Source organism: Haliotis asinina, chromosome 4 (assembly GCF_037392515.1).
Source record: "Haliotis asinina isolate JCU_RB_2024 chromosome 4, JCU_Hal_asi_v2, whole genome shotgun sequence".
NCBI lineage: Eukaryota > Metazoa > Mollusca > Gastropoda > Lepetellida > Haliotidae > Haliotis > Haliotis asinina.
In genome coordinates this window covers 64515095-64587183 of record NC_090283.1, presented here as the reverse complement: position 1 = coordinate 64587183, position 72089 = coordinate 64515095, and the positions used below count along the sequence as shown (strand labels likewise).

Genomic DNA, 72089 nt, shown 5'->3' with positions numbered 1-72089 from the left:
GAATGTACCTACTATACAGTTATTAACAGTAAACTCAGCACGTTATGTGACCCACTCGTTTTACCCACAGAGCTGCAGATAAGTGATTGGCCAGTGGGTTATATACTCGTCTGAATTCATCTCAGTTGGTTGTCCTAATTTTCCTTAGAGTAACCAAATTAATTAAATACTCGAACTCAACTGCTTTTTGTTTTGTTGTTGCTGTTGTTTTTTTTCTGTCTGTTTATGTTTTTGGCGGTTGTTTTCTATTTTCCATCAATTGCAGAAAACTTTCAAATGTTGGGTTACGTGTTTGTTGTCTATATTTGATCTGTAACATGAAAAATGATAAGAAAAACTGCAAGTTTGCTGATATAGAACCTCCCAATATACCTCAGTTATTTTTTTTTCTATTTTTATGTGTATGCACGTAAGATCAAATGTATTGAATTTTAACGAGAATTCAAGCATACTTAATAGGAAAGGACTTAAGAGGAAATGAGTTTTCACTGAAACAGCTGCGTAATTTGCGCGGTTACCTTCACGTTGTAACTCTGCTCCCAAGTTACACATGCATGAATACGTATTGTTCAAATAACTGAGCGTCCGAGCCTGCAACGACTACTGAGTGAATAAGTATAGTTCTACGCCGCTTTCAGCAATACTCCTGCAATATCACGGCGGGGAGAACCAGATATAGGCTTCACACATTGTACTGATGTGGAGAATCTAACGCGGATCAGCGTCAAACGCTTCCCACAACACTAACCCATGGTCACCTTGGAAAAGCAATACAAAATAAAAACATTGTGAACGATAAGCCGAGTTGAAGGAACTTATATCATGTGCCAGCGTAACGTTGATTCGGGTCTTTGGCGCGACGAGCGAACGTTTTAACGTTAGGTTATCCGATTACCCTACTACCGACATAACGTCGTGCGGTGGTGTTTATGGAGGTCATCCAGTCTCATGTAAATAGTTGAGTTTTGACTGGTTCACGTGACTCTGACAAACTACCATGTACATCAGGGATTACAAAAGTCGCCTCTGTGGTTAATTATTGTTTGAGTGCACAGGAATATTTTAATCGGATTTCTCATTTATATATTACACGGACATATGGTTTTAAATTAGTTAAATCAGAGAATTGTTTGCGATATGTGAGTGTAAAGGATGTTACTAAATTAAACTACTCCGTATGACGACGGACATTCTCCCAGAACGTTGCATTAGCGATTCTGACGTCATCAGAGACTGTGATCAATCAAGCGTGAAATGTGTGAGACATGACGTGACGTCTGTACCCGTGACATAAGAATGAAGATTTTATGGATATCAACTTCTTTATGTGTTCTCTCATAAAGAAGTTGATATCCATAAAATCTTCATTCTTATGTATTTACACTTCTAAATGACATTCAAAGACTTGTACCCGTGACGTTTTCAAAAAATCAAAATGACTTTTTCTTGGCTGAAATATTGCCGATGTGACGTTAAATTATAACTCACTCACTCGGGGAACGAACAATAGAAAGAAGCTGCGAAAAAAACCTTGGTGGACTGATCCACTATCTTTGTTATGTCGGATATAACCCCCATATACCATTGTATCCAATGTGATAAGTTCTCATGTGGTGCTACATGCAATATTGTATGTGGGTGTTGTGCTATATACAGCATGACATGTCGAATGTGGCACAATACACAATATGGCCTGTCGGATGTCAAGCAGTATACAGCAGGACAGGTAAGATGTGTGTCTGTATAAACTATATGTCAGATATAATGCTATATACAACATAACAGGTCTGATAATATGTCGTATGCAATTAGATATGTCAGATATGTCACAATTTATTTCAGATGTTGCGCTACATATAACATGTGTCGGATATGACCCCATATACAATATGCTATGTCTTTTACAATGCTATATACATCATGTTATGTTAGATTTCTGATTAAGTTCATGTATTTGTATATGTCATCTTGTAATGACCGCTAATACTGAAGACCTTTTTCTATGAAAATAAAAGAAAAATATTCAAGAAAGCTAAACAACCCATCTTTGTTATGGAGTGACGTGTAACGCGGAACGTGAATGGTCTAGATAAAGCAACGGACGCAAAAGAAGGCTATGAGTATGTTACGTCAGGAAAAGGACTTTTTATATAAAGAAACGAGACGTAACTGACTCTACAACCGAGAAAATCTATCTGTATTGGAAACTCTCTGTGAGGAAAATAAAGTTGAGTTCTGGAAAAAGACAGGAAACGTTGGAGTTGGTTTCAGCCGGCTTAATACCATCCCGACTAAAGTGAGGCTTTCTGATGGTACGTTGCCTTGTGAAAAAGGAACAGTGTTTAAATACATGAAAGGAAAGGAACGTTACAGTAATTTGTTAAATAAAGTGAACGCTGACGTGGGTAATAATTCCACACAGGAAACAAGGGAGGTAACCCAAACAGGAGCCGGGCCGGGAGAAAAGGAAAACCACTAGGGTACGACAATATGCCTGTTGAAGTTTTGAAGAATAATACAAGTAGACAGTTTTTACACAGACGTTTTAATATGTGCTTCTCTAGTGGGAAAGTACCGAGCCAGTGAACTAAGAGTATTATCAATCCCATCCCGAAGCTTGACCTGGTCAAGTGAATACTAATGCATTGCGTGACCGTGTCACAGCTGGTAGGGTCTATTATTGTGAAGGGGTGCGCCTTTGTCAGGTGATTGTCAACATGTCCCAACAGTCGAGACAAGGTTGCCGTTTAATATCTGTGTCGAGAAATAACGCATTTAGGCAGCGAGCTCTCCTATTCAATGAAGTTAACTCGACCAACCGTTTGTCCTGCCGGGTCATGCATATGTACAGTAGTTCAGGTCAACCTGAACAACCCGTATTATCCATTACAATATAGAGGAATTTCTGTCGCGAACTCGAGCTATAGACGCTAATGCTCTCTGTTGAACACAAAACTGTACAAGTATGCAGAAACCAGAGATCGTTTAGCTGACGAGCAAAACGATTTCAGGAGGGGCAGATCTACAGAAGAGTACATTTCATCACATCACACTGATGAAACTCAGAAATCACCCAAGAAATCAACGTTTTCACTATTCATAGACTTTGTTAAAGGTTGGTGATAATATTGATAAATCTATGTTGTGGAAAAGACTATCTGAAATGGGAATGTGTGGCATTATGTTTCTAGCTTGTCCACAGTTGTGTCAGAATCAATGGAAATATGCCGGAATGGTTTACCGTCAGATGTGGTCTAAAACAAGGGTGCCTTCTATCCTAACCGTCTAGATCAATGATCTGATCACTACCCTGAACAGTATGGATATGGATATCGGTAGCAAGATTAATGATGAAATTCTTGCTGTATAGGGTGACGCATACGACCTTGTCTTGTTACCTGAAGATGAAGCGGACCTAAAAGTGCTTTTTAGACATTTTACATAACTGGTCGAAGGATAACAGCACGGTTGTAAATCCGGATAAATCTAAAGAAGTACATGGTAGACCGGTGCATTTACCCAAAACGACCTGTACCTTTCACCACGGCAAAACGTTCCTGTAGCTTGGGAGTACTTACTGTCGCTTAGGTCTAGTGACAACAGAACACTTGGACCAGACATGAATGGCCAAGGTCCAGTAGGTCGAGCACTGGGTTTGCTGATATCCACATTCAAGTCCATAGGAGGTGGACACTACAACACATACAACAAACTCTTTGACAACATGGTCTGATCTACTGCTGACAACTGAGCAGCGATTTTGGGGAGCTCAAACTCGATATACGTCGCGACTCTCCAGAACAGAACAGAACAGAAATTCTATTTGGGTGTGCGGAAATCTACCCCCAACACAGCGGTGAAAGGAGACATGGGGTGAACCCCAGTGAAACTCTCCTGGGCAGTGATGAGAACCCACACCAGACTCAGCAGCCTAAACCCAGAAGGACGCACTTTTAAGATTTGTAATTGGACCAAACAGACGGCAACACGAAAGAAAACTAACAGAACAAAACGTTCATACGTGAAGCTAACATCACTAAATTTGACTGATTTTGAAGAAGTTAATAATGAATTACGTATGGAGGAAGTTGCTCAGAAAGTGCAGAGTGAAGTACAAGAGAGATATTATGAGAACTGCAGCAAGAGGAAAGATTGCCCGATACGTCGAGATGGCAATGGAGGTAATAAACTCTGTCACTACAGAGCCTTTAAGATGAACTACGGAGCGGAACGATACAGCATCCCATAAAGCCACAGAAAAACAATAGCCATGTTCAAATAGAAAAGCTATCGATTGATTGTTTAGTCCTGTTTATGTAAATTAATAGCCAAGACCTGCTTTGTTATTTTAAAGGTACGGCGCGTTCACCGTTACCATTACTTTAATATCTGAATTTATATTTCGTATACTTTTGTATTTTGTAAACAGTCTCTCATATTCCCATAAGGGATGGCTCATTTTATATACTATTTTGGTCTTTTTTACGATGTGTTAAATGTACAATGTATGAGGTGAGACTTCGAAATGAACAACCTGTCCGTCTGTCTCATGTTATTTCGTCACGCCTCAGTGACCACGCAAAGTGAGAAAAGCGTGCATCGCTAAGCCTATATAGCACCATGTGGTGTACTGAGGTCAGTCGATCTGCTGGTGTCAACGTGGAGCAAGGAAACGTGAACCGTGACATCTCAAATAAATAAAAACAAGCCGATTCGATGCGTATTGTTTGCTATTGATTTAGTTTAAAAAAACATTCGACTAGATAAATGCGTTATCACGCCGTGTCGAGGGAATTATGGTGTTTCATCAGTCAGTTTCATCAGTCGGTTGACTGATAATAATATTACAGTTATATTATGTACCAGCTAAACATGATGTAGTGAGTGAGTGAGATGCATTTTAAAGTCACGTCGGCTGTATTTCAGCCATGTGGTGATTGTGGTTGTTTGATTTCGAAAATAAACTCAAGCAATATAGACATGTGTCATCGAAGTACAGTAAAATACTAGTATTTAGATTTCCACAGATGTAAACATAAAACTAGCATATAATTACAAAATGTCTACTGGGCAATGCGACATACACATGGGCTTTAGATCGCCAACAACGGAAGGCAGTCATACTAGGATAACTAGGGACCATGGGGACTTGCAGTACATGTACAAGTCTGGCTACCTGCAGTGGACCCTAGATAGATTTACACCATCCCATGATGTAAATCCGATGAGATAGTTTTTTGAAGTTTAGCACCTGGGTCAAACCCAAGGGTGTGGGTCAAACCCATAATGAGTTCACTAGTGTGAAAATGGGCGCACTTACGAAAAGCTCGATAGCTCTCTTTGAAACACCAATGTAAGTCCCCATGGTCCCTAGTATGGTGATCTTTCTTCTGTTGGCGAACTATATAGCCTGTTTCTATATTGTATTGTCCAAATAGTGATATTAGTTTTAACCTTCCTTCCATTAGTTTTAATTCAAACTGTGATATATTAGTTGTTTTACTGTCCTCCGTCGACAGATTTTTTTTTATAACATATATTTATTCCATTTCAGTGTTAACTGCTCTCGTCAAGATATGGCTGAAATATTGCCAATGTGACGTTAAATATTAACTCACTCACTCAACTGAAACAACGAGTGACGCTTATAGTGACTGCATACTTAGTAGTAGACAGCAGCACTATAAGAACAAGTTTGTTTTCTTCACATTTATATAAAAACTATACAATTTATGTAATTAATATGCCCAAGTGTGAAGTTCGGCCTAGCTGCAGTCTCAATGGTACTGAGAAAGGAAACGTAAACTAAGCACTTTACTGAGGAAAGGCGAATGCACAAATGAGCAATGTGCTAGTTTGCGACTTATTTGGAAGAGATCATGGCTTTATATCCATTAGTGTCTGATGATATTGCATTTCACAGGACAAGTTTTATTGTCCATTTTGAAATCAGACTTCACTTTATTATAAATAGCTCACGTAAAAACGTATAAAATTAATGCTCAAACCTTTAAGGGTTAACTCGACCAGCCGTTTGTCCTCCCGGGTCATGTATTTGTAGAGTAGCTGAGGTCAAGGTGGACAACCTGTATTATCCAGTATCATTTAGAGCGACATGTCTGCAGCCACATCGTGACAAGAAAGATTTACATACAAATATTACTAACATCAAAATATCAATAATGTTTAAAACTACTATGTAATCATAAAGAACATCTCCATAAATGAACATGCAAAATGCATATAAAAACAGACTTAGATGTACATTGTAGGAGGATGTGAGGACGTACAATAGTAAGGTAGTGATAGTCAGCTTGTATGGCGTTCATATCTAAGCACATTGCCTGGTCACGGCGCTATGTGCATTAGTATGTCCCGTTAAAGGACTCTATCATGTCATATGTGACACAATACTGCTGCCATCTGCACGGTTCCCCAACAGCATTTACACTACCCCACCTGTTGCTGCCGATCGTTTGCAATTTGAGACAACAATGAATATTCACAACAATACCACGAGAAGGTATAACACGCAGGCGAGCGAGCGAGCGAGCGAGTGAGTGAGTGAGTGCTGGGAACATTCCAAAACAAATTAGTGCTGGGCTGCATGTCTAGTGAGTGAGTGATTTATGGTCACATCGGAAATATTTCAGCCCTATTCTGAATTGAAAAGGTTATACAATAGCAATAGAAACTATTTGAATATAGAGTCTGTCAACAAAGGAAAGTACAACAACTAGCATAGCACGACTTGAGATATTAAAACTATTATTTAACGTAAACATTCTATGGCTATGTATTTATACCATACTAGGAATCATAGAGTATCTCTAATGAGATTTCTGTTTTTTGATAGGGCAATAGAAGCGTATACTTGCGTTTCCAGTGGCCACGATAAAATCCTCTACGCAATATAATTCAATCCGTATCCACATAAGACGGAATTGCATCCCCTGGTGGCGTTACCATTCGAAGACCCTGCCTTTATCTCAACCCTTTACTTTATGAGTGGGTGAGTGAGTGAATGAGTGAGTGAGTTGGCTTTTACGCCGCTTGTAGCAATTTCCCTGCGGGGGATACCAGAAATGGGCTTCGGATATTGTATAAATATGGGGAATCGAACCCGGAAATTCAGTGTGACGAGTAAACGCGTTAACCATATGTCTTTCCCGTCACCCCTCCATTGCTTCTCTCTTCTCTTAAAGTCATTATGATGCGGCCACTAGTGGGTGAATGAATTAGATTCTACCCCGCATTTAGCGATATTTCATTAATAATGCGGCTGTGGAGACAGGAAATGAACTTGGCACGCTGTTCTCATGATGGGAATGAAACGCGGGTACCCTCCGTGCAAAAGGACATCTTACCTCAAAACTACTCCACGACCCCCACGCAGACTCTATGTGACGGAGTTCACATACTTTTAAAGCCTCCATACTCATACTAAACTTTACCATTATATACTGATATTCAGTACGAGTTTTTAACTCATTTAATTCTTTTGGCATACACTCTCTACCGACCCACACAGTATGAAGAGACCCATGAATATCATGGTTTGAATTGGTCTTCAGCAACCCATGCTTATCATAGGGGCAGCTGACTGAATACAATGGTCAGACTCACTGGCTTGGTGGACACATGTCAACCTACCCCAATTGCGTAGACCCACAAAGCAACCAATAATGATGCAAATCCGGATGTAGAATTGATGATGTTCGTAAACTGTCGTTGAGAGGGAAAACAGGGTCTGGTTGGCAGCCTCGCTCAGTTGATTCATACCTTATGTAGCAGCCTTATTCAGACTCATAACACTACACTGGATTGTTCAACCCGGATCCCACAGTAACCAACTCACCGTCACGTAGCCTTAAAGCCAGTTTGTGTTTCGACATTATCATCTCTCTCTCTCTCTCTCTCTCTCTCTCTCCCTCTCTCTCTCTCTCTCTCTCCAACATAACAGAACCATACCTATGCACAAGCATCTTCACAATTAAGATAATAGACACCAAAACCAAAAAGGCCAATATAGTCTCTATACAAGCGAGGTAGATGTACCATTTGTAGGACACTATCTGAAGAAGGTAACCTACCAACAGAGGGTTCACTATTCCCTGTAAGTTCCCAGCCATCCGGATGACCGACGTCACCGTTCCGGAAACCTTCAGTTGGGAAAATGGCTCACAATCCTATTGACGCAGATCCATATCCCCGCCTCAGACAGCCTCATGCATTATGCTGAGCCAGAGACTGCCTAAAGACAACACACTTAGATCATCAGAAATACACAAAAGCTGACGAGGTGTTAGGACGCGGTCTAGTAGCACACAGAGCAAGCGTGAGACAGCATGCCCTGCCCAGAAGAATGATGTTAATGTGGCAGTTTTTTCCTTTACAAAGTATGCCATCATGTAGTCGCCATTGCTGCCGATGGGAGAACAGTTGAAGATATAGAAGATTCCAACATTACAAAGGATAAGAGAAAACAACCATTTTGGAAGCATCCGATTGCTCTTTCACGCTACCACAGTTTCTGCTTCGGCTCAGGTCTCTCAATCCAAAAATGTTTCATGTACTTCCGTAGGTTGTCAAACTGACTATACGTGGGCTAGAACATCGGCTCCTACATTGCTATCTGCAGAAGTTCAAGCGACACCTACTAAGGTTACTTCCAGGGCACAAACACTGTCTTCACAAACAATAATTTAGGCGCGTCATCTGCATCTCAAAAGCAACCATCTAAACCATCAGACATTAATGTGAAACTAACTGTTAAAAATAGATCCAAACCAAACTGTGACAACAAAAAGAATCAGAGCAACAGAGCCCCAAAGGGGTCGGATAACCAGATCCACCTTTTCAATAAGTTTGGATCTCTTGAGGACATGGATGTGTCCGACCATACTCATTGCAGAACACATAGGTAGTCGCCCTCAAGGAAGGTGAGGGGTAGATCACCTGTTCATCCTCCAAAGAAATAATGTCTTCACCAATTATCCAGTGGAATTGTAGATGGATTAGGAAAAATTCAAATGATTTACAGTTATTAGTCCAAGATTTTAAGCCATCATTTTGCATTCAAGAAACTTATCTGAAGCAGACAGATACTTTTGACCTACGTCAATTCATTGCTTTTCTCCTCCTGGTGATAGAGCTTCAGGTGGACCATCTATCCTGGCGAGAAAGTTATGTTATCCACTGCCCAATTCCAGTTTAAACAAATGCGACTTACATTACAGGTCGCTTTTACTTTATGCTCCTTATACATCCCCCCGTCATCAAGGGTGCAACTAACTGATCTACAGGCTCTCTATGATCAGCTACCTAAACCATGTTTAATCATGGGCGATTTGAATGGCCACAACCCACTCTGTGGTAGCACAAATACAAACACCAAAGATAAAGTGCTGGAGGATTTTATTTCAGACAATGATTTATGCATTTATAATGACGGCTCAAACACGTATTTACATCCTGGCTCAGGAACATATTCAGCTCTTGATTTGTCACTAACTGACTCCAACCTAATGAATGAATTTAAATGGTCAGTCCATGACGACCTCTGTGGAAGTGACCATTTCCCAACAATACTAAAACCTGTGAATCCATCTGACGTTCCTCCATCATCAAGATGGAATTTTAAAAAGGCTAACTGGTCTTTGTATGAAATTCTCTGCGCTGAACAACTTAAACCTGAGCTTTTCAATGATATTCCTGATGCCATTAAATGTTTCTCAGATAAGCTAAATACCATAGCTGACGAATGTATTCCAAAGTCCTCTCCAGTTCCTCACATACGAAAACCATGGTATACAGATAACAGCAAACAGGCTAGGAAGGCACGGAAGAAAGCTGAACATTACTTTCGTCACCATCCTATGGTCCACAATTTAGATCAATTTGAAATTTTGAACGTCAAAGCTCGGCGTACTTTCAAGCAAAGTAAATGCCACTCTTGGCAAAACTATGTCTCAAAAATTAATTCGCGCACGCCGATATCAAAAGGTGTGGAATATGATCCAGAAAATCAAGGGTAAGGGATCTAAATCTAGCATCCATCATCTGAAAGTTGGGAACCATTTATTGACTAGTAAATCAGATATTACGAATAAACTTGATGCAACGTTGGCCAAACACTTTTCCTCATCTAATTATGTACCTGAATTACAAAAATATAAAAAAAGCAGGAACAGACACCCATTAATTCAGATAATGGAGAAGACTACAATGAAACATTTTCGGTACATGAACTTCACACTGCTCTTGATCGTGCTCACGATACTGCTTCTGGAGCTAATGGTATACATTATCAGCTTCTGAAAAACTTGCCAGACTCGTGTCTGGAGACACTGTTATATATTTTTGATAACATTTGGACAAGTGGAAAATTCCCTTCCTCGTGGCGTGATGCTATTATTGTTCCCATCCCTAAACCTGGACGTGATCATCCTAATAGTTCTAATTAATGGCCCAGTTCAATAACTACATGTGTTTGCAAGACCAGGAAACGTATGATAAATAATCGACTTGTTTGGTACTTGGGAACACAATCGCCGATCATGCTGCCAAGGCAGCACTCAACAGATCTTGACTCCACTTCTTATTCCATATTCAGATTATAAAACTGCTATTAGATTTTATATCCGCGATCTGATACAAAACAAATGGTACACACAAGTGGGTATCAATAAATTACATGAGATAAAACCTTACATTGGTTACACCCACTTGGGTTGTCAGTCCAGATTTGAAGAGGTCATTCTACGACGATGTCGTATTGGTCATACAAGGTATACACATGCATACCTGTTGAAAGGTGAGGATCCTCCGTTTAGTATCCCTTGTGATGAGAGAGTCACGGTCAAGCATATTCTGCTTGACTGTGTGGAATTCTCCATCACAAGGGATAAGTATTTTACAGTTAAAAGAATGACGGATCGTTTTACCAGCATTAGTTCTCATTTAATTATTGGCTTTTTAAAAGAAATTAATTTTTTGGTTGATTTTTTAATAGTATGGTCTGTAAATAGATGTATTTTAATGATTGGTGGTTTGGATTAGTAACCTGAATTGTTGTTGGCTGTACCCTCAAAGGGGTTAAAGTATTGTAAAATTATTGTCCTTCTGAGAAGGTATGTAAGTCCCAAAACATTTGATATAAATTTAAGTCTACCAGGATTTTAATCGTAGTATTCTTGTTGTTTTAATTTTGGCTAGCAGTGTGTATACTCGCCAGCAGCTGAAGGTATGGCGTAAATCCAACTGGGGTCCATGCAGGTAGCAAAGGTACTGTAAGTCCCCCTGGTTCCTAGTATCTACCTTCTGTTGTTGGCGATCTATAGCCTGTTTTTCTATTGTATTGTCTAAATAGTGATGGTTAGTTTTAACTCTTCATGCTAGTTTTAATTGAAATTATGTGATATTCTAGTTGTTTTACTGTCCTTTGTTGACAGACATTTTATAATATGCATATATTCCATTTAAGTGTGTTAAATGTTATCGTCATTGCCGATGTGACGTTAAATATTAACTCACTCACCCATTCACTAAAGAGACGAGATGTGATGTAAGCCAGTTGGAGTTGCCTCCCTTAGACCATTTTGATGTACGCACGACTCGTATGGATGAAGGAGTCTTGGACCCTGTTATTAGTCACATGCACGTGAACATTACAATGGGGGCTTCATAACGTCAGCTGGCTAGAGCCTTCAACTGCTGCCAGATAAACATCAGCAGATAAATCACTATCAACAAGCAGCCAAGACCAAACATCGCTCCACATACGGAGACTACCACTCTTCCCTAGAATGTCTTGACCCCCTTACCCCGCCAACGCAGACTGCAATGGACACGAACTGTACGTTCTGCAGCAACTGGGAGAGAGGACTTTTAGTGAAATTGGTTGACATATTGAAGGATCGGTATGGTGTTTTTGCTATAGGGACAATTATAGTATCACGCCACTAAAAGGACAATGAGGCTGTGAATTAAAACCAAGTTCTAGGGATAGTCAACTTCTTTATTGCAATGATCGCATTCATTGCAGTGAAGAAGTTGACTGTCCATGTAACGTAGTTTTCCTTCACTTATGCAACATCTAAAATGTCCCCCAAAGAAGATTGTGAATGCAAGATCAGACCCCATATTATCAACTTTGATGATCCTGGATAAAAGTCCATATCTTTTGTATCCGCGCACGCGAACTGGTGGTCGAGGCATAACTTCGTCTAGACTGACGTTTACTTGTTTAATAGTGCACCGTGCTTTATCATATAGGATCTTGAAATAGTCATATTGTTGATGTCATATTGTTGAACGCCAAAGCACGTGCAGCAGGTATGGAAAGAAACAGATGAGTTGACGGATAAGGACTCTGTTTAGACCAGAATTGATGGTGTAGAATACCCTAGTGTTATTGGCTGAATGCCTCGCAAAACTGCATCTGGGCTTGCATGTGTAACAGAATTGAACAACTGAACCATTCTTTCTTCGATACAAGTGTTGAAAGACATTATATCGTAGAAACAATTAGGCTGTTATGCCAGATTGTGGACTTTTGCACTGTCGTGTAGTGACAGTGTGTCAAAATTATGGATGCATTTCCGTTGCGGTTCTGGGCTTTGTCTGAGTGCCTATGGAAACGAAAAGCTCAAACACACATTGACATACAACATGTATCCACTTGATAGAAAGTATTCACTTTGGACAGGAAACTGTTTCATGTAGGTTTTCGGAAATCTAGAAACCTTTTTATTTTTGCTCTGACCAGTTTTGGCAATCCAACTTGAAACGCTGGGAAGGAACGATGGGCAAATTACTTTCAGTAGGAATGTATAGCTTCAGCTGGTTCCACGGTTTGTATGTCACTCTCATCCTTCTGGTTTGACATAAATGTGGTAAGCCACTTGCATCATAGCATCAGTGATGTTTTCTGGCAATGGCCATTCTTCCTCTATGACTGAACGAAATCATAGTTCATTAAGATGGTCGAAACGTGTCAAAATACCAATGCTGGTGTTACTGACAGACAGGTGTGTGATGGTTTAAATTAGACAGGCTCTGTTTGATTGTGACAATGAAGTATTTTGTTGTTGTTGTGGAAAAAGCTTGCATACATTTGTTATTATTACAGAAACTACACTATATATGATAAGCTAACAAATGGTATTTCATTGTATTATTTCTAACAACGAAGATTGTAATGTCAGTACCTGAGAGAAATCTCTAAGGCAAAGTCGATTACTGTTCCTGTTACTCTATCACAATAGCTTTATTAGTAACTGTCAAATGGAAACGGGCTTTTGTAAATATATCAAGGCGATTTCTGGCAATTTGGGAACACATTTCAGCTCATCTCTCAACACTCTCCCTCAAGTAGTCTTCCTTTCCTTAACCTCTTCCTCAAACTTTCCTAAACCTGTGTTCAAGACTACAATTAAATACATCGTTCAAGCTTACCATGGGACCTGAATCTGTCAGACCAACGTCAGGAACAGTTCACCTCCAGCAGCGATTGCAGGATCCTCAGCACCGCCGGAAGTTCATCCACACCTTCATAATTTACTTTGAGTGCACACAATCTGCATACATGAAAGCTTAGTCTGAATTCGCGAATTCACCCAATCTTCAAATACGCTATATACCCACTCCTAACTGCGAAATTCATCCTGCATTCCCCATTATTGTTTCCAGGGCATTAGCCGTGCCCAGCATGGCCCAGCATTCTTGGACCTGGCTCAGATCACTGGGAGCAATGTAGAGGAGGCATCGGTCTTCTATACGTCCCGTGCGGTAGGAGGACTCGTAGGATCGGTCTTCATGGGGGGGTCCTCATTCATAAACTGGCCAAACACAGACAAACACTTGTGTATATTTTGACCATTTGCTTATTTGGTGTACATGGATTATTAACAGCAGCCTTTGAATCAGGTAAGTACTAAGTACTACTTTTAGGGAAAATGAAAGCAATAAACATTGAAACCTCCTGCAAAAAGAGTAAAATTGTGCTTTGAATGCAAGGATGTGAATGGCATGATCTTGAAACTGGCAACAAGACACTTGGTCGTATTAATCTTAATACGTTGAATTGCAGAAATGCATAACAGTGATTGGTATTGTTTAACAAATATCGAAATAGGATCCGATTTTCTATTGCCAAACAGTTTTCGGCAATACTGATTGATGGTTTGATGTTTTTCAGGTGGAAATGTTGACATGTTGAGCACTTGGGGAGTCGGAGGCATAATTCTACACAGATTCTACACTTTGTGTTTGCCATCGGCACTGTCATAGGACCTCTTATCGTAGGACCCTTTCTGGCTGAAAAGAAGGCGTTCAACGTTATGCTGTGTGACACCCATGATAAATCAAAGTTATTCAACAACAGTGACGGACCCATGCCCGGCAACTTCACTGAAAACAATGTACTTCTTCCTGGGAGTTGTGTCCCTTCTGAAAGTCGCATCCAGTATGCATACATGATAGCAGCTTCGCTCAATGTTCTGTCAGGAGTAATGATAACTGCAGAATGTTTTTATGGTCAGCCAGACACGAAAGGAGAAACAAGAAATGAAAATCATCGGAACCCGGGTACTTCCTAAATGGTTGCAAGTCCTTGTCCTTGGTAATGTAGCATTCTTCTTTTTCTTTATCTGTTCTTCTACAAGTGTCATCTACGCCTACACGATGGCGTACTTTGTAAAGGATCTTGGATGGAGGAAGGAAAAGACTGTCAATTCAGCATCAGTCTGCTGGGCGGGATTTGCAACTTCTCGCCTGTTCTGTGTGCTCCTGGATCGCGTCCTGACACCTAGTCAGCTTTTGTACGTTTCTAATGGTCTAAGTATTTTCCATGTAGGTGGTCTCAGGCTAGGCATTATTTATGAGTCTGACTCAGTTATCTGGATTTGCATGGTTCTTGCTTCAGTAGGAATGGCAGATATCTTCCTAACTATACTTGTATATGTTGAACATGATGTGATGAAGGTGCCCCGAATGGTGACGTCAATCATTTCTGTAGCAGGGAACTTGCAAGGACTTCTGAATCCTTTGTTGATATCCTACAAATGGTACATTTACCTCGCTTTTATCGAGGCTACTTTGGCGTTTGTGTTTCTCTTGTCCACTGTTCTGAATGTAAGGACGCTTGTGAGTGAGTGAGTGAGTTAATATTTAACGTCACATCGGCAATATTGCAACCATATCGTGACGAGAACATACATGACAAGAAAGAATATATATGGATATTATGAAGAACCTGTCTACGAAGGACAGTAAAACCACTAGATTATCACAGTTAGTATTACAACTAGCGTGGAAACTTTAAAAAATGAGAGTATCACTATTTGGACAGTACAATATAAAAACAGGCCATAGATCGCCAACAACAGAGGATAGATCACCATACCAGGGACCATGGGGACTTACAGTACCTCTGCTACCTGCATGGTCCCTGGCTGGATTTACACCATCCCCTCAGCTGTTGGCGACTGTATACAAGATTAGCCACAAATGAAAATGACACATATTCTACGATTAAAAAAAGTGGAAGATTCAATCTGACTTAAACCGTTTTGGGACTTACGTACCCTCTCAGGAGGACAATAATTTTACGGTACTTCCACCCCCTTCGAGGATACAGCCACTAACAATCTTAGCTGCTAATTCAACTTCCAATCATAAAATACTTATTTATTTACATGCCAGTCACTAAATTCAATTCTTTTAAAAATGCAATAATTAAATGAGAACGTACGTTACTAAAAAGGTCCTTCATAGTTCTTGATTTAAAATAAAACCAAATCCAACCTATATTATTGTATGGAGCAGAAATTTGGGGAACTGTTGTCCGCCATGAAATAGAAAAAGTACACTCAAAATTCTGTAAAAACGTACGCGTACTACACGTTGGTTATCATACACCGAACAAGGCGGCTTTAGCCGAATGTGGGAGACATCCTCTGCGTGTAAACTACATGTCACGAGTTGTTTCATTTTGGGTACGTCTGCTTCGGCAACCGGATTCACGTTACTCCCGTCGCGTGTACGATATGCTTAAACGTTTAGACGATAACGGGGATGTCAACTGGGCTTCGGCAGTACGGTCAATACTATTTCAACATGGCTTTGCTTATGGATGGCTACACCAAAACGTTGGGAATTGTGAACTGTTTCTAAATATTTTCAAACAACGTTGTAAAGACATATACTACCAGGAATGGGCACAGGATATAACGGACTCCAACTCACTGCACATATACTCTACTTTCAAATTAGACATTGCTCCAGAACTGTATTTGACTGCACTCTCTTCTCAACATCTGCGCAGAGTTTTAACAAAATTTAGATGCGGCTCAACTAATCTGAAAGTAGTTGGGTATAGAAGATCTAAAGACACTGACCTGAGTTTAGCCATGTGTGACTATTGCAAATATACACCAGAGGATGAGTATCATGTGCTGATGAAATGTCCTCTTTATGCAGCAGAAAGAACCCACTATATACCAAGTATCTATTCCATGAACCCGGATATACATAAATTTATACATCTTCTAAATACTAAGAACCATAACATTATACTCCGTCTTGCAATTTTTAAAAATAAAATCTTGTCCAGGCGCTCTGCAGTAATTTAACACAAGATGTCATTTTGTACTATTGGCCTCATGGCCATATCTACGAAATAAACCTGTCTGTCTGTCTGTCTGTCTGATTTAAAATAATTGTGCCTTGTGATGGAATATTCAACACAGTCAAGTAAGACATGCTTAACCGTGATGATTTCATCACAAGGGATGCAGAACGGATGAGCCTGACCTTTCAAAAGATATTCATGCGTATACCTAGTGAGGCCAATACGACATCGTCGTAGTATGACCTCTTCAAATCTGGACCGACAACCCAAGTAGGTGTAACCAACATATGGTTTTATTGCATGTAATTTATTGATACCTACTTGGGTGTCCCACTGCTTCTGCATCAGATCACGGATGTAAGATCTAATTGTAGCTTTATAATCAGTATAGGGAATATGAAGTGGTGTCACAGATTTGTTTAGCGCTGCCTTAGCAGCAAGGTCAGCCAAAGTGTTACCAGAGATTCCAGCATGGCTGGGTAACCAACAGAAGACAATGTCGTATTGGCCAGTGGCAAGATAGTTGTAAAGTTCAATAATTTCTATTAAAAGTGAATGTTTACATGCTAGGTTTTTAATAGCCTGAGGGCAAGAAAGAGAGTCTGAATAGATTATGTACTTTTTATGTTTAGGATGTCTTTGAATATATTTAAGAGCTGTTAATATGGCGTTAGCTTCTGCTGTGAAAATAGGACTATTATCTGGTAATCTAGACGATATTGTTCTGGATCCAATGACAGTGGCACAAACCACTGCGCCACCCATCTGTGAATAAGGATCTATAATTGCTATATTTATGTTTCAATTGATGATATTCTAGTTTGTATTGTAATTCATTAGTTTCTGATTTATAAAATGTAGTTAATGTTAGGTCGACCAACTGCCAAGGAGGAGAAGAAAGAAGACGGGAAGGGGCTATGTTTTCCAGCTCAATGCCAGCCGAAGAAAGAAAGGGTTTAATTCTGTGTCCGAGAGGTGGAACAAGAGAAGACTTTTTGTTGTACAAGTCCTTGTAGAGAGGATTAAAACACAGTTATATGCAGGGTTAGATTCGTTAGAGTATAGCTTTGTTACATATTGTAAAGATAAGTTTATACGGCGTTGTGTAAGAGATGGTTCATCGGCTTCAACATATAGACTGTCAACAGGAGAGGTTCTAATGGACCTAAGACAAAGTCTTAGACCTTGATGATGAACAGAATCTAATAAATTCAAGTTGCTTTTTGCAGGCTCCACCATATACGATGGATCCATAATCAAGTTTAGAACGGACAAGTGATCAATTTAGATGGAGGACAGTAGCTTGATCACCTCCCCATTTAGAATTTGATACCACTTTCAACAAATCAAGTGCTTTCAGGCATTTAGTTTCAGAGATTTAATGTGAGGCAGAAACGTTAGGTGTGAGTCAAAAATTAATCCCAAGAACTTGGCCTCCTTGACAACTTTAATGGGAGTGCCATCTAGAGATAGTTCAGGGTCCTTATGTGGTTTATATTTACGACAAAAATGTATGCAATTAGTTTTTGATTTAGAAAATTTAAAGCCGTTTTCAAGACACCATTTATGTATTTTGTTTAAACACAACTGCAAATGCCGCTCTATGGTATTCATATTTTTCCCACGACAAGAAATATTAAAATCATCCACAAATAACGATCCATCAATTGAATCATTTGAAACTTTCGATAAACTACTTATATTTATACTAAAGAGTGTGACAGACAAAATACTGCCTTGTGGGACACCCTGATCCTGATTGTAATGATCAGAAAGGGTAGCACCCACGCGGACTTGAAATTGTCTATCATTTAAAAAGTTGGCTATGAATTGCGGCAAACGACCTCGCAAACCGAAGTCATTTAAGTCTCTTAAAATACCATGTTTCCAGGTTGTGTCATATGCTTTTTCTAAATCAAAAAAGATAGACACAGCATGTTGTTTATTAATTAGTGCGTTTTTAACAAATGATTCCAAACGCACTAGGTGATCGAGAGTGCTTCTATTTTTACGGAAACCACATTGTATATCTGTGAGAAGGTTATTAGTTTCCAAGTACCAAACAAGTCGATTATTTATCATGCGTTCCATGGTCTTGCAAATACAGCTAGTTAGTGAAATAGGTCGATAATTGGACGGATTGGTATGATCACGTCCAGGTTTATGTATTGGTACTACTGTAGCGTCACGCCATGAAGACGGAAATTTACCTGAAGTCCAAATATCATCAAAACTAGATAAGAGTGCCTCTAAACAGGACTCTGGTAAGTGCTTCAGGAGCTGATAATGGATGTTATCAGCTCCTGTAGCAGTGTCATGAGCTTGATCAAGAGCAGTATGGAGTTCATGAATAGAAAATGTTTCATTATAATCTTCCCCATTATCTGAGTTGAAATTAATAGTTCTTTTTTCTTCTTGTCTTTGATACTGTTGGAATTTAGGTACATAATTTGAAGAGGAAGAGTGTTTAGCAAGGGTTTCACCCAGTTTATTAGCAATATCTGATTTATCCGTAAATAATTGATCTCCATGTTTGAGATGGTGGACACTAGATTTAGTACCTTTACCCTTAATTTTCCGGACCATGTTCCATACCTTGGACATGGGGGGCCGAGAATTTATTTTAGATACATAATTTTGCCAAGATTGGCGTTTGTTGTGTTTAAAAGTACGCCGTGCTTTAGCATTTAAAATCTTAAATTTATTTAAATTATGCACCATAGGATGGCGACGGAAATAATTTTCTGCATTTTGCCTTGCCTTCCTAGCTTGTTTGCATTCATCACTGAACCATGGTTTCCGGATATGTGGAACTGCAGAGGACTTCGGTATACACGCATCAGCTATGGAGTTCAGTTCATCAGAAAAGCATTTAATAGCATCAGGAACGTCAATAAAAAGTTCAGGTTTAAGTTTTTCAGCACACAGTGTTTCATATAAAGCCCAGTTAGCCTTTTTAAAATTTCTTGATGACGGAGGAACATCAGATGGAGTTACAGATTTTAACATAGTAGGAAAATGGTCACTTCCACAGAGGTCATCGTGGACTGACCATTCGAAGTCATTTAGTAGTTCTGAATTTGTGACTGACAAGTCGAGAGCAGAATAGGTTCCTGTACCAGGATGTAAATATGTATTGGAGCCATCGTTATAAATACATAAATCATTATCTGAACAAAATTCCTCGAGTACTTTACCTTTACCATTTATTGTTGCATTTATATCTCCCATAGTAATGCAGGGCTTTGGGAGTTGATCATATAGACCTTGAAGATCGAGTTTGTGAAACGTTGAAGACGGAGAAACATAGAGAGAACATAATGTAAACGCAACGTGCAAAGTTAGTCACACTGCAACAGCCTGAAGATTAGTAGTAAGTGTAACTGGGCTATGGATAACGTTCTGTTTAACTAGAATGGAAGACCCTCCAGTGGCCCTGTCACCCTTAGGCGAAAAACAATCATATGCACTGAACGAACGTAGGTTAAGAACATCTACCTCTTTCAAATATGTCTCCTCCAGACAGAACGCGGAGGGAGATAAGTATTGGATTAAAAGTTGTAATTCATGGAAATTAGTCCTTTGTCCCCTACAATTCCATTGTATAATAGGATTATGATAAGCTATCGTTTGGGAGGATTTATTGGGGATCTTCCCCGTACTTTTTTTGGCCGGCGACAAGCTGTGTGCCCTAGAGCGGACGTTTTCAGTCACGTCCATGTGCTCAAGGGATCTATATTTGTTGTATAAATTGATTCTATTGTCTGACCCTTTGGTGGATCTGCCACTAAGTTTTTTCAAAGAATCTGGCTTTGTACCTTTGCCTTTAGAGAGTTGTTTAGACTTTGTAGGCTGAGATGATGCGTTAAGATCAGAGGATGTTTCACATTGGCTTTGAGATGTACTAGGAACTGATTCTGTTGTTTGGGTAGATATTGCAGGTGAGAATATCAGAAGAGATTCCGTTTTAACCCAGGTCAGGTTTGTCTGACAGCATACAGATGACGTTGTTGTTTTAGCGGTTACTGCTTCTGACGGTGTTCTGGTGATAGAAGCATGGCTCTCCTTATGTTCTGAGCTTTGAACTAGGTTTTTTGCTTCCGCACAACTAACGCTTTGAGTGAATTTTATTCTATTTATCTCCATTTGATGTTTCCAAACAGGACAACTTTTAGAGTAGGAGGAGTGGTCACCCGCACAGTTTGTACATTTTTTAACATTACTGTCACAACCTTCTGTTGTATGTGTCTTTTCGCCAAGGTGAGCACATACAACAGACAATGTGCAAGTATTGACGCCATGACCGAACTTTTGACATTTAAAGCACTTCAGAGGGTTTGGAATGTCCGTGTCCACGTTGATGTTACAATAACCTGCTTTAAGAGATTTTGGAGCAGTTGGTGAGGAAAAGGTGAACAGGTAAGTATTGGTGTTTGTAACAACATCATTCTTCCGGATTGTGAAACGTTTTACATTGAGTACGCCCTGATCTTTCATCTCAGAGATGATGTCAAGCTCTGTCATATCCACAAACAATCGGTCACGATCTCTGATGATTCCCTTGCTCGTATTGAGTGTTTTATGAGCCGAAACCGTGACTGGAACGCCAACAAACAATTCTGTGCTAATAAGGTTTGTGGCTTGTTGCCTTTTCCCTCATTCAACCAACAAAGCACCGGAACGCAATCGTTTAATATTCTTGACATCACCTGCAAGGCCCTGTATACCCTTGGATATGGCAAAACGGTTCAACTTTAATGGAGTCTTGTCAACAGTTTCAGTTACAAGAAATCGTGGCCAGTATTCAATGGACGTGGGCAGTCTTTGATCAGTATCATTTGGATCAGTGTCTAGTTGTCGTTTGGGTTTTTTTAGGGGGGTTTTCATAAGCCATGCTTAATTTTCAATAGTTCGTCATCCGAACTCCCCACCGACCACGGAGTATCACAAGGACAATGCTAAAAACAAGTGGGTCTCCAGCTTGCAGCACCAAGGATACTCGGATGATATACTCCAGCAGAAGAGTTATTAACAACACATCTACCCATGAGCCACCGCCTTCTGGCATAAGACTCTAGGCAAAGTGCAAACATCATAGATCAAAATCATAAACATGTTAAGAGAACAATTCGGCCAAGACCACAAGTAACAACATTTTCCAAACAGATTAGTGTAATGACAAAAATTTAAGTCCATACACAGAGCTTGGCGTGACCAGCCGATTGATAGAATCGGGCGAAGTGGGGGCCAAAGTGGTGTGTTGGGCAAATGGAACGCAGTTAAAAGCCCAACTGCCCTCAACCACCAGGATCCCGTCCTCCACCGACACGGGACGCAACCCACGGCAAACAGGTTGCCCGATTTAGTCGCCTCTTACGACAAGCAGTGGGGTGCTGTGGAGACATTCTGTCCCGGGTCCACACGGGAAAAGACGCTTGTGGAGAAGTATGGCTCACTTGAGTTAAAACGTACTTTTGATGAGAAGCACATGGAAGAGAAATTTATTGAGCACAATCAAAGAACAAGGAATAATATCGAAACATGATCTGTAAAAACACAGGATGCCACACGTTAAAACGTGTAACATGGGCATTTGTTACAGAACTTATTATGTCACGTTAAATGCATCAGAATACGAAATACGAAGAATCAGGCATGGGTACTGAGTTTGCAGGGGCCACGTCATTGTTCAGAAAATTGCTTTGCAGGACGCAAATACATATCATCGCAATGTGCTGAATGGGCACAATGTTTTATTATTTTGTTCTTTGCAAATTCATTTAAAGATTCCAGGAAAGTACTGACCTCCCCGAGTGAATATTGGTGTTACTGAATGTCTTTATAAATTGTTGCTAGCTCAAGTAGGTGTGACGAAAGTTTCAGGGTGATTTCTTTCGTGTTTTGCTTACGCAGATTAATTGGCACCACCCCGGTCCCCATACCTCTTGTAGCATACTTTCGTTCATTTCCTGTTTGAATGTCTTTTAAATTTTGGAACGGCAAACACTCAAGAATTTACTCAAAATAATCAATGATACCAGTCATTGCCTAACTTCCCAGTACAAATTTTTGCCTTCGCTGCTGAGATTGAACTGCCCTCGACAGTCCCTCATACTAACGAGCGTTAGACTTTACAGCGAATGTGTTCATGATTTATTCTAAAATATTTTCCCATCCTCTTATTGATCGACCATTTTAAGTTTGCCATGCACAATATGTGTTGACTGTGTGTTGTATATGTGTTAATGAATGCTATAATTAACTTATTTTAGATTACTCTTATCTGCTCTCTTACCAATGTATTGTATGACCTGGCGTGCTGTAAGACAAATTTCCCTTGGGATATTAAAGTGCTGTCTTATCTTATCTTGCTTAGAGAGATTCCACATGCCGAGTCTTCCACCGAAAGGACAGACACGTCCTTTTGTCTTTGACAAGGTGATTTGATTGACCATGTAGAATTAGTCACATTGTTTGGGGAGTTAAGGACAATCTCAATGAAGATCAGATCAGAACCTACTTTGGGATGAAATTTAGAAACAGTCTTAAAAATGCCCATGTAAAGGGCAAACGTAAGGAAGAATACACAGTCATGTAGAATTTTAAATGCTCTTGCGTTTCCTGTACTCTAGCATTCCTCTGGTATTGCAGATTGCACAAAAATGAAATTCAGATCGAATAATCCCTCGCTGGAGGAAGACTTTCACTCAAATAGATGCTACCATACTCGAGCGATTTATGTTTATAAGTAATAATAGCAGTGGTGGTTTGAGTAACGATGTGTCTCTTAGTGGCACAAAATGACGGAGACACTAGCACTAGTGAAAAGCAACGTTTTTGTGGTGAGTCCTGGGAAATGCTAGTAGCGCCTCCCTCATGTGGACCCACGATTGAATAGGGCAACTTGTATGCCGTGGATTGCGCTCCGTTGTCGGTGAGGATCGGAGTCTTGTGGTTGACGGCACTGACTCTAGTGCACCCAGCTCTGAAAGGGTTCCTCGTAAGAGTGCGAGAACTCGATGTGCACATTGACTGCAAGAGTTGTATGTTATACAGGGAGAGGAGATTGAAAATACAATGTACCGTTGTGATGGACTTTCAGTGAATCACATGGGCTAGTCTCACTAAGGATTTTGTATGGGTATCTCTGGTAGTGAATGATGACTGTTTGTACACTCAGCCAGAGATTATCTCAATGACATATGCAAGATGATCACTTGTCACATTAATGGAAAGACAAATTGAAACATGCCTTATCTCCCCTTACCACTACAGGTTAAGGTTGGTTTAGCCAGATTTAGATGTAGTAACTAAGAATCGCTGTTAATACGCGAAAATACTCCTCTACATTGTACAAATACAGTTTAAGCCAGTATTTGTAAAACAGAAGTATTACACTGAGAATGAAGAACATATATTATTAATCTGTAAACAATAACGTCGGTTGCGGCTTAATATACTGGGTATATCAACATGCAATTCTGATACTACATTCTTATAACTTAATATCAAGACTTAAGAAAAGATCTCCTTATATTTATATGAGATGAGAATGTACTTTATTTACATTTTCCACGGTCTTATAAAGTATTTTGTCAATATGTGTATATTTGGGGACAGTGACCTCTAGTTTGAACAAATGTCTCTCTTTGTCTGAATGCTGCATGTTTTTGATTTTTTCTGTATGGTCACGCCTTGACTAAACGTAAACACAAAAAGGGCTTTCCTTTAGCGTCTTTACAACGGATATGTCACAATACACAAATCATCGTTGCTATTTCAAAATGTTACCCTTGCAAGAATGGAGATAGAGAGAAGATCATGTGGCGTGGCGTGCATGTGAACACGTGAAAACGTATACTTTAAGTTGGGAACGGTATAATATCAATGTACACTCCACGTTCTTTCACAACTACCTATTGCCTAAGTTTCATGCACTCCGACAGTCGTCGTGCCCATCGCTGAAGAAACTGAGGCCATTTTTGCTACAAAGCTGCTCAACATTACGTGTTTGAGTGAGTTTGGTTTAACGCCGCTTTTAGCAATATCCCAGCTATATCATGGCTGGGGACAGTTGTTTGCACCCAATACCCGCATGTGGGAAATCGGGCGCTGCCCAACCACCCGGCTGAGTTTGAACAAATTGGACACCTGCTTGTGTTCGGCTAGAGTCAACATTGAAGGTCATTCAAAGGATTATTCGGAATATAAGTTGTGAACAACAACAACATTTATTTCTCGACCACGCAATTTAACGGAAACACCTTAAGTAAACCAATAATTTGCCTAAAATGTGCCGTAATCAGCCTCAAATGGCATCGTATTGACAAATGATTGATTATGGCACCCCATGCAGATTAAGCACCGACATGTGTCCCGAGCGCAAAGAGCACTACATGTTTATTTCTGCATATGCTCCACTCGCTGACTTTGGAAGAGGCCGTCCGCGACGTACAGGTGCTATCGTTTCTGTCAACATTAGTAGCACACGTGTCATCAAAGACAAGCTGGACTTGTCCTCCTGAGAGGGTCACGAGTCCTTCAAAGTAAATTAATAACTTACCAGGCCTTTATGCGCAGAAGTTTTGTGATTTTTGACGATGGCAAAATCTTACTACAGCCACCATCAGCTAAAGCGATGATAGAAATCCACATAGAGTCCATGCAAGTGGCACAGGTACGATAAGTCCCCTGTTTTAGTCCCTTGTATGGTGACCAACCTTCAGTTGTTAGTGATCTACCGCCCGTGTTTCATATTGTACTGTTGTCTCCAGTGATTTTTTAAATGATAGCGTACTAGGTATAAATTAAGAAACGCGGTAGTCTAGGATTTTAACTGTCCTTCTATTACGGGCTTCAGGATCAAAATATATGGATATGGATACTGATATGAATCAATTTGTTCGCGTCACGATATGGCTGCATTATTACAGATGTGACGCTAACTATTAACTCACTCAGTAGCACTCTCTCTGTTTAGGTGTGCTTAACTCTATTCCGTGTGTCTGTGCGTTCACCTTTGGAAGCCGCAAGCTGGTTTTAAGACGTTGAATCATTATTATTGAACTCCTGATAAGACGACCCAAAGACAATGTAAGGCAAACCCCACTAAGCGATCGTGCATTTGAGGACTCAGCTGACTGGGACAACTTGTAGCGTTAAAAGATGTAACAACATTGCTATATCATGAGAGGTTCTTTTTCGTGAAACGTGGACGTTTGGGAAGGAAATCTTCATGGCGTGATGATATAGTTGTACCCACCACTAAAACCGAACTTGATCATAAGGATTCTTTCAATTTCGACCATTGAACTCATGATACATATTAGACTCCCCTGGCACTTAGACACTAATAACAATATAACAGATATTCCATGAAAAAGGTACGATCGATAATTAAGTGAAACTACTTTGATCTGAGTGGTAAATTCGTATCACATTGTCTATATTCAAACATACAGAAAGTCGAACGGTTTAGCTACCAACAGTGGTATTTACGCTCAATACACTGAGAAAGCTCTACTGCAACGCAGAACGGTCGACTATGTAATTAGCAGTGACTGCACGTCCGATATCTCATGAACTGCTGTACCCAATGAATTCAAATTTGGTGAGAGCCAACGTTGGGAAAATGCTCTGACTCCAGTCGGTTTAAGTGACCTTGACCTTAATTTCAAGGTCACCGATTCTATTTGACTACTCTTCAAACTCTTGTTAATGCAAAATCCCATTAATTGGTGTACCCAATGTATTCAAATTTTGAGATCAATCTGCATTAGGGATATTCGTAGAAAACCGCCCATTTTGTTGATCTTGACCTTATTTTCAAAGTCACCACAACTCTTTGATCACTCTTCAAACTGCTGTTAATGCCATATCTGATGCACTGTTGTACCCAATGTCTTCAAATGTGGTGACAGCCTACATTGAGGAATTAAGCAGACACCACTTCATTTGGGTGACCTTGATCTTATTTCCGATATGTGTCATTTCCGATCACACTTTGTCCCCTTTTTTTTAACACAGTATTCCATAAAACATTGTAGCCAATGTCCTCAGTTTTGTCGACAGCCTACCCTGGGTGATCATCGAGACACAAGTCATTTCACACAGCTTGTGTGTCAGCAAAAAGTAAAAAGTATGAATATGTTATGAATATTTTATTTTTCTTTAGCGGTGGAGGACATTGCCATGTTAGTGGGAAACACTTGCTGTAGGATTAAGTCTTGTCTACAAGCAGTTTCCTTCAACGTTTCAGACATGGAGTGAGTTTAACATCATGTCAGCAATATCTCAGCAATATAGTGACGAAAACAATTCATACGAGAAAAATGAAAACATTTTGAAGAATGAAAGCTGTCACGATGGACAGTAAAATACTAGTGTATCATAGATATATATAGATATGGGTATAACACAGTAAAACATTCTAGTAAACATAATTACAGCAGACGATACAATATAAAACACGGGCTATAGATCGCCAACAACTGACGGTAGATCACCATACTAGGGACTTGTATGTGAGGACTTAAGTGAGGATTGGTATCAGTAAAAAGATTCTTCATAGTATGTGAGTAAAAGAGGTATCCCTTGTGATGGAATATTCAACACGGTGATGCAAACACGTTTGATCGTGATTCTTTCATCACCTGGGATGCAAAATGGAGGATCCTCACCTTTCAAAAGGTATTCTTGAGTATATCTGGTTTGACCAATACGACATCGTTGCATATCACCTGTTCAAATCTGGACTGACAACCCATAAATGTTAATAGCACCAGGAACATCAATAACACGTCAAGGTTTAAGTTTTACGGCACACAGTGTTTCATATAAAGTCAAGTTAGCCACCTTTATCATATACAACTTGATCTGTTTTGTGAAACGTTGAAGGCACAGTGATACAGAGAACATAATGTAAACAAAGCGTGTAAAGTTAGTCCCACTGCAACAGTCTGAAGGTTTGTAGGAAGAGTAACAGGGCTATGAATAACGTTCTGTTTGACTAGGATGGAAGGTCCTCTTGTGTCCTTGTCACCCGGAGGTGATAAGCAATGATATGCCTTGTAATGATTGAGGTCAAAAGTATCTGTCTGTCTTAAATAGGTCTCCTGCAGACAGAACGGTGATGGTGTTACATCCTGCACTAAGAACTGCAATTCATAAAATTAGTCCTTATGCATTTGCAATTCCACTGTATGATATTATTCTGATACCCTATCTGTAAGAGGTATTTATTGGCGATCTACCCTGCACAAGATATATGCACTACAGCTAGTGGGCGACAGGCTGTGTGCCCTTCATTGGACGTTTTCAGACGCGTCCACATCATCAAACGATGTGTATGTTTTGAATAACTGAGTTTCATTTTGTGACCCTTTTGGGACTCTTTGGCTGTTTACCTTTGGTTTTAGTGAGACTTTCTTGATGACTGAGAAGATGGTTCAAGATCAGGGGATGTTTCTAACTGTATTTGGGATGTACCAGGAAGTGCTTCTCCTGTTTGAGTAGACGTAGTGGGTGAGAAAAGGTCAAGTCAAGTTTGTGTGACATCTAGCGGATACTGTAACTTCTGCTGGTACAGGCTTTCATCTGGTGATGGAAGCATGGCTTTCTGTTTATTCTAAGGTTAGTTTTTGTCTTTTTACATCGACAAAGCCGATGTTTTGTGTCAACTTCAATTTATTTATTGGCATTTGCTGTTTCCAAACAAGCCAGTCTTTAGAATAAGATGAGTGTGAGCAGTTGGCGCATTAATTGACAGAACTGTCACAATCTTCTGTTGCTAAAGCAAGCGGGTGTCCAGCTTGCAAGACCAAGGATACCAGGATGACGTTTTCCAGCAGACAAAAGGTTAAATATTCCACCAGGTTGTCCTATGAGCCATCACCTTCTGGGCATACGACTCTAGACAAAAATGCGAGACGTACTTGAAATTCTGAAATTAAAAAAAATGCAAAGGCTTAAAAATAGCATGTTACAATTTTCAGGATGTTTACAACATTACAGAATGTAATGCTCAGGGCTTGGTGTGACCAGCCGATTGGTTGAACCAGGCCCATTCAACCACCTGTCGAGAAGTCATGGCCGAAGTAGTGTGTTGAGCAATAGAAGCACTGATCCTACTCCTGTGCCCTCTACACCGACACAGGACCTCAACCCATGGCTAACGGGTTGGTGGACCAAATATGTCAACAACGAGGGGACGGCGAGCTCTTAGCGTTACCCGGCACCCACCACGAGGAGGTGGCTCGCCACGGGTGCCCCAGATATTAGTAAGCTTGGAACATTATATTATCAATCTGCCTTCCACCTACATAGCTACCTACCTGTAATCTAAGGTTCATACACTCCACCAGTTATCGTACCATTGCAGAGAAACCAGCTTATTGGTACAAAACTGCTTCTACATCACCTGTTTGAGTGAGTTGTACGACTCTTTTAAGATCTCAGCAATATCACGGCCGGGGATACCAGGTTTTATACATTATGCCCATGTGGGAAATCAAACCCTCGATCTCAGCGTGACGAGCGAACGCATAAACACTAGACTACCCAAACGCCCCGCTGAGTTTGAACAAATGGAACACGTGTTTGTGTCTTGAATTTGAATTCAGGTCAGACCATGAAAGGGTGATTCACTGCATGAGGCTGTCGTTACACGGACCACAGGCAAACTGTTGCGCAAATGGGGTTACAGAATATGACAAGTCTAGTTATATACGAGCAAAGTGAGCAAAGGTTGGCCACGTACTTCCTTCGCTTCGGATCGAAAAATATTTTTCATGTCAAAACAAAATATCGCCAACATTAAAGGTACACTCCCATTTCCTCATCTGGTTATGCTCTCAGATTTCACGCCCCATATTTAATAATTACTCATGTGAAATAGGTTTTAATCAACATTTTAGGCACCACTTGTGACATTCAGATCGTTTTTTGAATCCATTACCCCTTCAAACTTCTGGTTGAAAGAACTGACGGAACAAGAATAAGCAGGAATTAAGAAGAAACACCGTATTGCTTTAATTGTATCATGAACCTGTTGGAGTTTATTTCTCTTATATGTCGTCGTTATTGTTAGAATATTCGTAACATTTATTCTGCATAAATGGGTGAATGAAGCAGGGGAGGTAACAGAAAGTATTCCATATAGAATAATATCCTCCTGTTCCTTCATTCCGTTGAACCAGAAGCTGGAAGGGGGCATGGAGGTGGAGAACGGTCTGACATACCACGACTTGAGCTTAAAATGTTGAATAACACAGATTTACCGTAAGTAATTGTTCAACATGGGGGTGGGAATGTGAGAGCACAACCAAGTGAAAAAACTGGTTGTATACCTTTGATGATGGCGATATTTTATTTTGACATGAAAAATATTTTTGGAACCGAAGCGATGAAAGTACGTGTTTACGATCGGTCAGCACTTTATATTCCAGTGTTCATGTTTAATATTTTAACACCACTAATTATATAATGTTGTACACATTTCCGTCAACAATAGTAGCACACGTGTCATCATACACAAGCTGACTTTGAACATCGTTTTTCCTCCGGAGAGGGCCACGAATCTATCAAAGTAAATTTAACTCTTACCAGTGAGATTTATTTATGGCCACATTTGACTACAACAGCCAAATTGTGTCTGTATGTTCACCTTTAACAGTCACCAGCTGGTTTTAAACCGTTGAGTCATTCTTATCTAACGCCTGATAAGACATCCTAAACACAAGGTAAGGAAAACCCCACAAAGCGATCGTACATTTGTAGACTCAGCTGATTTGGACAATTTGTAGCATAACAAGGTAAGGCGTTTCAACGTCAATCAAGCATCATAGAAAGTGACTAAATGACACTACATATTCTATTCTAGATTTGATCATCATCAATGGTTGGATGGAATCATACGTGTTTAACCAAATAAGGCGTTACGCAACTTAAGGTGTAGCGGGACATAGTTTCAAAAGGTCCTTAAACTCAACTCACATTTACAAGTGTGCGATTTGCTACGTAGTGTAAATTTCCGTTTCCGACATGTAATCGCCTGAAGATGCATACGAGATGATTGCTTGAACTGTGATAACGATCTTGGAGAACATATAATTGTTTTCTTGGTGATTGTTTAAAGTTGCACTCTGCAATATTCCAGCTATATGAGGGAGACCTGTAAATATCCTGGGCAGTGATCAGGAACGTAGGCATATGTCCGTGCAACTGGTTTAGGATGATAGATGTCAACCAAACCAGCGACCCTAATCATCCGACCCCGTTAGTCCCCTCGTGCGACAAGTTTCATTGCTTAAGACAAGTTTAAACCCAGCAAGTCGGTTGAGTGCGGTCAAATACACGTCTACCTCTAAGATAACAAGATCAGATCCCAACCTCGTAAACTTACACCATTGCTGAACGAAGCTGGAATTTGACGCTATGTTGTTGTACAGTGAGTGAGTGAGTGAGCTAGTGAGTGAGTGAGTGTTAATGTGATGTGCCTGCTCAATGTTTCATATACAATCATCTATGTTGTTACTGACGTTTACATATTGTTATTGCCCTGATCAATATCCCTGTTCAGTTGTCTCCTTATGCAATCATCGACGTTGCTCTGACGATAACATATTGGTACTGATACATACCTTGCTAATGTTTTCGTTTTGCAATCATCCACTGACGATAACGTGCGTGATGTTGGTACCTGTGATCAGTGGTCGTCTGTAATACGCTTTTGAACTGATCAATGCAGGGACGTCAATGACTTTACAGGACCTCACAAACGTTTCCTCAAGTCCAAAGTCATGGCTCTAACTTAAACTGGTGTGCACCAATAAAAGTATGTGTTTAGCTGCATTAACACAACAAGTACAAACCCCACTCTATTCACACCTATAGGCACTGGCGGATCATCCATTCTAGTCAGACAAAACGTTATTCAAAGCCCCGTTTCACTTTATACTAATATGCAGGCTGTTGCTGTGAGAATTACTTTACATGTAGCATTTACGCTATGCTCTCTTTATATTTCTTTGTTGTCTTCGGCGTTTGCCAAAACCGATCTTCAAGCTCTATATGATCAGCTCCCGAAGCCCTGTATTATAATGGGAGATTTAAATGGGCACAACCCACTCTGGGGTAGTGGAAATACAAACACTAAAGGTAAGTTGTTGGAGGATTTTTGTTCTGACAATGATTTATGTATTTATAATGATGGTATTTATAATTATATTTACACCCTGTGACAGGGACCTATTCTGCTCTCGACGTGTCATTTACAAATTCAGAACTACTTAATGAATTCGAATGGTCAGTCCACGATGACCTGTGTGGAGGTGACCATTTTCCTACTATATTAAAAGCTGTAACTCCATCTGATGTTCCTCCATCATCAAGACGGAATTTTAAAAAGGCTAACTGGACTTTATATGAAACACTGTGTGCTGAAAAACTTAAACCCGAACGTTTTATTGACGTTCCTGATGCTATTCAATGTTTTTTGATGAACTGAATTCCATAGCTGATGAGTGTATACCAAAGTCCTCTGCAGTTCCACATATTCGAAAACCATGGTTCAGCGATGAATGCAAACAAGCTAGGAAGGCAAGGAAAATAGCAGAACATTATTTCCGTCGACATCCTATGGTGCATAATTTAAATAAATTTAACATTTTAAATGCTAAAGCGCGGCGTACTTTTAAACACAACAAACGCCAATCTTGGCAAAATTATGTATCCAAAATAAATTCTCGGACACCCATGTCCAAGGTATGGACCATGGTCCAGAAAATTAAAGGTAAGGGTACTAAATCTACTGTCCATCATATTAAACATGGAGATCAGTTACTTACAGATAAATCAGATATTGATAATAAACTGGGTGAAACCCTCTCTAAACACTCTTCCTCTTCTAATTATATACCTAAATTCCAGCAGTATCAAAAACAACAAGAAAAGAAATCTATTAATTTCAATTCAGATAATGGGGAAGATTACAACGAAACTTTTTCGATACATGAGCTTCATACTGCTCTTGACCAGGCTCACGATACTGCTACAGGAGCTGATAACATACATTATCAACTTGTGAAGAACTTACCGGAATCGTGTTTAGAGACCCTTTTTAAACACCTTTGATAGTATTTGGACATCTGGTGTATTTCCTTCGTCATGGCGTGATGCTATAATTGTTCCAATTCCTACACCCGGACGTGACCAAACCGATCCTTCCAATTATCGACCAATTTCACTCACTAGCTGTATTTGCAAAACCATGGAACGCATGGTCAATAACCGATTAGTTTGGTACTTGGAAACCAATAATCTAATCACTGATGTACAATGTGGTTTCCGTAAAAACAGAAGTACCATTGATCATTTAGTACGTTCAGAATCTTTTGTTTAACATGCCATCATTAATAAACAACATGCAGTGTCAATCGTTTTCGATCTGGAAAAAGCATACGTTACGACGTGGAAATATGATATTTTAAGAAACGTACATGATTTTGGATTAAGGGGCCGTTTGCCTCAATTTATATCAAATTTTTTAAACGAAAGACAATTTCAAGTCCGAGTGGGTTCAACCTTATCTGACCATTATAATCATGATCAGTGTGTCGCACAAAGCAGCATTTTGTCTGTCACACTGTTTAGTATTACGATCAACAGTTTATCCAAGGTTTTAAATGACTCAATAGATGGATCCCTTTTCGTGGATGATTTAATATTTTTTGTCGTGGTACAAATATGCACACTATTGAACGACAACTACAATTATGTTTAAACAAGATAAATAAATGGTGTCTCGAAAATGGATTCAAATTTTCTCAGTCAAAAACTAATTGTCTACACTTCTGTAAAATATAAGCCACATAAGGACCCAGAACTGTTTCTAAATGGCACTCTCATCAACGTGGTCAAGGAGGCCAAGTTCTTGGATATAATTTTCGACTCCCGTTTAACTTTTCTTCCGCATATTAAATATATAAAAAATAAGTGCTTGAAGGCGCTGGATTTAATAAAATTTGTTTCCAACTCAAAATGGGGAGGGGACCAAGCTACCCTCCTTCACCTCTACAGATCATTGGTCCGTTCAAAGCTTGATTATGGCTCCATCGTATATGGTGGAGCCTGTAAAAGCAACCTTAAACTTCTTGATCCTGTCCTTCACCAAGGTTTAAGACTTTGTCTTGGATCTTTCAGAACTTCACCTATTGACAGCCTCTACGTTGAGGCCGATGAACCAACTCTTACACAAAGCCGTATAAAACTGTCTTTACAATACATTACTAAATTATACTCTAATGAATCTAACCCTGCCTATAACTGTGTCCTCAATCCCCTTTATGAGGACTTATACAACAAACAATCTTCTCTTGTTCCGCCTCTTGGACTGAGAATTAAGCCATTTATTGCTGTTTCCGGCATTGAGGTTGAAAATATAGCTCCTTTCCGTCTTCTGTCTTCTCCTCCTTGGCAATTGGTTAGGCCACAAGTTGACCTAACATTAACTACATTTAAAAAATCAGAAACTAATGAATTACAATATAAACAACAATATCATCAATTAGAAAGTAAATATAGCAACTATAAATCTATATACACAGATAGGTCCAAGGACGGTGGCGCAGTGGCTTGGGCCACGGTCATTGGATCCAGAAGAATATCTTCTAGATTACCAGATAATAGCTCTATTTTCACTGCTGAAGCTAACGCAATATTAACGGTTTTTCAATATATTCAGAAACATCCTAGACATAAACAACACATAATCTATTCAGACTCTCCTTCTTGCCTTCAGGCTATTAAGAATATTTCTTGCAGACATCTACTTTTAATAGAAATTTTTGAACTGTATAATGATCTTGCTACTGGCCACTGCGACATCGTCTTCTGTTGGTTACCCAGCCATGTAGGAATCTCTGGTAACACACTGGCTGACCTTGCTGCTAAAGCAGCACTAAACAAATCTGTGACACCACTTCTTATTCCTTACAGCGATTATAAAGCCACCATTAGATCTTATATCCATAATCAGATGCAGAAGAAGTGGGATACCCAAGTAGGTATGAACAAATAACATGCGATAAAACCGTATATTGGTTATACCTACTTGGGTTGTCAGTCGAGATTTGAAGAGGGCATTATGCGACGATGTCGCACTGGCCACACAAGATGCACGCACGAATATGTGAGTAATGTGAGTCCCCATGGTCCCTAGTATGGTGATCTACCTTCAGTTGTTGGCAATCCATATCCCATTTTTATATTGCATTGTCCTCTTATAGTTGAACTGTTTCAGATCTAATTACTAGTTTTACATTCTCTGTGATATTCTAGTTGTTTCACTGGCCTTTGTTGACAGGTTTTTAGGATATAAATATATTCCATTTCATGTTAAATGTTCTCGTCACGATATGGCTGAAATATTGCCGATGTGACGTTAACTATTAACTCACTCACTCACCCTAATCATAGATCTGCAGCCATGCGCTCATGTATTATTCTCTCACAATTTTCCGTGAGTACTTCTTTTAGTGTCTTTAACTCATTACATCTACATATCAGTGTATATTGGGGGATAGGCCCTGCTAATAACCATTTTGCTACAGAAACGTCAATAACTGTGAAATGCTGAAATGGTTTTATTGTAAAATAATTAGTGATCGAGCCATAATCCTTGGATAAACAATGACTTGCTCAACCAGCCCGAACGAATTGCTCTATATTTAACCATAATTAACTGCACCTAAATTCTTTTCTAGCATATCTACTGCCTCCTTTCAACAACATCCCTCGAGGACCGTTTCGATATAGATGTGGATGATGATAGGACGAGCTGAATATATATATATATATATATATATATATATATATATATATATATATATATATATATATATATATATATATATATATATGTGTGTGTGTGTGTGTGTGTGTGTGTGTCTATATATTATAGTATTATATATAGAGAGAGAGGTAGATAGATATGACAATACAAATATCTAAACAAACTTATGCCACCATTCAGTGTGCTTTCTCTCTCTCTCTCCCTCTCCCTCACCCTCTCTCACACTCTCTCTGAAAAGGTATACAATGCACGTTTGTTTACATCAATTCAGTTTATCATGGGGCCTGACACCGACACCAGACAAACACCCGAAACAGTCGGCTTCCGGCAACAATTACAGGATCCCAAGCACCGCCGGAAGTTAATCCACACCTCGATATTTTACTTTGCATACATAGCACTGGTGAGTCGAGTATATGCCCATGTTCTATTTTTTAAATTTTATTAACCTTGGATTAAATAATTCATTATTTCAATATTGCCGATGTGCCCAAAACATATTAACGCACGTTTTCATCCATGTTTTGAATGTATTTAAAGCCTGCGGCAAGGTTAAAACTGCAGTAAATTAACTCTTCCATATATTGTAGCGAAGAACTGAAGAAGGTGTAATCAAAACTTTGGCCTCGCACACAAACCTGACTATCATTACACTTTACCCTCCATACATCGAAGTCAGGACTGAATTTATAACTGCACTAAGTCTACAAATGCATCAACGCGAATTCCCCTTGCACTGGCAATTATTGGTTGCAGGGTATTTGTCGTGCCCAGCATGGCCCAGCATTCTTGGACCTGGCTCAGATCACTGGAAGCAACGTAGAAGAGGCATCGGTCTTCTTTACGTCACTCGCGGCAGGGGGACTGGTGGGAGCAGTGTCCATGGGTGTCCTCCTTGAGAAACTGGCCACGCACAGGCAAACCCTTGTGGCTACTTTGTCCTTACTGATGTCAGCTAGTGTCAGTGTTATACCATGGAGTGAAAACTACATCCTGACAATTGGTCTGTTTGGTGTCAATGGGTTATTAACAGCAGCATTTGACACAGGTAATCGCTTCAAACTTTTAAAATACCTAACAACAACGAATATTAAACAAAAACTGTGTTTCACATGAATGTGATCTTAAATGAATATATATTATTTTGAACTTATCAAATCAATAATTCATCATAATATGTTTATTGAGAAATGTCCATACTCATAGTAATTCGGCTTAAAACTGGGGGGCGGGGGTAGCTACAATGCCTATGTTGGTTCTGAACACCATGTACCTTTATAAATGTGAGACACGGGTGGTACAAGACAACAGATGAGCAGGTGAGGATACTGACAAAGACAAACCGCGACTAGATTTGAGATAGCATCAGTGCAGGGTTAGTTTTGGAGATACAGCCTGCGATAGATGCACAGTGACGTAATGCAGCGTCCAACGCTATCCCGATGCATCTTTGCACTTTCACAAATAACTACCTGTTGTTTTTAACATGAGTTGTTATACATACACTTCGAAACAACCTAATCCAATCGACGTTGAGTAAAGTGTTCTCACAGACACCGGGAGACCTATGCGACCCTTTGAGGTGAAATCAGAAACTTTACCTTCTGAAGCGCAGATGTTGTGTGCGCAAAACCGTACGAGAAGCATAATAACTGGCTGATATTGGGTTGACACTAAGAAAAACGAAACACATGCATGAGTGTCATGTTCCCAACAAACATGTTATGACTGAATACCGCAAGGTCATGTCTCTACAAAATTGGATTCAACGAAGCATTTGTTTAATTTTAGAATACATGTACTTTGGTGAAGTAGCCCAATTTTTATTTCAACTGTAAGTAAATTGTGGTCACGTGCAAAGGGAATCTCCACAGGATGGTTCATTATTACAATCAGAGATCGTTGTGATAGAAGTAACGGTTAGGAGTCTAATCCCCTATAAACGTAAAATAATGTGGACATCACAATATAGGTTTGATGTTTTTCAGGTGGAAATGCTGACATTCTGGTCACGTGGGGCGTGGAAGGCAAGATTTGTATACAAATTCTACACCTTGTCTTTGCCATCGGTACCATCTTAGCACCCCTTATTGTAGGGCCATTTTTGGCTGAGAAGAGGCAACTAAACGGCACGCTATGCGACACATATGATACATCAAAGTCACTTAACAACAGTGACGGACCCATCACCGGCAACTCGACAGAAAATAACTTCCTTCTTCCTGAGAGTTGTGTCCCTTCCGAGAGTCATATCCAGTATGCATACATGATAGCAGCTTCTCTTAGTTTACTGTCAGGAATCATGATAACGACGGAATGCTCTTTCAGTCCGTCCGAGTCGAAAGGTAAAACAGGAAATGAGAATCATAGAAATCCCCGGGTCCTCCCGAAATGGTTGCTTCTGTTTATACTTTTGAACGTTGGAGGCTTGTATTTCTTCACTTGTTCTTCCACGAGTGTCTTCATTAGCTACATGATGGCGTACTTTGTAACGGATCTCGGATGGAGCAAGGAAAAGACTGCCAATTTTATATCAGTCTTTTGGGCAGCTTATGCTGCCTCCCGCTTGTTCTGTGTGATGTTTGATCGCGTCCTAACACCTCGTCAGCTTTTGTTTATTTGTAATGGTCTATGTGTGTGTTCTATTGGTGGTTTATGGCTCAGCATTACTCATGAATCTGACTCGGGCATCTGGATCTGTATGGTCCTTGCATCAATAGGGATGTCGGGTATTTTCCCAACTGGACTTGTATATGTTGAACAGGAAGTGATGAAAGTGTCAGGAATGGTGACATCAGTCATCTGGGGGGCAGCGAGCTTACAAGGAGTCGTGAACCCTTTGTTATTTGGTTATCTTTTCCAGATGATATCTTACAAATGGTACATCTACCTTGTTTTGATCGAGGCTATTTTAGCTTTTGTGTGTTTCCTGTCAACTGTTCTGATTGTAAAGACCCTTGTGGAGAAGTATGGCTCTTGGAAATTGGAGGAGACATTTACTGAGGAGAATGAGAAATTAAAGAATGTTGTTGAAATACATTGAACATTTAAACATAGATCATAAGATACAATATCTTTCTAAAATAGTTTTTCCATGTATCATCTATATCCAAATATCCAAGGAATTAAAGTTCTTTAGTCACTAATAAGATGTGTGTTTGTGGTTCCACTCGATAGTTCCCCTTCGAATACAAGAACTAGAATACATCTAATGAAAAGTGATTGGACCACGTCTGCAATCACACAAAGCATATTTGTAGGCTGTCCAAGAGTTTTCATATCATAAAACTGAACCTCCAATGATATCTATTCCGGACTAGGAAACAGAGCTGGAGTTGTTTTGTAGTCTCCCGTGTGGACCCGGGAGAGAATGTGTCCACAGCACACCATTGCTGGTCGTAAGAGGCGACCAAATTGGGCAACCTGTTTGCCGTGGATTATTCCCGTGTGTAGGTGGAGAACGGGATCCCGGTGGTTGAGGGCAGTTGAAGCTTGGAACAGCGTCCCTTTGCCTAAAACACCACTTTGGCCCTTACTTCACCTAAACGGGTGGCTAAATCGGTTCGATTCAATCAATCAGCTGGTCATGCCATGCCCTGTGCATCGAAGTTATTTTTGAACACTCACATTATTGGGTATTGGTCATTTTGACATCTATTATACAAATTATTGATACATTTACTTGCCTAGAGTCCTATACCGGAAGGCGGAGACTCATTGGCCAATCGGGCTATATAGACCTCTCAATTCCGTGTTCCTTGGAACAGTGTTATGGGCCGATCCAGCCTGGCAATTATTCTTTAAGATATCATGGCTTTTCATATCTGTATTTCTGGAATGTAACATCCCTGTAACCCTGGTGTTGCAGTCTGGTTTCCGATGCAGCATCGTCAGTGTTGACACACGATGGCGTGTGTGGAGCAGGGTTGTTGAGTTCTATTATTACACTATGGCTAACAACTCTGGTTCATCAAAAACGAGCAAACATCGGCATATGTCTTCTTCATCTGGTGAGGATATATCTACTTTCAATATTGATTCCTGACCAAAGTTTGGGGTTATTGAAGGTGCTGATGGAAATCCTTCAAAGATCAATCCTCTCGCCGTCCCCAAGGGTATCAAAGGTATCTGCGGACAGGTTACAAATGTCACTCGTCTTCGGAACGGTTCTCTTTTAATTGAATGCTTACGCGGGCAGCAGTCTGTCGTCAATCTGCTGAAACTAAACCATTTTCTCAGCCACCTGGTTGTTGTTTCAGTTCACAAGACTCTAAACACTTGTAGAGGTATCATTACAGACAGGGCCCGCTGTCTCTCAGACATGACAGAAGATGAGATTGCCTCAGAGTTGAAAGACCAGGGAGTTACTCCAGTTGAACGGTTTAACAGGAAGCAAGAGTCAACGTTTATTAAAACAAATACTTACCTTTAAACGTATAGACTGACTACTCTTCACAAATTTATAAAGGTCGAGTACAGTATTTACCAAATCCACTCCAGTGTATCGTCATCTATGGTTAAACTGTTTTTGATTTACATGCTATCTGCGATAATATAGTTGTTTTACACTCCTTCGTTGACAGAATTTTACCAGTTATCATTAACTATTGGGCGTAATATTGACTGCTCCCGTCACGATATTGCTGAAGTATTGCCCATGTGACGACAAATTGTAACTCACTCACTCACTCACTCACTCAAAATGCTTGGGATAGGAGTTATTGATGAGTTTGTGAAAGATCGTGGTTAGTACCAACGTAGGTATGTCCATTTATTACTCGCATGTTGAAGATAATGCAGTGTAATATTTTCACTTCAATATTACGGTAGTGTAATACCGATTGACGTATGACGTCAAAATGGTACAAAGTTGTGACGTCTTAAAGCTAATGTTGTGGTCGCGATTTTATTAGACCTTGCTTGACTTGAAAGCTGAGAGTCCTCACACTGTAGGCAGTTTCGCCGCAGTTTCTGTCAATTTATGTTTGCGAGTAATAAACAGAATACTAAACTCGCTTCTGTGAAATACCATTTTCATTAAACTCGTTAAAGATTTAGTATCGTCTGATACCAACCAAAAATGGTATTACACGGAAGATCGTTTAGTATCCTCTATATATAAGTCAGTGAGTGAGTTAATATTTATCGTCACATCGGCAGTATTGCAGCCACATCGTGACGAGAACAATTCACTTATGACGAGAACAATTCACTTAATAAAATGAAAACATCTGGAAGAGCAAAACCTGTCGACAATGGACAGTAAAACTACTAGACTATCACAGATATGAATATGAAACTAACTTAATAGACTGTAATGAGAGAAGACAATACGATATAAAACACGGGCTATAAATCTCCAACAACTGAAGGGAGATCACCATACTAGGTACCATTGGGTCATACAGTACTTTTGCTTCCTGACTTCTGCTGGTGTATTTGATATTTTGAATTTTATTTTCAAGTTTATAAGAGGGCAAGAATTGGATGAGGCCAAGTGGTCACCATTGCAGTTGGCACACTTGATGGCATTCGTGCACTCAGAGAGCTCATGTGCATCACCACAGCGAGAACATATGGTGTTGCTACGGCAGAACTTGGCCCCCATTACCAAACTTTTGGCATTTAAAGCATCGGAGCGGAGATGGTACATACACCTCAACTCCGATGTTAAAGTAACCCGCTCCACGAGGAGGTGGCTGTTCACGGGTGTCCCTCTATATATAAATGGCAGACGTTCTGGGATAATTCAAATGGAGAGTTACGAGCATAAGAACTGAAGGCTCAAAACGAGCTCAAAGCCACATATACTTATGCTTTGCGATCTTGTCAGATTATTCTGGTGTTGTTGACTGAACAAAACATCTTCCTCAAACAAAGACAAATATGACACAATAGATACTAACACCATTAAACCCATGTTGGGAATCGAACCCAGGCGTCCGGCGTGACGAGCGATCACGTTAACCACTGAGATTGCTAACCCTTGATAATATAGAAGGCTTCAGTATTGGGGAGTCTTCGTATTCTCTTCAGGGTTATTGATGGATTCGACTTGGCAATGGTTCCATTAGCTTTTGAGTGATAGGGACACGCGTTTTACCTTCATAAATCCTGCAACGATTTGTTGGTTGATTAATTCGCTTTTCCATGTCATCAGAAGAGTAATTTTCCACATGTTGCTCAAGTAGTAACTCCTTATCACATTAAAAATTTTTTTGCTTTGTTTAAACCTGCTATCACATGTAGAAGTCTAAGGCTGTCTCAGATCGCTTTGTCATTCATATCTAACCCCCGATAAGACGGCCAACACTCAACGTAAAGTTCATTCCACACAGCGATCATACACTTAACAAAGACCCGGATAGTTTGTGAGAATAAAAGGTAAGATATTTACACAGAAATGTGCTAGGAAGTGCTAAGTCCGAATTTCATAATTATCGATTTTTTTTACAGAACCATACCAAATAATGTCTTGCATCCTCTTGTGCCTCCTGCCATTTTCTGAGGTTTATCTGGAAGACACCACGCCCCTCAACAGGTTACCAGGTTACGAAAATTGCTAATTACATTTCCTGGTTAAAATCATTTCCAAAGCAACATGGTCGTTTGGGCTTGGCAGTTAGAATTCAGTCAGTATCAGATAGGTCTGTGTCACCAGCAATACACAGCTTATCGGTAATGAATGCGGTTTATTAGACCGTGCCTCGTGTCAAAACCTCGTGTCAAGAGACCACTAACACGTGGTTTTGGGTAATCTTGACTTGACCACCGATCCTGCGTTGAGATTACGCTCACCCCAGACGTGCAGGTCATGTCATTGTTGGTATCACGTACTGGCACTTAGGAAAACAAAACACATTAAGGCTGAGAGACGCGTATGTGAAGAAAATTAATTAGATGACAAGATGACAATAATCGTAATCCACGAGTGCTTCCGAAATGGCTGCAAGTTCTTATCCTCGGTAATATTGCACTCTTCTATTTTTTTTAACTGTTCTACCATCAGTGTCATGACCGGCTACATGATGGCATACTTTGTGAAGGATCTTGGATGGACCAAGGAAAAGACTGCCAATTTTATATCAGTCAGTTCGGCTGGTTTTGCCACCTCACGCTTGCTGTTTGTCATAATAGAACTGTTCTACCATCAGTGTCATGGCCGGCTACATGATGGCATACTTTGTGAAGGATTTTGGATGGACCAAGGAAAAGACTGCCAATTTTATATCAGTCAGTTCGGCTGGTTTTGCCACCTCACGCTTGCTGTTTGTCATAATAGATAGTGTCCTAACACCTCGTCAGCTTTTGTATATTTCTAATGGTCTATGTGTGTTGTCTTTGGGTGATCTCTGGCTCAGCATAATTCATGAGTCTGAGGCGGGGTCTGGAGCTGAATGGTCCTTGCTTCAATGTCGGGAATGTCATCCATTTTTCCGACTGGACTTGTTTATATAGAAATTGATGTGATGAAGGTTTCCGGAACGGTGACATCTGTGATCTGGGTGGCGGGGAATTTGCAGGGAATAGTGAACCCTCTGTTGGTAGGTTACCTTTTTCAGATGATATCCTACAAATGGTACATCTATCTCGGTTTCATCGAGGCTATTTTGGCTTTTGTGTTTTTCTTGTCAACTGCTCTGGTTGTAAAGACGCTTGTGCAGAGGTATGGCTCTCTTCAGTCGAAAAACACTTTTGAGAAGAATACGGAGGAGGAATCAGTTGAGGAGAATGAACGAATAAATGAGTGAGTGAGTGAGTTTAGTTTTACGCCGCACTCAGCAATATTACAGCTATATGGCGGCGGTCTGTAAACAATCGAGTCTGGACCAGACACTCCAGTGATCAACAACATGAGCATCGATCTGCGCAATTGGGAACCGATGACATGTGTCAACCAAGTCAGCGAGTCTGACCACCCGATCCCGTTAGTCGCCTCTTACGACAAGCTGAGTCGCCTTTTATGGCAAGCATGGGTTGCTGAAGGCCTATTCTACCCCGGGACCTTCACGGGTTGAACGAATAAATAATGTCGCATTCTGTCAGAATGGTTAGACAGAAAATAGTGTGGAAAGTCAAGACTGTATCACAGGCTTTTGTATGCAAAAGCAATTAAATCACTGACATTATGTTGAGAGTGAAGTTTTACAAACACATTCTGTCTGGTACAATATCACACCTCTGCAGTATCTTCTAACTTCCTTAACTACGCCTATAAAGTAGAATCCCAATCAGTAAGTCAAAAACACGGTTTAATTACAACCCTTCCTAAGGATAACAAACCAAGAATATATCTTAAGAATTGGCGACCAATATCATTGTTGAATACCTCATACAAATTGGCTTCGGCAGCCATAGTTAACAGAATAATAAGTCTTAGTATTGTTAATAAATGAAAACCAAAAGGGATTTGTGTTAGGCAGATATATAGGGGTGGTAACTAGAAGTATATACATCTAAATGGAATACAGTGATATATTTCAGATTCCAGGATTACTATTGCTAATAGATTTTGAAAAAGCATTTGATTCGGTAGACAGGAAATTTATGATAAACGTATTAAGATTTTTCAACTTTGGAGAGAGTATTCAAAAGTGGATCTCTGCCTTTTTTACAGATGTTGAATCAAGCGTGTTAGTTCATGGTTTTGCATGCTGGGTAATGTGAGAGTGTAGACGTGTCGACGAAGCTCCCGAGATGGGTATCAGTTTAGAACAATACCGAATGAAAATAGGGACCTTCTGTCAACGAGCGATTGTGCATGGAATATCAATCGGAAAAAAGTATGTTTCGGTGACTTTGAGACTAGTTTTGATCATGTCTTTGTTGCTTATAGAGTGTGGCGACGTGGAGCCTAACCCCGGCCCCAAGTCGAACAGACAGTCAACGTTATCGTTAGAAGAGACAGGTGCTGTAGGTATTAGCAGGGCCAAATACACTAACGATGATCTAATGACTGCTCTAATGGATTTGAAATCTGACTTAAAAACTATCAATGAGCATGTGGCAACATTAGACACGAAAGTTGACAAAATGGCGGCACAGGCAAGCGAGCAGAGGGGAGAAATTACCCAGCTCCGTTCTGAAAATAAAGATCTGTGTGAACAGATAAAGCAGTTAAATGATAGACTTGATGATTATGAGTCCCGCTCAAGGAGAAATAACTTATTATTCCACGGTTTGGAAGAAGAGAAGGGTGAGACTTGGGATCAATCTGAAAATAAAGTCAGGGCTTTTATCAGAGACACTCTCGACATAGCCGAAGCGGACGATATTCTTATCACAAGAGCCCATCGTCTACGGAATGGAAAACAAAACCCACCCATCATCGCCAACTTTGTCCTAACAAGCGACAAGAATCGTATCCTTTCTACATCTAGGAGGCAATCACTAGATCGGGAAACCCCGAGACGAGTTACGGAGGATCTTACACAGCGTGTTCGAGATGCTCGACGATCGCTTGCACCATTGTACTCAGATGCTCTCAAAGCGGGATTAAAACCAAAGATCCGTCACGACAAGTTACTCGTCGATGGAAAGGTGTTCATTCATGACAAAAAGAATAATAGAAATGTCTGTATCTCAGGAGGAAAACAACGACAACATAATTCAAATGGATCACACGCTCAACCAGAAAGCCACGCCTCTTTGTTTACACCTGACAACGGAAGCGAAGGGGAGAGCACTCCAAGTAGAACTACGCGATCAACAACTCTACGTGACAAGTGAGGGTCAGGCCATGGCTCGTGTAGTATCCTTAGCTGGAATATCGAAGGACTTTACAAACATGTGAGTTCTCTGTTTAGTGACTTTAAACGCTTCTGCTCTAGATATGACATCATTGGACTCTGTGAGACCTTTGCTAGAAATCCGAATGATTTTGAGTCATTACTGTCCGGTTTTCGTTCATACCATTACTGTAGACCTAAACAGAAGTTAATGGGCCGGTACAGTGGTGGTGTCTCTGTGTTCATTAAAGAAGAGCTTATATATTACATTAGAAGAATATTCACTCATTTTGAGGATTGTGTAGTCTTGTTGTTTGAAACATCCCAGCTTGGCCTTGACAAAGACACTGTGTTCATGTTTGTCTATATCTCACCTGAACATTCCCCCATATATGTTGATAATGACATAGACGGTATCCAACGTCTTGAAGAGTACATCCTGGCAATTCGACAAAAATATAGTCAACACCATATTCTAGTCGGAGGTGATTTTAATGCAAGAATGAGCAACTGCCAAGATTATATCCCCAGTGATGATTTGCAACATATTCATGAAAACAGTGAGGACTACCCCTCTGACTATTTTAACATCCCAAGAAATACAAAGGATAACAAAAGACACAACAAATATGGTGTTTCACTTGCAGATTTATGCTGTACACATGGTCTTCATGCACTAAATGGGAGACTATTCGATGATAAATTAGGTAACTTCACTTGTATAACCCATAATGGTGCCAGTGTGGTTGACTATTTTATTTCAAGCACTGACTTATTTCCACACTTCAGCTCTTTTAAGGTACTTGAGAGGGATGAATCTAACCATTTCCCTCTATACTGTGTTATTGTTTTTCCTAGGGTATCAGATCAACCAGCTCAATCCAATAATCAACCAAATGACCCAGAGCAAATGGAACAGGAGAGCTGGACCAAATACTACTGGTCTCAGGATACTAGTAATACATTTATGCTTCATTTCCATGAGCTATTTCTAGAACATTGTGATGCTATTTTTAGGCAGATTGAGGAAAATGTTGAACAGAGTGTGGAATCCATAACTTATCTTTATCAAATTGCAGCTGATCAGTTTAAGAGAACTTACAGAAAGCCAGGTACTGGTACTATGAATATACATCAACCACCTTGGTGGGATAATGAGTTGGAAGAGATCAAACACAGAAAATACTCAGCCCTGAGATCTCATAGGGCTGCTGGAGGTAATATTGATACATATATATATTACAAACGGCATTTTAAACTTAAATTCCATTTAAAGAAAGAATATTATTTCCAATGTCAAAGAAAAAGACTCATTGAATCAAGGAATGACCCAAAACAATTTTGGAAAGTGTTAAAATCTTGTAACATAAATATAGCAGTTGTCCCGGGAATATCTGTAGATAAATGGTTTAAGCATTTTAGTGAACTTTTAAACTGTGTTTCCACTGATGACAATACTGAGGATGTATGGAGCAAAGTGGGCACATATACCGATATAGAGGAGGAACATCTGTCGATACTAAATTGCCCTTTTTCAGAAGATGAAGTACCCCTAAGCTTGAAAAATGTTAAAAATAATAAATCACCAGGACCGGATGGACTAGTTGGGGACTTCTTCAAAGCCACAAGGAATTATATTTCACCCATATTAACAAAGCTGTTCAACAAACTGTATGACAGTTCAGTCTTTCCAGAATGTTGGGGAAAAAGCATCATGTGCCCTTTGCATAAATCAGGTGATAAAACAGATCCGAACAACTACAGAGGAATTTCACTGATCAACTCCTTATGCAAGATTTTAACCTCTATAGTAGACAATAGACTGAAATGTTGGTGTGATAATAATAATAAAATCTCAGAATCACAGGCTGGATTCAGACATAACTATTCAACAACAGATCATATTTTCACCCTTCAAGCTATGGTCAGTAAATATCTGTCAAAGAAAAATGGAAGGTTCTACTGTCTTTTTATTGACTTCTCCAAGGCCTTTGACTCTATTAACCACAAATTACTTTTTGAGTGTTTGAAAGAAAAGGGTGTAAAAGGAAAATTTCTCAGATTTATTATTAACATGTATTCTACACTCTGTGCTTGTGTAAGAACTGATTCGGGGTTATCACCATATTTTAAATGCAATATTGGTACCCGTCAAGGATGCACGTTGAGTCCACAGATCTTTTTTTTATTCATAAATAAACTTGCTCAAATGCTGGAGGAAGAAGGTGGAAGGGGTGTCTTTATATCAACTCATATTCCTGATGTATATTCTCTGCTTTTTGCTGATGATGTATCAACTGTATCAGACACTGCCCTACAACTACAAAAGAAAATTAATGTTGTTGAAAAATTCTGTACAGCTACGGGAATGAGAATCAATTTGAACAAGTCCAAAATTATTGTTTTTAGAAATGGGGGTCCTCTTCGTTCTTATGAGAAATGGTTTTTAAATGGTGAACAAATAGAAGTTGTAAATATGTACAGATATCTTGGGATTGTGTTCACTCCTAAGCTGTCATGGACTAAAGCACAATCATGTTTAGCAGCTCAAGCAAGCAAAGCTATGTTCTCCATCTATAATTACCAAAAACATTTTGGATCTATTAATCACAAGGACTATTTTAAAATATTTGACTCCATGATTACTCCTATTCTGTGTTATGGATCATAGATTTGGGGAACCACTTACTGTAGATATATTGAAGCTGTACATATTAAGTTCGGTAAGACTTTTCTCAAAATCAGCAGGTATACCAATAATAGCATGGCTCTTGGAGAGTGTGGCAGACTCCCACTGCAATACCATTATACCTCTAGATCAATAATGTACTGGTGCAGACTGCTGCAGCTACAACACCATAGACTTCCTTATCAAGCCTACCAAATACTCAGATCTCTTGATGATAACAATAAATCTACCTGGGCTTCACACATAAGACAAATACTTTTTCAATATGGTTTTGGATTTGTATGGATCTCACAGGATATTGGTTGTATAAAAACATTTATATCTATTTTTAAGCAACGATTTTATGACTGCTTCCTTCAAAATTGGCATTCTGCACTTGAGTCTTCATCAAAATGTAAATACTATTCACAATTTAAATCTTTACTTAATGTTGAACACTACTTGTCCTCAGACCTCCTACCATTTCAACGGAAAGTTCTAGCTATGTTTCGCTGTAGCAACTTTAGATTAGCAGTGGAAACCGGTCGCCATACAAATACACCATATGATCAACGTCTCTGCCTCTACTGTCACTCTGCTGGTTTGAACTATGTTGAAGATGAGTTTCATGTCCTGCTTATCTGTAGCAAATACTCAGAAATAAGAAATAAGTGTTTCACAATCCAGCAGACCCATCCTCCTACAATTGAAACCTTTGTACGTTTACTTACCTGCACCAACATTAAATGTCTTAAATCATTAACTACATTCCTCTCCACTGTATTAAAACTAAGAAGTAAATCCACTACATCAACAAACTGACCATGTACTTCAACCATTACTCTACACCTAGCATGTATATATTATATATTTTTGCATGATATTGTATTATGGGCCAGTGGCCTACATTACTGAATAAAATGTCTGTCTGTCTGTCTGCAAGTACATTTTCCTCTGTTACAAGAGGCTGTCGCCAGGGAGATCCGATATCACCATATATCTTCATTTTGTGCCTTGAAATATTGGCTATATTGTTAACTCATTAAGGCCGAGAGCCGCGTATATGCGGCAAATTAATTAGCTTCTCACAGCGAGAGCCGCGTATTGGTGGTATTAAAAAGCACCACTTATTCAGCGAGAGCCGCCTATTGGGGGTTATGAAAAGCACCTCTCATTCAGCGAGAGGCTCGCATATGCGTTTTACATTTTAAATTCGTACTGTACCTATAATTTCAATCAATTTAGCAGTAGTGATCGAAGATTAACTTTTCTTACGAGAGAGCTTACTTTCTGTGTTAATCAGAAGAACTGTTTATGTGTTTTGATAACAATTGCTTACAATGTCGGGGGATTATACAGGCAAATGAACACATGTCTGCGAGAAAAGGGATTATGAGATATTGTTACAGGAGGTAAGTGTTTGTTACTCGTCATTGGGAGTGAATACTAAGATACTATGTTTGCACATTGATTGAATTAACGGTGACAAGGTTACAAAACCTTCTAAATTAAATCATTCATTCATTCGTTGTGATAGTTCATATAATGAATCGTAGACATAAACAGCAATACTGTATTACACCCATGTTCGTATAGATTTGAAATAAATCAAGTTACTAATTTAGACCTAATTCATTTGCGACTATTGATTTTTAAAGTTGACAATAATACATAATCGAATATGAAGTGATAACTCTTGCATCTACTCATTATATACATATATAGTACACATAAACCATACAAGGGTAACTGGGGTATTTTGTTCAAGCTGTTTCATGCTGATTTGAAATGTGATTTTTCAGTGCAATTTACATAAGGATTGTGTAAGAAACGTTTGTATTTGATCCCTGTAATTATCTTATCCTGTGTAATGATCACGTGTATCAGATCCATCGTCAATAAAAGGAGGATAATATATCAGTTACGGAATTTATGCGTATAATCATTCAATCAGACAACACTAAATATATGAACACCTCTTTCAACTTCAAAATAACAGCCTCTGGTCGAATGCATGTCCAGGTAAAGTTTGGTCCCGTAACAAGTGTAAAACAAACTTATGCGCTGTTAATCAATGGACAACCTGTTTTGTGGAGTCACGCCCATTGCCAATCTTCTGAACCTCGTTTGCTTTCAAAACAAATATAAGTATGCCCATCTTCATAAATATTTGGGGAGATTCAACTACAAGTGTATACATCAAAATAAATCAGTATCGTGTTACTTTTTTTAATTCTATAATACATGTACTTGAATTATGATATTTATTCGTAACAATGTACAGATTATATTAAAATGTTCAGCAAGCCATTATGTTTGATGTACAAGTAGTGTGCGGAAAAAGTTTATGCAAATAAATACTATCTCTACTCAATGATTGAATTGGGTTATCCGGGGTAAAAATATTCGGATTGTAGCGCTTTGAGCGCTTCAAAAAATAAAATAAACTCGTCAAAGTGCTTGTTAGTCCTACGTGTACATTTCAGGCATCCTTATGATTATGTATGTTCACGATACACAAAGTTTTTCATGATAGCTAGAGTTGATAAAGCCGAAATCTAGCATATCGATTGGTCAACGATCTAACCAATAGTCAGTTTGTATTATAGCTGTCTAGTGACCGAACGTACTCTTCAGAAATTTAGCCCACTCCCCATCACCTGTCATTTCCAATGTGACAGGTATCTCATGATACGATTGGTCATAGATAACAAATCAGGGACTATATTGAACAGTTAAGATATAAAACGTCCTATTCGGGAACTTTGATGACGCCCATCCCATGCCCCTTTGTCTTATGTATGTGCAAGGAATAACATTATGCAATATGTATACATGTATGTTCGTGCGATAACGGTTATTTTCTGCGTTAAATCTAGATGAACCAAAGCGACAAACTGAATCTGTTATATGTAAGTCACAGACTAGCTTATTAGTACTTTCCTTAAAATATTCATTACACACTAGCAATGTGTCAGCGAAAACGCTTCTTTCATAGATTATTATGCATGTGCGTAAATTCGTCTTTACTGCCATTGACATAGATGTTTTGAACAATTTAATCTCTCACAATGATATGAGAGGGACATCATTTAGTTTAAGTATGTCTTACATACAATGAAACGGACTGGCAAACGTCGAGACATCAAATGTAGATGTTCAAGCTGTGATGTGTTTTTGTGCTTTGACTGTTTTGAGGCCTACCATAAAGACTTGTTCCAAGGACGATAACGCTTTATGCACTAGCTGTGTTGTACAAATGGTACCGTTTACCATTCTCGTCAGTTGTTGGACACAATGAGTGAAGCCCGTGCGATACTGCTGGAATATAGCTAAAATCGCCGTAAAACTAAGTTCACTCATTCTTTTCAATTGTTGCATTTCAGTCGTTATTCTTTTACATTTCCAAAATACTAAGACATGTGTGTTCACCATCTGAGAACAAATACACTCATCATAGTGTCAATCTACTCCCATATGTCTTATGTGTTTCTTTCATACATCATTACAGTAACTGATGTTATGCTTACAATACACAAAGTGTTGCATGATAGTTGATACAGCCGAAACACAACATAGCCATTGGTCAACGATAAAACCAATAATCAATCTCTACCCTATCACTTTGAGTGTCCAAACGTGCTCTTCAGAAATTTAGGCCACGCCCCATCACCTTGCCCTTCCTATGTGACAAATCCTTGCCCTTCCTATGTGGAAATTCCTGCTTCCTACAAGAATCTGCACCGAAACGTCGCAATCACGCAATAAAGAAGTTGTTATCCATACAATTTGTCATATTTGTACACCTCAACTTCTAAAATGCCACTCAAACAAGTTATCCGCCGCCTACATGGAGACGTGGCAGTTCACACCATCAACTCTCTGTCCCGTTTTGAGAAGAAGCACATCCTCTCAAGTAACCACCTCACTTTCCTGATGAAATGTCGTGACCAGCAAATCATTCCTAAAGGCCTACAGCTCCGCTCTCCTATCCAGTCTGTAGCAGCTAAAACCATCCTTCACCAGGCGTCTACAAAACTCCTCACTGAGCGCATCCGGCACCATCGTAAAGTCAAGGCCACATCAATGTCCGCCATCAATGACATCCACACCTCTCTCAGCTCCACCCTCGACCCTGAACTCTTCTCATCCTTACGGACTGCCCAAACCATCGCCAGCAACAAACTAGATACCTCAACTAAGGCAGGACACATGAAGGAGCTACAACTCACCACCTCAGGAACCAAACGGAAGAAGACCACAAGCCCAGATATCCACAACACAGTCGTCAACCTCAGCAAGAAGCAACTCACCAAACAACAGGTCAGTGCCCTTGCCAAAGGTCTCAATCCTTTAATTTGTCCTATTAATATAATGAGTAACTGAGATATAATGCGTTACATTCGGGATATTTTATCCATCACATGACGGGAAGCTTTGTTTAGCATCGAGTAATGATAAATGTATCATGCAGTATGTATGTGTATGAATGGTGATGTATGTTTGCAGTGTTAAGTTAAGATGAACAAAGTGACAAACTATAAATCTCTATATGTTCCATGTTACTTACACACCTATTGATACTTTCCTTGAAATAGTCAGTAAGCACGAGCAATGTATTGGCAAAAAATGCAGACGATTATAATGCGAGTCCCCCCTCTTTTTAAACTCTATTATAAATAATATATTATAATTCAGTCAATACGATGAGAGAGACAGGATTAATTTGTATGTTTGTTCATCTCGTACGTACAAAGACCGCGTAGGTGTTGATAAGAATACAGCACACACTGGCAAAGGGGTATGGGAGACACAGGTAATAAATTACATGAAATGCTGTAATATATGTATTCACATCGGCCTCTTTTCCATTTACATCTTTACAACACAATTAAATAATCAGTACTTGTTTGTGAGACTAGACAGTTTCCTGTCATATCCGAGACCTGCCAGGGACATCAGGCATGATTAGCACTAATTAGCCTCGTCGCAGAAGAAATGGTAAACATACTATGAAGAGAAATTTAATAGTATTGAAACAATGATCAATTAGACATTTAACACTTATGGGTAGAAATACTATTCTGAAATGTTTATTATTGCCTAAGATGAACCATCTGCTTGCATCTCTACCTAACCATTCTGATGAACAGATATAACGTTCTCAGAAGAAATGCTTTCATTTCATTTGGCAGGGTAAGACAGATAGAGTGAAAAGAAGTGTTATGACGCAACCACCTAAATATGGAGGAATTAAAGTACCTGACGTTAGACAAAACCTACACATGGATAAAAAGGTAGCAAGTCATATTGGTTTAAACGTTCTGGAACTTTCATCCCAGGAATACATACTTTATGGTTAGCCGATTACTTATATATAAATACTACTTTAGTGCCGTACATTATTAATATTTTTGGGAGGGTTGTTATATTGACATGGGGCGTGTATCTATCTAAATGTTATGATAAGATTACAAATATTTCCGACATAAAGACTCAATCACTATGGTACAACTCTAATATTTCTATTGGTGGCAAATAGTAGAATATAGACACTGGACAAGAAAGGGTATATGTCTTGTTAAAGATATGTTTGATGAAAACGGTGAAATTTATTCATATAATAAATTTGTAGAAATATACAATTTAGAAACTAACTTTATCCAATATGAAGGAATTAAGTCAACAGTAATGAGATATATGAACAATTTTTTGATTAATGAACTCCAAGAAAGGATATAGGATCCAACCCTCCCATTTAACGTATACACCATAATCAATACACAAAACGGTTGTAAAATGTTCTATTAGATTTTATATGCTCCAGAATTCAGTACAGATGCACAAGAGAAGTGCCAAAAGTGTTTGAACAGATTAGCTTATAGACCAGAAAAAGAAAATATTAATTTGATGTCTTATAGATGTACTGAGAGTGTGAATATGAGATGGTTCCAGTTTAAAATAGTAAAAAATATTTTAGCAACAAATGGCTCCCTGTACAAGATAGGAATATCTGAATCACACTTATGTAATTTCTGTGGACAAGAATCAGAAACTATGGTACACCTGTTGTTTGAATGTCCTTGTGTAAAGAAGATATGGAATGAAATTGAAAAGTGGCTCAAAACTGCTTCAGAGGGTGAAATTAATTTTTCCACTAGATAATATTATGTTTGGATTTAAAGGCAAACGCAATAACCCATTGAATGCTGTACTTCTGGTGACTAAAGAAGCTATCTACAGAAAAAGCAGAAAAAGGCAAACTCTGAATATAAGATATATTAAAGGAGAAATCATCAAATATTATGAGGCAATAAAAGCGATAGCTTTTTCTAATCGTAATTATGCCAAATTCTTTAGCTTCTTGTCCTCCTTCCATACATTTTTTGCTAAGGATTAACTTTATCAATAGACAGTAGAACACGTATCACTTCAGATATATGCCTAGTCGACCATTTTACATATTTGTGAACATCATGATATTTGATAACGTGACTTAAGAAACACCGTATTTATATACAGTGAGCTGTCTGTATTGTGCTATTGAGGTAAAGTCTGTAAATGTGTAACACCCCATAAATATGCTTGGATAACCAGTTTGTATTCTTGTGAGTAGCATGATTCTTGACAATGTGATTGAGGAACACTGTAATTGTGTACTACGAAGCAACCTGTACTGTTGCTGTGTTGCACAAATGAGTAAAGTTTGCAAACATATACGCTCCATATACATGGTTAGTTGACCATTTTTGTATACTTGTCAGCAGCATGATATGTGATCAAAGAAACACAGTACTTGAGTACCTCTAAGTTACCTATACTGAACTGTATTACTGAGGTAAAGTCTGTACACATGTAACACTCTATACACATGATAAGTTTGACTTTTGTGTTTACTTGTGAACAGATTAATATGTGACAGTGTGATTAAAGAAACATTGTACTTGTGGTCTTCAAAGTTACCCATGCTGAACTGTACTATTGAGGTAAGTCTGTAAACATGTAACATTCTATAAATATGTTTAGTTTGATCATTTAGCATGTTTTAGAACACCATGATACTGACAAAGTGACTAAAGAAACTTTGTACTTGTGTATTACTGAACTGCCTGCACTATAATAATGAAATAAAGTCTGTAAACATGAAATAATTAATATACACGCTTAGTTTGACCATTTTACATACTTATGAACAGCATGGTTCTTGACAATAAGATGTAGGATACTTGTGTATTATGAAGCTATTTGTATTGACACTGCACTAGTGACTTAAACTCTGTATACATAATTATGGGAATAAAAACATGAGAAAAAAACCGCATTTTGACTGATCTACGCTAATGGGGTATGATGGCATGTTACGGTCCTCTCACGGCACACATCGGTACATGGAAATCAACTTTTGAACTTAGGGACACTTTCCTCGACTGAATTAACACTGGTGAGAATGCTTTATTTCTGATGTACTTTTGAGGTACATTCATTTAGCAGACGGCCAAACAAGAATAAAGGTAAAATAAACGCTCACTACTGCCAAGTAAACATGGCAATGTTCGTAGAAATAACTGTAATGTTTGCAATTACCAAAACGCATATCACATTTCATTCATTTGGTTTGTAGCCAAAGCTGTAGTGGATACAATTGGATACAGTTAATTGTTAGCATCATAGACGTTTAAAATGACATCTCATAGTTTGGTCGTACATGAATGTAAAACCTATAAAAAAAGGAAAGGATTATTATAAAAAAGCCAGAACCAATATGAAGCTATTATCATAAAACAAACATAAAAAGCAACAAAAAAACAAAAAAAGAAAAATAATAAAAATATTAATATACGTAACAGAACTTGAAATGAAAATGCATATTTATTAAAGACCATTTGTTTTGAAAGTTATAATACATCCAATATAAACTTGTTAAGTACAAAAAGTATCATTTTGGAACACATCACACTATACCGTGCACAAAGGCGAACACCGTCTATAAAAGCTTGTGGCAGCTGCGTTACCGTAGCTATACAGAGTAACAGCTACCTATATAATTGAGTAGAATGAATGCCTTGTGCCTTAATGGTGCAGAGAAACCAGAAAGGAAGAGAGTGCAATATGCTTTCAGTAAAGATCATGCTTTTTTGTAAAGGTCGAAATCAATGAACTATTTTGCGAAAAAATCGGTCGTCTATGGGTACCAGGGAAAGTCAAAATGTTGTGAGTCTAACTATATTCTCGATGTCCAATGTTTGTAAATTTACTCATCTATTGTGAAGGGATCATTAGCAAAGCCATATCCAAAATGTCACATATGTCTGTAATGTGGTTCACGAAACATGAGGTACAATTGATATTTGTAAAATAATGTCATTTGGTACCTCTTGGATAATGGTATGCCCTCCTCCTAATATCATTTAAAATATGTTCCCAATAGTGTTGAATGTTTTCCCGTCATAATCAACAGTCAAAAATTTGAATTGCTTGATTCTGGTTTAGACAATGGCTGTGTTTAAGGACACCCCCACCTTCATCTTTCACAAACATTGTGTTTGTGATATTCAAGCTGACACTGTTTGCAATATATAGGGAGCTGACACTTGTGTGACCACTCAGATTTAGCTTAAACCTTTGGCATCATGTATGGATAGTGAAAACATCAGAATCATGTATGTCGTTATGATAAAGTCATTTGGAGGGGAGTGGTTGGGGGGTCACTTTAACAAGCGATAGTGCTTTCAAATTGCTTTTCTATGCACTATAATATATAAATTTGAGTTCATCGGTCTTCTGCCTACCTCAAACACACAAAATGTTTCTTGTTTTTTGCATATTTTTTTTCTTGAAGTTTGTGATGCATTTATAGCAGTTTTTACTTTTGGGTGGAGGTACCATAGACACAAGTTCAAACAAAATGAGGATCGTGAGGCCCGTACATAGCAACCCAATGTGCTTGATGCTGACATACATGAAAACTAAAAACAGCTGCAGTTTGTATCCATGTCGTGGTGAGGCTCGCTACTTTTAACATTCCCTCGTATTCTCTGTGAGAATTGGTGAGTAGCAACATTGCTTATTCGGACATGGAGCAAATATTTCTTGTAAGGAAAAAGGTAAAATGGTGATGGAAACTGATCCCTTGGAACTTTGCTTGCATTACGTCATCGCTTCTATTGTTACCGTCTTTGCCAAACTTGCACTTTTAGTCCACCCATGGTACGACATAAATAAGGAGTAGGCGTCTTGGAAAATGATAGCCATAAACTTTGTTTGGTATTATTCAGTCTCAGACATGTCAAAACCAACATACGATCTTGTCGGTTTAGAGAGAACACATGAAATTATAGCTGAACGGTCTGTGTCGCGTGAAGGTCCGGGCTAGATTAGGCCATCAGAAACCCATTTTTTGCCATAAAAGGCAACTATGATTGTCGTAAGAGGCAAGTAATGGGATCGGGTGGTCAGGCACGCGGACTTGGTTGACACATGTCATCGGTTCCCAGTTGTGCAGATCGATGCTCATGCTGTTGATCACTGGATTTTCTGGTCCAGGCTCGATTGTTTACAGACCGCCGCCATATAGCTAGAATATTGCTGAATGTGGCGTAAAACTGAACTCACTCACTCACTGAATTGTCCGTCCCTTCTTACCGAGCTATGACTGACAGGATTTAAGCAAAATATGGCCATTATGCGGACAAACCTGATCTCGTACTTTTTGATAAAGCCAATGAAATTATTTATATCACAGAATTTTCTGTCCCTTTTGACAGCAATGTGATTGGAAAAATTCAGGAAAAGCATGATAAATATGCGGACCTCGCCTTTGAAATGTCTCGCTTGCATCTCAAGTACCCATTGTTCTCGGTTCCCTTGGTTTGGTACCTCCTGATCTTTTGGCGCAGATCAGGAGAGTGCCCGGGTTCTCCACCGGAAGTACAGCCCTTCTGACAATCTGGGTAATGCAGAAGGCTGCAGTGTTGGAGAGTCTTCATATTCTCCAGAAAGTTCCTGGTGGGTTCGACTAGGCAGTGTTTTCTGGGAGAAGTCCCATTCACTGTCTGGGCTGCGTGTAGAAGGAGTGAGGGCCCTGAGCTGATGATGAGCCTTACGAGCCTGACTGTGCCAGAATCACCCAAACCCTCTCTACTGCATATCAATCTTAATCTGTAAAATAATAATAATAATTATGAACTCATAGGTTCTTTTGGGAAGTCACACGGCTGAGTCTAGAAGGGGCAAGGCACATAGATGCATATTCGCATATATGCATATATGCGCTTACGCATTATTACCGCCGATAGTCCGATATTTTCAGCAATAGGTGCAAGCTCTTAGGAGCAAGCTGCCAAAAATGAAACGGTCACCCATATAGGACGGTAAGCGCTCAGAGTTGCTTAGCTTCAACTGAATTGTGACCCTGAGCCCAATGCACAGAACCACACACAACCATTTAATGTGGCTTGACGTTTTTTTCTAAGGATATATCTTTTCACCTGTGAAAGTCCCACCGTTCAGTTTTTCTTATCTGAAACCTGATAGTATGACCCAAACTCTACATTAGGCGATTCTCAAGGAGCTTTCGTACATCTGAAAAACTTTGCTAACTTGGATAATTTGTAACATTCAAAGGTAAGATGTTTCATACGTTAATTAACCACCACAGAAAATGACTACAAGGCACAGACTCTACATTTGATCATGAGCAGTGGTTTGACGGAATCATGTACGTTTTTCTCAAAATGATGTCTTGCTTCACTTGTGACGTCCGGTTACTTCTAGTGGGAAGATAAGTCCAGCTTGGGTCCATATAGATAGGAGAAGCACTTTAAGTTCCCATGGTCCCTAATGGTGATCTATCTTCAGTTGTTAACGAACAAGAGTCCAATTCTACATCGTTTTGTCCAAAACAGTTCTGAAAATATATGCTAGCCAGTTTGAACTCTTTTCGTGAAAATATGGTTCGTCACTGACTAATTATTCAACTACTTGTCTGTATTGTGTATGTTCAACATGTCCCATCACTCTGTGACTGAAATATTGTAGAGGTGATGTTAAATGTTACCACACTCACTCAGTAACTCACTCTTTCATTAACAGTTATTAAATTTCCGTTTTTTAAAGAGATGGATGCCTGAAGATACGCGTACGAGTTGACTGTATTTAACAAACCCATAAATACGTGATGGTGACCAGCGTGGAGAACACGTTGCATGTTTCTTGCTTATTGCTTAACGTTGACGTCTTGAATATTAGAGTTGAATAATGACGGTCTGTAAATACCAGACCAGTCAAACCAGTGATCAAATCATGTGCATCGATCCATGCCATTGTGATAAGATGACATAAGTCAACCAAGTCAGCGAGTCTGACCACCCGATCCCCTTACTCTCCTTTTACGACAATTATGGGTTGTTGAAGACCAAATCTAACCCAGATGGTCACGGTTAGCAGTGTTAGTAGTGATGGTAAATGTTCCGTTTGGTAGGTGAAGTGATTAAGTAAGTAAGGAGGTTAATGGGTGGGTTTTGATTGATGGGATGAGCTGAGTGAGTCAATGAACCAATGAGTGGGTTGGTTTGTGGTACCTAGTATGGTGACCTACCATACTTGAAGGTGGTTTAAGGTTGGTGTTTTGTATTGTATTATCCATAAACTTTTTTCAAGTTTACATTTACATACTAATTTTAACTTTCAATCTGTGATAATCGAGGTATTTCATTGTGCCTCGTCGACATTATTTTTCATAATTTACTTGCGTGTATTATGAATTTAAAGTCACGGTGTGGCCGAAGTTGCCGACATGAATATAAATCATAACTCACTCATGTCGTGTCAACCAATGCGAAGCCAAATCGTCACGCAAAATGAGGCTCTGGTCAAATGTAACGGAATGTCATTGTGTCAGACAACAATGTATGTATGTATGTATGTATGTATGTATGTATGTATGTATGTATGTATGTATGTATGTATGTATGTATGTATGTATGTATGTATGTATGTATGTATGTATGTATGTATGTATGTATGTATGTATGTATGTATGCATGCATGCATGCATGCATGCATGCATGTATGTATGTATGAGCCTTAGGAAGGTAGGGTGGGGGGAACCGAAGTTCTTTCGTGGCAGGCGTTTGACTATATTTGACGCTGACGCCAACCTTCTATGTACATATGCGTGTGTGCGTGCGTGAGTGCGTGTGTGTGAGCGAGAGAGAGAGAGAGAGAGAGAGAGAGAGAGAGAGAGCGTCGTGTGTTCAGACCATTAAGCACGGAAAAAGTTGCATTTACCCTAGATCATAAATGCCCCCATTACGTGTTGATATATAACTATCAATTTCTTACGGTGCTCCTATATTTTTGTTTGTAGTACATTTTAAGTCACGATGTGGCAGAAATACTGCCGCTGTGAATGTTACATTTACTCACTCAACCTGGTGTCCCCTGCCGTGATATTCTGGGTAATAGCTAAAAGCGACAAAAAACCAACTTACTCACCCCGTACATTTTCCTGTTACGTACGTGTGTGTACTTTCTATATTATCCTAATACATGCATGGACTATCATCCTGCGCCCAATCGAGGGATGAATAACAGGCTGAGTATAATTCTGATGACGTTTTGTTATTTATATCCATTGACTGTATTGCCAGCTTCCAGCTGTAATACTGTAACAACTGCATGGCAGCACTGCTATAAATGAATTATGTGCAAAGATGAAAACGTTTATTGAAACATCATCCGTGATCAAACAGTAATGCATAGATAAACACTGTCACAGCTTGCTCTGTCAGCGGAAGGATAGTTCTAAATAGCTGACAAAGCTTTGAATCGACATGCTTCACGGAAGTTAAGCAATCTACTGAATGTATTACTATTCTGTTCAAAACACACGCATGAACAATTTTACAGGCATGATGTACATTTAAATGAAGCTACAACAAAACAGCCGATATATATGCAGTCAAGGTTAGTATCAATATGGTGTGTTACGTGATCGAAAATAGAATTCTAAAGTAAGTACAAAACGAACTGAGTCAGAACTCTGTGTTGTGAGAAAATCTTCACAAGGCTTCTGTTCATATTCATTTTGTTGAATAACACAACAAAAACACGAATATGCTCATTCATAAATATTGATATTGATTTGATGTCAGAATATATTATGACTATATCATGATAATGTGAGTATTTATCACAATCAGTAAAATCAGGCGTTTGCAGTGTGTCCAAGATGATTTCCGGGAACTCAGAAGAAGATTCTCAGCAGGTTTACCTCCCTTTGTACCACATTTTTGCTACCTCATGTGAGCCATTCGGTTCTCCTGAAATCTGCATACAACTGTGCACTTAAAATAAGATTGCTTACATCGATGCAGTTGTAATCTGAAAACCAGTCATGGGACCTGAAACCGCCAGATCAACGCCGGAAACAGTTGGCTTCCGGCAACAATTACAGGATCCCAAGAACCGCCGGAAGTTCATCCACACCTTGATATTTTACTTTTCGTTCATAGCACTGGTGAGTCTGGTTCATGTCCATGTCTTGAATGTACTTGACACACAGAGTAAACTTCAAACATATAGAGACAAACCGTTCCACATATTTTACTGAATATTCAAAAAGATGTATGAGAACATACGGCCTTGCACTGATAACCTGAATATCAGGGCATTGCCCTGCATTACCTAGACGTACCGATGCATAAATGCAAATCAGGAAATTCATTCTTTTGTTCACAGGGGATTTGTCGTGCCCAGCATGGCCCAGCATTCTTGGATCTGGCTCAGATCACTGGGAGCAATGTAGAAGAGGCATCGGTCTTCTACACGTCCCTTGCGGTAGGGGGACTCATAGGATCGGTCTTCATGGGTGTCCTCATTGATAAACTGGCCAAACACAGACAAACACTTCTGGCTAGTTCTTGCCTCCTGACCGCTGCTAGTGCCTGTGTTATACCGTGGAGCAGAAACTACGCCTTGACCATATGTATATTTGGTGTTAATGGATTACTAACAACAGCCTTTGATTCAGGTATGCATTACACTTATTGCGTTTCGAATAAGTAACTGGAAAATAGTAGTTTTACTTGCTGGATGAAAGGGTTTAAATGAAAGATTATTGCCAATAACACGATAATATTATTTAGAGTCTTATGGCTAAATTAAGTTACTGACAAATTATCTACAGAGTATCAGGCTACGCAGTGTCGCTGGTGGACGGGTGGTTTTCACAATAAATTATTCGGCAAATACCAGCTCTGACCACCGTCTAAATTAAACTGTGTAAGTCTGGGAGATATTTTGTTCCACATGCACTCGAATATATGTTCAGCAGCGTTAGCAGTCCTTGCTGGTTGCTTCCGATCATGTCACAGGCGTTGTTCCTCTCTCATCCCAGCCGTGTTCATGTGGAAGTGGTCTGCAGAAATAATCCTGTGTCAGTATGTGTGCGAGGAGAGTCCACCTCTCCTGCCCAGTTGTACAAGCCACTCAAAATAGCACTAACAACGAGGATTTGTATTTACCAGTGAGATACCACCCGCACCATTACACTCCCACCCCGCAACTGACGATATGGATTAACAATTATAGTAAAAACATTTGCATGTACGTATGAAAAGCACCGTCGACTGTACAGTTCCGACTGTATTGTGAGCATGTGTTTGTTTGTTTGTTTAAAGTGACACGGAGCAATATATCAGTGGTATGACGACGGAGTGTATATAACCGATGTAATACACATACTAAAGTGTTTGACACAATGAGAGAAGATGACAAAGAATGTGGTTCCCAATGAAAACCAACCAACGATGACACTAGATATTCTTCTCAACTGGTTACTCTCATCATAAAAACCGTGAAGGTCCGGGGTAGAATAGGCCTTCAGCAACCCATGCTTGCCGTAAAAGGCAACTATGCAACGGGATCGGGTGGTCAGGCTCGCTGACTTTAGACCGCTGCCCTTTAGCTGGAATATAGCTAAGTGTGGCGTAAAACTATACTCACTCACTCACTCTCTCATCAAAAACACATGCAAGGGGTCCTGAGCTGTTCACCTGAAAATAATGGAATTAACAATAATGGTCAAAGCAGTTGACTGAGTTAAATTTGACACCGAAATATTCGTAGATGTTTACTGTAACACGCAAGTGTCGTTATCACGTTCTGCTAGATCCATGTGCAGCCTTGAGCGGTCAATAGATCTGACAAGATGAAACTTGAACTCACCTGTAATTTATATCGTTTCTGCATATAAATTAATATTATCATTAGCTATCTCGTTCGTCGACATTTTACACTGTGGGTTGTTTATATATTTGAATTAAAGTTTTATATTTCTAATTTGTATTGAATTTTTAAAATTTTTGTTCAGGTGGAAATGTTGACATGCTGAGCACATGGGGCGTGGAAGGGAAGCTGTTTATACAGATTCTACACTTCTTCTATGCCATCGGCACCATCCTTGCACCCCTCATCATGGAACCCTTCTTGGCTGAAAGGAAGCTACTCAACGGAACACTCTGTGACGTCTTTCATGACATGTCAACGTCTTTCAACTACAGCGATGGCCCCATAGCCGGCAACTACTCCGGCGAAAACCTCCTTCTTCCTAAAAGTTGTGTCCCTTCCGAAAGTCACATCCAGTATGGATACATGATAGCAGCTTCATTCGGTTTTCTGGCTGGAATCATGATAACTGTAGAATGTTTATTCAGTCCTCCAGACACGAAAGGTAAAACAAAAAATGAGCACAATTGTAGTCATCGGGTCCTTCCCAAATGGCTGAAAGGTCTTATTCTTGTTAATGTTGGACTATTCTATTTCTTCAGCTGTTCCTCAATCAGTCTCATCGTCGGTTACATGATGGCGTACTTTGTAAAGGATCTTGGATGGAGCAAGGAAAAGACTGCCAATTTGGCGTCAGTCTCTTGGGCTGGTTTTGCCATCTCACGCTTGCTCTGTGTGCTACTAGATCGCATCCTAACACCTCGTCAGCTTTTGTGTATTTCTAATGGTCTAAGTGTGTTGTCTTTAGGCGGTCTCTGGCTCAGCATAATCCATGAGGCTGAGGCGGGAATATGGATCTGCATAGTCCTTGCATCAGTAGGAATGTCATCCATTTTCCCAACTGGACTTTTATATCTTGAAAATGATGTGATGAAGGTGTCGGGAATGGTGACATCAGTCGTCTGGGTGGCAGGAAACTTTCAAGGAATTGTGAACCCACTCTTGATAGGTTACCTTTTCCAGAGTGTCTCCTACAAGTGGTACATCTACCTCAGTTTCATTGAGGCTATATTGGCTTTTGTGTTTTTCCTGTCCACCATTTTGATTGTGAAAACGCTTTTGGAGACGTGTGGCTCGATTGAGCTGCAAGTTTCAGAGGAGATAACGGAGGAGGCATTTATTAAGCGGAGTGAGGGAACAAAAAATAGCAAACCTGTCTGAATGTCTGGACTTACATTATACAGATCTCTATACGTTATTATGCTAGGAAGTACATGCAGTGCCCATGACATATATAACCAAAGGAATAAAATCACTTTAAAACCTGGTATGTTGTACATATTTGAAAGGGTGAAGGTATTTATGCTGCACTTGTTTTCAAAGAAAGTTGTTAATAACATATGTTAGTTCATCAACTGCCAACTTTAACAAGAAACAATATAACAGACATAATACTGTCTTGTGCTACACCTTGGTCATGATTATAATGATCAAAGTCAAACCAAAACAACACAAAGCAAAACAGCAACAACAACAGAAAACAACAACAAAAACAAAACCGTTTACCCGCATAGATTTGAAACGGGCTCTAAGTGAAAAACCTGGTTACCTAAAATACCCCATTTTGTCGAATAGTCTAACCGTCAACAAATCAACAAATGATCTACTGAGATTTTTGTGAAAACCACACTGAATATTTGTGATAATTCCCTTCTTATTAAAAAAAAGCCAATGACCCGTGAAGGCCCAGGGTAGAATAATCAGGATCGGGTGATCAGTCTCGCTGACTTGGCTGACACGTGCACATGTCGTCGGTTTTTATGGATAACAACTTCTTTCATTGCAACTTTAGCAACCCATGCTTGCCATAAAAGGCGACTCAGCTTGTCGTAAGAGGCGACTAACGGGATCGGGTGGTCAGGCTCGCTGACTTGGTAGACACATGTCATCGGTTCCCAATTGCGCAGATCGATGCTCATGTTGTTGATCACTAGATTGTCTGGTCCAGACTCGATTATTTACGGACCGCTGCCATATAGCTGGAATATTGCTGAGTGCGGCGTAAATCTAAACTCACTCACTCACTCTTTCATTGTAAACAGGTTTGGTGTGGATTCATATACGATTGTCAAGTCACATTATATACAATAGAGGAAGTTTTTCTATAGAGATATTGGGTTTTGTAAATACATGCTCTCTGCAATTCCATTGAATCAAATCAACAAAGACTGAGGTGGTGAACTACTGCGTGGCCGGAAACTATCTCTCGTCCAAGTATAAAGCAGAACTTTAAACTGACAATGTGAGTTTGCACCGGTTTCCCTCCGATCCCTTCATCCGGGAAAAATGCATGCAGTGCAACCCACATACATAATAACATATCATGTGTACAAGTATCACACCAGCCTGTCTGTGTAATTAGATAATGTGACACCTACAGAACCCGGGAGCACGAACCATAAATCAATGTATTCTGTTCATAGTGTATAGTCTGATAGGTGTTAAGTTCAAACTGCATGTGGTCAGTGGTTAAAGTTGTGTACTGCGTGTTGTCATTATCAGACAGGCACACAGGTGCAAATAGGTGTGAATAAACCAGACATTGTGACAGAGTCTGCTTATCACAATCACCGTGTTATTTTTATCTAACGAGTAGATTATGTACTTATTTTTCACATTAGACTGCTGCTCATGACCTCATACTCCGGACAGGTATACTGTTTCAAGCTCCGCAAACCTACTCACTGTGCATGCGTTATGAGCGCAACAGAGCTGTTGAAGCCAGTTTTTTTTCCGCCAAATTAGGGGCAAATTAGTGAATCGTTTGAACTGCGACATCGAGGGCTTTTTTTCATCGCGTTATTTTTCAACTTTATATGTTGAAGTTGCATTTTGGATAACTTGTTTCTGGCAGCCCATACCGAAAGGTATCAGAATCTGCAAAGTTGTGTTTTGCGTTGTTGCATAATTATCATGACCTTTAAGGATCTTTTAAATAATGTATATTTAATTATATTATAGAATTTGTAAAGATATTGAATTGCTTGAGATAACGGATAAAATCTGTACTTTGAGTCACAGATTTTGTAGATATTTTGGATGTTTTGTGGTATTTTTTTACATGTGGAAATTTATATCTGTAACTAACATTACCAATGGCCGTATTTTCAAAGGGATGGAAGTATTGTAAAACTAATGATCTCATGATAGACTACTACTGTCCCAAAACTTTCATAGTAAATTTAAATCTATCTCTATTTTTTGAATGTAGAGTATGTGTATTTTCAATGTATAGCTAGATTTGTCTAAATTGCTAACAGCTGACGAGATGGTGTAAATATGGCTAGGACCCGTGGAGGTATCAAATGTGCTGTAAGTCCTCATAGTCCCTAGTATGCTGATCTGTTTTATATTACATTGTTCTGTAGAAATATTGGTTTATACTTTAATGCAAGTTTTAAGTTTCCATCGGTGATAACCTAGATATTTTACTGTGCTTCGTCGCCAGATATTTATATTGCCCGAGTTTATTTTTGACTTACGACAACCATAGTTTGTCTGGTCATTTCTATTTCAAATGTGGTAAATTCAATTTCTAGTTTTACATGGATTCCTGTCACACTAGTAGTTCTACTGTTCTTCGTCAGCAGGCATTTAATTTATTTATAATCATTAATTTGTTCTCTTCTCGATATGGTTGAAATACTGTTGATATGACAATAAATATTAACTCACTCACCCATCCGTACACCTTTGGAATCAACATATTTTTCGTTGGCTCAATATGCAGGTGGTTGCAGTACTGGTAAAACAAGCGTGAAGGAGATCGGTGAAACCAACTTGAAATAACCATCTCCTGTCTAAAAACGAAATTAAACTGTCACCAGCTGTCGCGAACACAGCACATGCATGCAGTGGATCTCTATTACATCACGACAGGGAAACCGTCTGGATCATCCGCCGAATTCATTCTTCGCACAGGTCCACGGAGCGGCGAAGCACTATTGAACGGAGCGCCGGAAACAGGTGAGGACGACAGCAAAAGGGGCAAGCAGTACTCAATCTTCAAAACAACGTGAGTGATTTTTGAATACACACGTTTTTGTCAGATACTCTTTCACTTTCAGCCAGGTGTTAACAGTGTTAACAAAATGGATTAGTTCAGGTAAGGTTGTCTGCTGATATGATATGTGAATAAACTTCGAAACTACAAAGTTTCTCCATTTTCGTCTTGGCGCATCTAAACGACACGCAAACTACATTTGCGGCGTCATTTGGCCAATTGTTTCTCACCCATCCTTATCATTACCCTGAGCCTCGTTCCTGAAGGCGATCGTAGCGCTACGACTGTCGTAAGTGTATGGTAAAGTAAGGGAGTTACGACTGTCGTAAGTGCATGTTAAAGTATGGACGTTACGACTGTCGTAAGTGTATGGTAAAGTATGGGAGTTACGACTGCCGTATGTGTATGTCAAAGTATGGACGTTACGACTGTCGTAAGTGTATGTCAAGGTATGGACGTTACGACTGTCGTAACTGTATGGTAAAGTATGGACGTTACGACTGTCGTAAGTGTATGTCAAAGTATGGACGTTACGACTGTGGTAACTGTATGGTAAAGTATGGACGTTACGACTGTCGTAACTGTATGTCAAAGTATGGACATTACGACTGTCGTAAGTGTATGTCAAAGTATGGACGTTACGACTGTCGTAAGTGTATGGTAAAGTATAAGAGTTACGACTGTCGTAAGTGTATGTCAAAGTATGGACGTTACGACTGTCGTAAGTGTATGTCAAAGTATGGACGTTACGACTGTCGTAACTGTATGGTAAAGTATGGACGTTACGACTGTCGTAAGTGTATGTCAAAGTATGGACGTTACGACTGTCGTAAGTGTATGTCAAAGTATGGACGTTACGACTGTCGTAAGTGTATGTCAAAGTATGGACGTTACGACTGTCGTAACTGTATGGCAAAGTATGGACGTTACGACTGTCGTAAGTGTATGTCAAAGTATGGACGTTACGACTGTCGTAAGTGTATGTCAAAGTATGGACGTTACGACTGTCGTAAGTGTATGTCAAAGTATGGGAGTTACGACTGTCGTAAGTGCATGTTAAAGTATGGGAGTTACGACTGTCGTACGTGCATGTTAAAGTATGGGAGTTACGACTGTCGTACGTGCATGTTAAAGTATGGGAGTTACGACTGTCGTAAGTGTATGTTAAAGTATGGGAGTTACGACTGTCGTATGTGTATGTTAAAATATGGGAGTTACGACTGTCGTACGTGCATGTCAAAGTATGGAAGTTACGACTGTCGTAACGCTACGGTCGCTTTGGGGACCGGCATCCTGAACAATAGCAGAGATTTCCGCCATAACTGTACCAAAACCTAAAACGTCATACAGACATGAGTTCACAGCGAACACACAACCGACGTCATGAATACATGAATATTCTTTGGCAGGAAATATTTTAGTAACAGTGTGAAAAATCTGCATGAAAACAAAGCCTTATGTACCACAGAAGTCTAAATACCCTTTGAAGTACTGTCGGAAATGGACACGTAACTGTATTTTCGTAAATATGTCTAGAATTAATGTAGTGTTGATATGTAAAATTATATGAAATATCAGTGAGTCCGGCCTAGCTACAGTCTCAGTTGTAGGGAGATAGGAAACGTGAAAAAGGACTTTACTGAGGCGAGATTAGTGCAGAAATGAGCCTTGCTTGGAACAGACCATGGCGCTATGCAAATTAGTGTGCGATATTATTGAATCACAAATGTAACTTTTTAGATGCCCATTTCAAAATTATACTTCATTATAAACGATAGCAGACCTAAAATGATGATTTTAAAACTGCAACTACTACGGGTGTAGCAACGATGTATTCCCGGGAAGACGACAACTGTGGTGTTTAAAGCAACAAATCAGTGGAGCATTCAAGGCTTTTAAACTCTAGTGCCTCTGGAGTACAATAGAGATTCAGTGTGATTTTAAGCACCTGCATTATGGTAAGTGAAATGTTCCCACGAATCATTATTAACACCCTTTAAAACACATATCATATTTTTATCGTGACCATCTTATCGATAGCAAACCGTTTACAGACAATGAATTATTGAATGATGTTCACAGTATTAAATACATTCAAAATACATAGATATACGATTTCCATGGCATGAAATAATTAATTACATAGATGAAAATTATAAACAAGAACACTGCAATCATCTACACACTACATATATCAATATTATACATATCATGAGTTGTCATGTAAATGAACACCGATTTCGTTATGCAGTTCAGTTAATAGTATATCCAAACTCACTAATCCACTAAAACAACACGAGTCTACCATCAATGTCTAAACATCAAAGGATTCTCACTGTAATACCAAATGCCGTCTTCCATAGCAACCATAGCAACCATATAATCTCACTATCACTATTAACCAAATAGTTTGGAGGGATCGTCTCAACAGCAAAACCAGCACGGATGTCTCAGGGGTGGTTGTGGTCAGGCTTGGGGATAGAAATATCAGCTAAGATAAGATAATCCTTCAGATGGGAAAGTAAACGGCATGTCATAACAATTCCAAATGATACCGAGTCCTATAGATCTTGACCTGTCGTGTGACATTCGTATTTTTGAGATATTTTAATACGATGGTCGATTAAAGCGTTTCTTTGAGTATCATACTCTTTCACATGTATCAACATAAACCTAATGAAAGAAGGACAAGTGAGATGTTAATATAGATTAGACACATTCCATACACACAAAAACATAACATATCTTTGGGATGATCCCCTTGTGTCTGTAGAGAACACATGCATTTCATGCCAGGTGAGAGGACGGTTCGGCCGAGCGACCTAATTGCTAACAATAGTTTTCAGCAGCTACTCGTATTTTTTTCAAAGTATTGAACAATTTTACGACAAAATATTTTTTCTGGGCATGCTACTACGCATCACCACCACACGCCCAGTTAGGCTGATGTGGGCTATTTCGACATATGCTCTATGCAGTTGTGTAAATTTTAATAAAACAGAGTAACAGCCTATTTTTTATGATAATGTCACAATACTATCCTTTGTCCAGAACTAGTCCATGTCAGTACTTGTGAGCTAGTGGAATGGTTTGAAACAATGCTTCTGGTATTCCTATAGCGTCGTTAGTTAAGTAGGATATACGGAAATCAGATTCTTAATGAAGTTCTTGATATCTTTTAGGACTGCCCCCCAAAATACTCATGATATGACGTGGATTGTCAAATGAACATGAAAGTAGCTAAGTATTTTCTACTGAGTGGGGTAATGAACACAATATATATCAATTATAGTTTCTGGCTTAACACCGCCCACGTAAACATTCGATTGATGAGATTTTTATATCTCACCTTCTTGATAACGGTGTTAGAAGCTAAACCGAAAATTCACCACATTTACACCAAAGAAGATATATATCCACAGAACTCAAAAAAGTTCTAAATAGTTCATATTTAACGTGACATCGGCAATGTCTCAGCCATATCTTGACGAGAACAATGTATATATACTCATGGAAACAAATAAAGGAACACGTGAAAGTACAAGTGATCCCTTGTTTATTTCCAGAAGTTCACTGACGGTGCAACACATACCTTTTGAAAAGACCTGGAAAAGGATAAAGGAACACTTGTATGTTCATGTGTTCCCTTATTTGTTTCCATGAGTATATTAATGATGAATGCATTTTAAAAATAAAACCTCTCGACGCTATATTACTAAAGTATCACGGATACTAAGATAAAACTAGAATCGTATCCTAAAAAAACATATCACTATAGAGAACAAGTAAGCAGTGCGACTTAGGTGACATAATTCTCCATCGCAAATTATCACATCAAAATTAAACAGTAATGAAAGTGAATGTCGTAGTTTAATATGAAGTTATATGTCAACAAAAATATAACCAGTCAGCCTCTCTTGATATCTTGCTCAGTAGTTGTTCAAATGCACGATTTTTTTCAAGAATCACTTTGACCTTGACATGACTGCCATGGTGTATGAAATATTTAACAATATTTAACAAAATAGCAATATATAAATTGCTTATCAACAACCACTGAAGACAAATCATGAAAGTCTATGAAAAAATCCAGTGAACCATTTTTGGGATATCTTGCTGAAAATCTTAACTTAAATCTTGTGACCTTGGAAATTACGTACACCTCACTTGATTGGACTTTGCTCCTCCACTAAATAAAGCTTGATGTCGAACATGAAGAAAATCCACAGAACGGTTCTTACGACATCACACACTGACAATGATAAACTATTAAAAGTAAGGTAAGGATGGTAAGGATGGTAATTTTTCGTATTGGATGGTGTAGACCCAGCTAGGGTCCATGCAGGTAGCAGAAACAATGGACCTCAGTACGGTGATCTACCTTTTACTGCTGGCGATCTACAGTCCATTTCTATGTTGTATTGTCCAAAAGAGTAACTATTTACAAGTCACATGCTTGTTTTTTTATCTTCATTTGTGATATTCCTGTTCCCTCACTGATCTTCGCTAACAGACTTTTAGATATATCGTCTTTAAAGTATTAAAATATGAAGTGACTATAAGTTTAACTCACTCACTCATTCGATCTGGTCAGTGGAATCCATGAAGAGCCACCTCCTCGTGGTGGGCGCTGGGTATCGCTAGGAGCTCTTGAACCCTACACTGGGTTTAGTAGTTCAAAGCACCCCAATGCAGGCTTAGGCCGAATTGGGCAACCTGTTTGACGTGGCTCTGTGACAGTGGATGAAGGGAATCTGGTGGTTGAGTTCACAGGTTCAAGGGACAGCGTTCCATTCCCCAACACACCACCTCGCCCCTTATATCACCTGGACAGGAAGTTTAATGGGCCCGGTTCAATCAATCGGTTGGTCATGGCAACCCCTACGCAAGACACTCATATAATTTGGACTTGTTTTAAT

The 72089-nt window shown here is 39.3% G+C and overlaps 2 protein-coding genes and 1 pseudogene across 2 annotated transcripts; all 3 read left to right on the top strand.

The window, feature by feature from the left end:
• Positions 1 to 13459: 13459 nt before the first annotated feature.
• Positions 13460 to 17912, top strand: LOC137281100 (sodium-dependent glucose transporter 1A-like; annotated as a pseudogene).
• Positions 17913 to 35760: 17848 nt separating this feature from the next.
• Positions 35761 to 38632, top strand: LOC137282652 (sodium-dependent glucose transporter 1A-like). The gene is made up of 3 exons (XM_067814439.1): positions 35761 to 35886; positions 36240 to 36531; positions 37472 to 38632. The coding sequence occupies exons 1-3, from the start codon at positions 35761 to 35763 to the stop codon at positions 38524 to 38526; spliced, it is 1473 nt and encodes a 490-aa protein (XP_067670540.1). The 3' UTR covers positions 38527 to 38632.
• A 22623-nt stretch (positions 38633 to 61255) lies between these two features.
• Positions 61256 to 64434, top strand: LOC137282651 (sodium-dependent glucose transporter 1A-like). Its single transcript, XM_067814438.1, has 3 exons — positions 61256 to 61398; positions 61620 to 61911; positions 63253 to 64434. The coding sequence occupies exons 1-3, from the start codon at positions 61276 to 61278 to the stop codon at positions 64326 to 64328; spliced, it is 1491 nt and encodes a 496-aa protein (XP_067670539.1). The 5' UTR covers positions 61256 to 61275; the 3' UTR covers positions 64329 to 64434.
• Positions 64435 to 72089: the final 7655 nt, after the last annotated feature.

Bases quoted from the DNA above. Each gene is read 5' to 3' on its own strand.
- LOC137282651 (XM_067814438.1), top strand. From the start codon at position 61,276: ATGGGACCTGAAACCGCCAGATCAACGCCGGAAACAGTTGGCTTCCGG. The intron at 61,399-61,619 runs GTGAGTCTGGTT...TTTTGTTCACAG, and splicing joins ACTTTTCGTTCATAGCACTG to GGGATTTGTCGTGCCCAGCA. The intron at 61,912-63,252 runs GTATGCATTACA...ATTTTTGTTCAG, and splicing joins AACAACAGCCTTTGATTCAG to GTGGAAATGTTGACATGCTG.
- LOC137282652 (XM_067814439.1), top strand. From the start codon at position 35,761: ATGGGGCCTGACACCGACACCAGACAAACACCCGAAACAGTCGGCTTC. The intron at 35,887-36,239 runs GTGAGTCGAGTA...TATTGGTTGCAG, and splicing joins ACTTTGCATACATAGCACTG to GGTATTTGTCGTGCCCAGCA. The intron at 36,532-37,471 runs GTAATCGCTTCA...GATGTTTTTCAG, and splicing joins AACAGCAGCATTTGACACAG to GTGGAAATGCTGACATTCTG.